The following is a 72089-nucleotide window of genomic DNA, read 5'->3' as shown; positions in this document are numbered from 1 at the left end:
TCTGAATACAGCAGACTGATTGGTCTTGACTCTTTATCCATTTGCCAGTCTGTGTCTTTTAATTGGAGCATTTAGTCCATTTACATTTAAGGTTAATATGTTATGTGTGAACTTGATCCTGCCATTATGATATAACTGTTTATTTTGCTCATTAGCTGATGCAGTTTCTTCTAGCCTCGAGGGTCTTTACATTTTGGCATGTTTTTGCAACGGCTGGTACCGGTTGTTCCTTTCCATGTTTAGGGCTTCCTTCAGGGTCTCTTGTAAGGCAGACCTGGTGGTGACAAAATCTCTAAGCATTTGCTTATCTGTAAATGATTTATTTCTCCTTCACTGATGAAACTTAGTTTGACTGGATATGAAATTCTGGGTTGAAAATTCTTTTCTTTAAGAACGTTGAATATGGCCCCCACTCTCTTCTGGCTTGTAGAGTTTCTGCCGAGAGATCTGCTGTTAGTCTGATGGCTTCCCTTTGTGGGTAACCCGACCTTTCTCTTTGGCTGCCCTTAAGATTTTTTCCTTCATTTCAACTTTGGTGAATCTGGCAATTATGTGTCTTGGAGTTGCTCTTCTGGAGGAGTATCTTTGTGGCGTTCTCTTTATTCCTGAATTTGAATGTTGGCCTGCCCTACTAGGTTGGGGAAGTTCTCCTGGATGATATCCTGAAGAGTGTTTTCCAACTTGGTTCCATTTTCCCCCTCACTTTCAGGCCCCCCATCAGACGTAGATTTGGTCTTTTTACATAATCCCATACTTCTTGCAGCTTTGTTCATTTCTTTTCTCTTTTTTTCTTTTGGTTTCTCTTCTCACTTCATTTCATTCATTTGATCCTCAATCACTGATACTCTTTCTTCCAGTTGATTGAGTCTTACTGAAGCTTGTGCATTTGTCACGTATTTCTCGTGTCATGGTTTTCATCTCTGTCATTTCGTTTATGATCTTCTCTGCATTAATTAGTCTAGCTGTCATTCTTCCACTCTTTTTTCAAGATTTTTAGTTTCTTTGCGCTGGGTACTATTCCTCCTTTAGCTCTGAGAAGTTTGATGGACTGAAGCCTTCTTCTCTCATCTCGTCAAAATCATTCTCTGACCAGCTTTGATCCGTTGCTGGCAATGGGCTGCGCTGCTTTGCAGGGGGAGATGCGCTCTTATTTTTTGAATTTCCAGCTTTTCTGCCCTGCTTTTTCCCCATCTTTGTGGTTTTATCTGTCTCTGGTCTTTCATGATGGTGACGTACCGATGGGGTTTTGGTATAGGTGTCCTTCCTGTTTGATAGTTTTCCTTCTGATAGTCAGGACCCTCAGCTATAGGTGTGTTGGAGATTGCTTGAGGTCCACTCCAGACCCTGTTTGCCTGGGTATCAGCAGCAGAGTTTGCAGAAGATAGAATATTGCTGAACAGTGAGTGTACCTGTCTGATTCTTACTTTGGAAGCTTCCTCTCAGGGGTGTACTCCACCCTGTGAGGTGTGGGCTGTCAGACTGCCCCTAGTGGGGGATGTCTCCTAGTTAGTCTCCTCAGGGGTCAGGGACCCACTTGAGCAGGCAGTCTGTCTGTTCTCAGATCTCAACCTCCATGTTGGGAGATCCACTGCTCTCTTGAAAGCTGTCAGACAGAGTCGTTCATGTCTGCACAGGCCTCTGCTGCTTCCCCTGTTGTTTTTTAGCTGTGCCCTGTCCCCAGAGGTGGAATCTACAGAGACAGGCAGGTTTCCTTGAGCTGCTGTGAGTTCCACCCAATTTGAGGTTCCCAGCGGCTTTGTTTACCTACTTAAGCCTCAGCAATGGCGGGCACCCCTCCCCCAGCCTTGCTGCTTCCTTGCGGCTAGATCGCCGCAGACTGCTGTGTTAGCAATGAGGGAGGCTCCGTGGGCGTGGGATCCTCCCGGCCAGGTGTGGGATATATTCTCCTGGTGTGCCCGTTTGCTTAAAGCGCAGTATTGGGGTGGGAGTTATTCGATTTTCCAGGTGTTGTGTGTTTCAGTTCCCCTGGCTAGGAAAAGGGATTCCCTTCCCCCTTGCGCTTCCCAGGTGAGGTGATGCCTCGCCCTGCTTCAGCTCTCCCTGGTCAGGCTACAGCAGCTGACCAGCACTGATTGTCCGGCACTCCCTAATGAGATGACCCCAGTACCTCAGTTGAAAATGCAGAAATCACCGTTCTTCTGTGTGGCTCGCGCTGGGAGTTGGAGACTGGAGCTGTTCCTATTCGTCCATCTTGCTCTGCCCCCTCTGATTTCTTGTTTTATTTTTTGTGTATATGTTGTATATTTTAATTTGAGGTTGCCATGAGGCTTGCGGATAGTATCTTATAACTCATTGTTCTGAATTGATGAAAACTTAACACTGCATAAGCAAAAAAGCAAAAAGAAACCTAATAAATACTCTATATTTTAGCCCCATTTCCAAGCTTTTTAACTTTTTGCTATTTCTCTTTATGTTTTATTATACTGCGTATATGTGTTGAAAAGTTGTTGTTATACACTGCAATTACAGTGTTACAACATTCTGTGTTTTTCTCTGTGCTCTTACAAGTGAGATTTGTACTGTCTGATGATTTCGTCTTGTTCATTAACATTCCTTACTTTCAGATTCAAGAACTCCTTTTAGCATGTCTTAACAGGACCAGTCTGGTGTTGATAAAATCCCTTACATTTTGCTTGCATGGCAAGGTCTTTATTTTTCCTTCACGCTTGAAGGATATTTTCACCACATACATAAACTTCGTATACTTGCATGTTGATGTATTTTTGTAGGTTTGGGAAATTCTCTGATATTATTTCTTTGAATTAAATTTCTACCCCTATCTTTTTCTCTACTTCCTCTTTAAGACCAAAAACTTAGATTTGCCCTTTTGATGCTATTTTCTAGATCTTGTAGCCTTGCTTTTTTTTTTTTTTAATGACTTTTTCTTTTGTCTCCACTGACTGCATATTTTCAAATAGCCTGTGTTTAAGCTCACTAATTCTTTGTTCTGCTTGATCATTTCTGCTATAAATAGACTCTGGAAAATGGGGCCAACAAGGCTGATTAGTAGCAGCTGTGGTTCGTGGCACTCATGGTGGGGAATGAAAGGGAAGAGTCAATACAGCACCTTCAACTGAAATACCTAGGTTCTCAGATTCGGAATAATTAAGGAAACAATTTGACACACGGCAAAGGAATAAGAACAGAGTGGGACGATGGCCCACCTGGGAGAAACATGGAGCCAAGGGAACCCACACCTCCAGCCAAGGGAAGTGGTATGGGAGAAATTGAGGCAACTAGGGTCTGGAGTGGATCTCCAGCAAACCAAAGCAGTCCTACAGAAGAGTGGCCAGACTGTTAAAAAGAAAAACAAGTCAACAGAAAACAACAAAAACAATCACAAAAAAATCCCATCAAAAATCAGCAACCTTGAAGATCAAAGGTATATAAGCCCATAAATATGAGAAAGAACCAATGCAAAAACACTGAAAACTAAAAAAGCCAGAGTGCCTCTTTTCCTCCAAATCACCACAATACCTCTCTGGCAAGGGCTCAGAACCAGGCTGAGGCTGAGATGGCTGACATGACAGAAGTAGGTTTCAGAAAGTGGGTAATACTGAACTTTCCAAGCTAAAGGAACATGTAGTAACCCAATGCAAAGAAGCTAAGAATTATGATAAAATAATACAGGAGCTGAAAGCCAAAATAACCAGTTTAGAAAGGGCAATAACTGACCTGTTAGAGCGGAAAAACACACTACAAGAATTCTACAATACAATCACAAGTATTAATGACAGAATAGACCAATTAGAGGAAAGATTTTCTGAGATTGAAGCCTATCTATCTTTCTGCAATAAGACAAGCAGACAAGAGTAGAGAAAAAAGAATGAAAAATAATAAAGAAAATGTCCAGAAATATGAGATTATGTAAAGAGACTTAATGTAAGACTGAGTGGGGTACCTGAAATAGATGGGGAGAATGGAACCAAGTTGGAAACATACTTTAAGATATCATGCAGGATAACTTCCCCCATTTATCAAGACAGGACAATGGTCATGTTCAGAAAATGCAGAGAACCCCAGGAAGATACTCCATGAGAACATAATTCCCAAAACTCATAATCATCAGATTCACAAAGGTCTAAATGAAATAAAAATATATTAAGGACAACCAAAGAGAAAGGCCAGAACTCCTACAAAGTGAAGCCCATCAGACTAACAGTGGACATCTGAGTGGAAACTCTTCAAGCTAGAAGAGATTAATATTTAATATTCTTAAAGAAAATAATTTTCAACACATAATTTTGCACCCAGGGAAACTAACCTTCATAAGTGAAGGAGAAACAAGGTCCTTTTCAGACAAGCAAATGCTGAGGGAATTCGTGACCAGCAGACCTGCCTTACAAATCTCCTGAAGGAAGCAGTAAATATGGAAAGAAAAACCTATTACCAGCCACTTCAAAAACACACTGAAGTACACAGATCAGTGGCACTATGAAGCAACCACATAAACAAGTTTGAAAAATAACCTGCTAGCATCATGATGACAGGATCACCTCTACACATAACAATACTAATCTTAAATATAAATTAACTAAATGCCCCAATTGAAAGACACAGAATGGCAAGAAGGACATTACATAATGAGAAAGGGTTCAATTCAATAAGAAGAATTAACTATCCTAAGTGCATATGCACCCAACGCAGGAGCACCCAGATTGTAAAGCAAGTTCTTAGAGACCTTCAAAGAGACTTAGACTTCCACACAATAAAAGTGAGACTTTAATACCCCATAGACAAATTAGACTGATTACCAAGACAGAAAATCAACAAAGACATATGAGGCTTCAACTCAGCTTGGAATGAAGTGGACCTAAAAAATATATACAAAACTCTCTACCACAAAACAGCAGAATATATGTTCTTCTCATCACCACACAACACTTACTCTGAAATTGATCACATAATTGGAAGCAAAAGATTCCTCAGCAAATGCAACAGAACTAAAATTATGAAAAACAGTACCTCAGACCACAACACAAATTAGAAATCAAGATTTAAAATGTACTAAAAACCACACAATTACATGGAAACTGGACAACCTACTCCTGAATGACTCCTGGGCAAATAATAAAATTAAGGCGGAAATCAAGAAGTTCTTTGAAAGTAATGAGAACAAGCAGACAATGCACCAAAATCTCTGGGATGCAGTTAAAGCAGTGTTAAGAAGGACATTTGTAGCACTAAATGCCCATAACAAAAAACTAGAAAGATCTCAAGTTAACAAGCTAACATTACAACTAAAAGAACTAGAGAAACAAGAGCAAACAAACCCCAAAGCTAGGAAAAAAAAGACTTAACCAAGATTAGAGCTGAACTGAAAATGATAGAGACACAAAAAACACTTCAGAAAATTAATGAATCCAGGAGCTGTTTTTCTGAAAAAAAAAAAAAAAAAAAAAAAAAAAAAAAAAAAAAAAAAAAAAAACTAATAAAACAGATTGGCCACTAGCTAGACTAATAAAGAAGAAAAGGAGGGTGAAGCCATTTCCCCACCCTGCTTTTCTTTCTTATCCATGTGTCAAGTTGTTTCCCTAATCATTTCCAATGCAATATTCTATATCTTTCAGTTGAAAGTGCTGTATTCACTCTCCCCTTTCATTCCTGTCCATGAGAAGATGCAAATAAACACAATTAGGAATGATAAAGGTGATATCACCACTGAACCCACAGAAGTACAAACAGCCATCAGAGAATACTGTCAACACTTGTATTTACACAAACTGGAAAGTCTAGAAGAAATGAGTAAGTTCCTGGACACATACACCCTCTCAAGATTGAACAAGAATGAAACTGAATTTCTGAATACACCAGTAACTAGTTCTGAAATTGAGGCAGTAACAAATAACCTACCAGCCAAAAAAAAAAAAAAAAAAAGCAACCCAGGGCCAGATGGATTCACAGCTGAATTCCACCAGAGGCACAAAGAGGAGCTGGTACCATGTCTACTGAAACTATTTCAAAATAATGAAAAGGAGGGACTCCTCCCTAACTCATTCATTGAGGCCAGTATCACTCTGATACCAAAACCTGGCAGAGATATGACAAACACAAAAACTTCAGGGCAATATCATTGATGAACACTGATGCAATAGTCCTCAACAAAATACTGGCAAACCAGATCCAGCAGCACATCAGAAAGCTTATCTACTACAATGAAGTAGGCTTCATCCCGGGGATGCCAGGTGTGTTAAATATATGCAAATCAATAAAGATGATTCATCACATAAATAGAGGTAAAGACAAAAACCACATGATTATTTCAAAAGATGCAGAAAAGGCCTTTATTTATTTATTTATTTCCCATTTCCATAGGTTACTGGGTCACTGGCAGTGTTTAGTTACATAAGTAAGTTCTTTAGTTTTGATTTATGAGATTTTGGTACATGCATCACCCGAGCAGTATACACTGCACTTAATTTGTAGTCTTTTATCTAACCTCACCCTATTCCCACTCTTTCCACCAGAGTCCCTAAAGTCCATTTTGACATTCTTATGCCTTTGCATTATCATAGCTTAGCTCCGACATACCACTGAGAACATATGATGTTTGATTTTCCATTCCAGATTTACTTCACTAAGAATAATAGTCTCCAATCTCATCCAGGTCACTGTGAATGGCAGTAATTTATTCCTTTTCAAGGCTGAGTAGTATTCCATAGTATAAATATATACCACAGTTTCTTTATCCAATCATTGATTGATATCCATTTGGGTTGGTTCCATGGTTTTGCAATTCCAAATTGTGCTGCTTTAACATGTGTGTGCAAGTATCTTTTTTTCTTAAGGGGGATACCATTGCTTAATTTTAATTATCATTGAATATAAGGCACTACTCTAAGAAGTGAAAAGAAATTCAATAGTTCCTCATGTCACTATGAAATAGGTATTATTGGCCTTATCCTCATTTTACAAAGCAGTAAATGGGAAAAGGAGATAAATTGATTTTTTGTAAGGTCAAAAGATAATTATATGAGCTTGAAGTTGAAGCCAGGTAGTCTACCTGAGTACATTTCCTTAACCCATGCCATAATCCCTCTGCTATAGTGTGCTGCTTAACTGGCTCACTCATCTCTAAAAAATTTTCAGATCAATCTTGGAATAAAATTCAATTTTAGATAACAAATCAAGTAAAACCCATCAAACATTATTTTACCCTGTACTGTAAAGTTGAAGCACTTATTCTTCAAGTTCTCTTTCTGCTTATCAAAAAAATCACTGGATAAACATTGAACAAAATCAAAACCGGTGAATAAAATTATTATTATTTTAAACAAATAACTTTTTATTATTATACTTTAAGTTCTAGGACACATGCAGAGAACGTGCAGGTTTGTTACATAGGTATACCTGTGCCAAGGTGATTTGCTGCAACCATCAACTTGTCATCTATAGTAGGTATTTCTCCTAATACTATCTCTCCTCTAGCCTCCCCACCCCTGACAGGCCCTGGTGTGTGATGCCCCCACCCCTGTATCCATGTGTTCTCATTGTTCAACTTCCACTTATGAGTGAGAACATGGGGTGATTGGATTTCTGTTCCTGTGTTAGTTTGCTGGGAATAATGATTCCCAGCTTCATCCATGTCCCTGCAAAGAACATGAACTCATGTTTTTTATGGCTGCATAGCATTCCATGGTGTATATGTGCCATAGTTTCTTTATCCAGTCTATCCTTGATAGGCATTTGGATTGGCTTCAAGTCTTTGCTAATGTGAACAGTGCTGAAATAAACATATGTGTGCATATATCTTTATAGTAGAATAGTTTATAATCCTTTGGGTATATACCCAGTAATGGGATTGCTAGGTCAAATAGTATTTCTGGTTCTAGATCCTTGAGGAATTGCCACACTGTCTTCTACAATGGTTGAACTAATTTACACTCCCACCAACAGTGTAAGAGTTCCTATTTTTCCACATCCTCACCAGCATCTGTTGTTTCCTGACTTTTTAATGATCGCTATTCTAACCAGTGTGAGATGGTATCTCACTGTGGTTTTGCATTTCTCTGATGACCAGTGATGATGAGCTTTTTTTCATATGTTTGTCGACTGCATAAATATCTTCTTTTGAGAAGTGTCTGTTCATATCCTTGCCCAGTTTTTTTATTTTTTTTTCTTATAAATGTGTTGAAGTTCTTTGTAAATTCTGGATATTAGCCCATTGTCAGATGGATAGATTGCAAAAATTCTTTCCCATTCTATAGGTTGCCTGTTCACTGTGATGATAGTTTCTTTTGCTGTGCAGAAACTCTTTAGTTAAATTAGATCCCAGTTATCAATTTTGGCTTTCGTTGCCATTGCTTTTGGCATTTTAGTCATGAAGTCTTTGCCCATGCCTATGTCCTGAATGGTATTGCCTAGATTTTCTTCTGGGGTTTTTATGGTTTTAGGTCTTGCATTTAAGTCCTTAATCCATCTTATTGTATAAGGTATATACAGTTAATTTTTTGTATAAGGTGTAAGGGAGGGGTTCAGTTTCAGTTTTTGCCTTTGGCCAGTCAGTTTTTTCAACACCATTTATTAAATAGGGAATCCTTTCCCCATTGCTTGTTTTTGTCAGGTTTGTCAAAGATCAGATGGCTGTAGATGTGTGGCATTATTTCTGAGGCTTCTATTCTGTTCCATTGGTCTATATATATGTTTTGGTACCAGTGCCATGCTGTTTTGGTTACTGTAGCCTCATAGTGTAGTTTGAAGTCAGGTAGTGTGATGCCTCCAGCTTTGTTATTTGTGCTTAGGATTGTCTTGGCTATACATGCCCTTTTTTGGTTCCATATGAAATTTAAAGTATTTTTTTTCTATTTCTGTGAAGAGAGTCAGTGGTAGCTTGATGGAGATAGACTTGAATCTATAAATTACTTTGGGTAGTATGGCTATTTTCATGATATTGATTCTTCCTATCCATGAGCATGGAATATTTTTCCACTATTTTTTGTCCTCTCTTATTTCCTTGAGCAGTGGCTCATAGTTCTCCTTAAAGAGGTCATTCACATACATTTTATGTTGTATTCATAGGTATTTTATTCTCTTTGTGGTAATTGTGAATGGGAGTTCACTCATGATTTGACTTTCTGTTTGTCTATTATTAGTGTATAGAAATGCTGGTGATTTTTACATGTTGATTTTGTATCCTGAGACTTTGCTGAGGTTGCTTATCAGTTTAAGATTTTGGACTCAGACTATGGGGTTTTCAAAATACACATTCATGTCATCTGCAAACAGAGACAATTTGACTTCCTTTCTTCCTATTTGAATGCCTTTTATTTCTTTCTGTTGCCTGATTTCCCTGGCCAGAACTTCCAAAACTGTGTTGAATAGGAATGGTGAGAGAGGGCATCCTTCTCTTGTGCCAGTTTTCAAAGGGAATGCTTCCAGCTTTTGCCCATTCAGTATGATATTGGTTGTGGTTTTTTTTATAAATACTTTTATTATTTGAAATATGTTCCATCAATACTTAGTTTATTGAGAGTCTTTAGCATGAAAGGGTGTTGAATTGTATTAAAGGCCTTTTATGCCTCTATTGAGATAGTCGTGTGGTTTTTGTCATTGGTTCTGTAATGTGATGAATTATGTTTATTGATTTGCATATGTTGGACCAGCCTTGCATCCCAGGGATGAAGCTGATTTGATCGTGGTGCATAAGCTTCTTGATGTGCTGCTGGATTTGGTTGGCCAGTATTTTATTGATGATTTTTTCATTGATGTTCATCAGGGATATTGGCCTGAAATTTTCTTAGTTGTGTCTCTGCCAGGTTTTGGTATCAGTATGATGCTGGCCTTATAAAATGAGTTAGGAAGGATTTTTTTTTTTTTTTCCTATGGTTTGGAATAGTTTCAGAAGGATTGTTACCAGCTCCTATTTGTACCTCTGGTAGAATTTGACTGTGAATCGTCTGGTCCTGGGCTTTATTTTGGTTGGTAGGCTACTAATTATTGCCTCAATTTCAGAACTTGTTACTGGTCTATTCAGGGATTCGACTTCTTCCTGGTTTAGACTTCAGAGAGTGTATGTTTCTATATATTTATCCATTTCTTCTAGATTTTCTAGTTTATTTGCACAGAGGTGTTTACAGTATTCTCTGATGGTAGTTTGTATTTCTGTGGGATAAGTGGTGATATCACCTTTATCATTTTTTATTGTATCTGTTTGATTCTTCTCTCTTTTCTTCTTTATTAAACTGGCTAGAGGTCTATCTATTTGTAATCTTTAAAAAAAAAAAACAGCTCCTGGATTCACTGATTTTTTGAAGGGTTTTTTTCATGTTTCTGTCTCCTTCAGTTCTGCTCTTAGTTGTTTCTTGTCTTTTTCTAGCTTTTGAATTTGTTTGCTCTTCCTTCTATAGTTCTTTCAATTTTGATGTTAGTGTGTCAATTTTAGATCTTTCCCACTTTCTCCTGTGAGTATTTAGTGCTATAAATTTCCCTCTTAACACTGCTTTAGGTGTTCCAGAGATTCTGGTATGTGTATCTTTGTTCTCATTGGTTTCAAAGAACTTTTTTATTTCTGCCTTAATTTTATATTTACCCAGTAGTCATTCAGGAGAAGGTTCTTCAGTTTCCATGTAGTTGTACAGTTTTCAGCGAGTTTCTTAATCCTGAGTTCTAATTTGATTGCTTTGTGGTTCGTTATGACTTCCATTCTTTTGCATTTGCTGAGGAGTGTTTTTCTTCCAACTATGTGGTCAATTTTAAAATAAGTGCAGTGTGGTGGTGAGAAGAATGTATATTCTATTGATTTGGGGTGGAGAGTTCTGGGGAACTCTATTAGGTCCACTAGGTCCAGAGCTGAGTTCAAGTCCTGAATATACTTGTTAATTTTCTGTCTTATTGATTTGTCTGGTATTGACATGTGTTGTTAAAGTCTCCCACTGTTACTGTGTGTGTGCCTAAGTCTCTTTCAAGGTCTCTAAGGACTTGCTTTGTAAATCTGGGTGCTCCTGCATTGGGTACATATATGTTTAGGATAGTTAGCTCTTCTTGTTGCATTAATCCTTTTACCATTATGCAATGCCCTTTTTTGTGTGTTTTTTGACCTTTGTTGGTTTAATGTCTGTTTTATCAGAGACCAGGATTACAACCACCACTTTGTTTTGGTTTCCATTTGCCTGGTAAATATTCTTCCATTTCTTTATTTTGAGCCTATGTGTGTCTTTGCTTGTGAGATGGATCTCCTGAATATAGCCCATCAATGGGTCTCGACTCTTTATCCAATTTGCCAGTGTGTGTCTTTTACTTGTGGCACTTAGCCCATTTACATTTAAGGTTAATATTGTGTGAATTTGTTCCTGTACTTATGATGGTAGCTGGTTATTTTGCCTGTTAGTTTATGCAGTGTCTTCATGGTGTTGATGGTCTTTAACATTCTGAATGCTTTTGCAGTGGCTCATACTGGTTTTTCCTTTCCATATTTAGTGCTCCTTTCAGGAGCTCTTGTAAGGCAGGCCTGTTGGTGACAGGATCTCTCAGCATTTGCTTGTCTGTAAAATACTTTATTCTCCTTTTCTTGTGAAGCTTAGCTTGGCTGGATATTAAATTCTGGGTTGAAAATTATTTTCTTTAAGAATGTTTAGTATTGGTCCCCACTCTCTTCTGGCTTGTTAGGCTTCTGCAGAGAGATCCGCTGTTAATCTGATGCGCTTCCCTTTGTGGATAACCTGACCTTTCTCTTTGGCTGCCTTTAACATTTTTTCCTTCATTTCAACCTTGGTGAATTTGATGATTATGTGCCTCAGGGTTGCTCTTCTCGAGGAGTATCTTTGTGGTGTTCTCTGTATTTCCTGAATTTGAATGTTGGCCTGCCTTGCTTGGTTGGGAAAGTTCTCCTGGATAATATCCTGAAGAGTGTTTTCCAACTTGGTTCCATTCTCCCTGTCAATTTCAGGTACACCAGTCAAACATAGGTTTGGTCTATTCACATAGTCCCATATTCCTTGGAGGCTTTGTTGTTCCTTTTTATTCTTTTTTTCCTAATCTTGTCTTAATGCTTTATTTCATTAAGTTGATCTTCAATCTCTGATATCCTTTCTTCTGCTTGATAAATTTGGCTATTCATTCTTGTATATGCTTCACGAAGTTCTTGTGCTGTGTTTTTCAGCTCCATCAGGTCATTTATGTTCTCCTCTGAACTTGTTATTCTAGTTAGCAATTTGTCTAACCTTTTTTCAAGGTTCTTAGATTCCTTGCATTGGGTTAGAACATACTCCTTTAGCTAGAAGGAGTTTGTTATTACCCGCCATTTGAAGCCTACTTCTGTCAATTCGTCAAACTTGTTCTCTGTCCAATTTTGTTCCCTTGCTTGTGAGGAGTTGTGATCCATTGGAGGAGAAGAGGTGTTCTATTTTTTTTTTTTTTTTTTGGAATTTTCAGCCTTTTTGTGCTGTTTATTCCTCATCTTTGAGGATTTATCTACCTTTGGTCTTTGACGTTGGTGATCTACAAATATGTTTTTTATGTGGATGTCTTTTTTTGTTGATATTGATGCTATTCCTTTCTGTTTGTTAGTTTTTCTTCTGACAGTCAGGCACCTCTGATGCAGGTCTGCTGGTATTTGCTGGAGATCCTCTCCAAATCTTGTTTTCTTGTGTGTCACCAGCAGAGACTGCAGAACAGCAAAGATTGCTGCCTGTTTTTTTTCTTGGAAGATTCGTCCCAGAGGGGTACCCGCCAGACGCTAGCTGGAGCTCTCCTTTATGAGGTGTCTGTCGACCTCTGCTGGGAAGTGTCTCCCAGTCAGGAGGCATGGGGATCAGGGACCCACATGAGGAGGCAGTCTGTCCCTTAGAAGAGCTGGAGCACTGTGCTGTGAGATCCACTGCTCTCTTCAGCACTGGTAGGTAGTAAAGTTTAAGTCTGCTGAAGTTGCACCTGCAGCCGCCCCTTCATCCAGGTGCTCTGTCCCACAGAGATGAGGGTTTTATCTTTAAGCCCCTGACTGGGGCTGCTGCCTTTCTTTCAGAGACGCCTTGCCCAGAGAGGAAGAATTTAGAGGGGCAAAATGGCTATAGCAACTTTGCTGCACTGTGGTGGGCTTCACAAGTATCTTTTTTTATAATGACTTATTTTCCTCTGGGTAGATACTGAGTAGTGGAATTGCTGATTAAATGATAGTTCTACTTTTGTTCTTTAAGGAATCTCCACACTGCTTTTCATAGTGATTGTACTAGCTTAGATTTTCACCAGAAGTGTAGAAGTGTTCCCTATTCACTGCATCCACGCCAACATCTCATTTTTGAATTTATAGTTGTGGACTTGTATGAGTAAGTTGGTATCACATTGTGGTTTGATTTGCATTTCCTGATCATTAGTCATGTTTAGCTTTTTTATGTTTTTTTGGACAATTGTATATCTTCTTTTAAGAATTGTCTGTTCATGTCCTTAACACACTTTCTGATGGGATTGTTTCTTTCTGGATGATTTGTTTGAATTCCTTGTAGATTCTGGATATCGGTCCTTTGTTAGATGTATAGATTGTGAAGATTTTCTGCCACTCTGCTCACTGTTTCTTTTGCCATGCACAACTTTTTAGTTTAATTAAATTCCAACTATTTATCTTTGCTTTTTTATTTTTTGTTTTTTTTTTTGCTTTTGGGTTTTTGGTCATAAAATCCTTGCCTAAGCCAATGTTTAGAGGGTTTTTTCCATTGTTATCTTCTAAATTTTTACAGTTTCAAGTATTAAATTTAAGTCCTTAATTCATCTTGAGTTGATTTTTATATAACGTGAGAGGTGGTGATCCAGTTTCACTCTCTTACATGGGGCTTGCCTGTTATCCCAGCACATTTGTTGAAAAGGGTGTCCTTTCCCCAGATTGAGTTTTTGTTTGCTTTGTCAAAGTTCAGTTGGCTGTAAGTACTTGGGTTTATTTCTGATTTCTCTATTCTATTCTATTGGTCTGTGTGCCTATTTTTATACCAGTACCATGGTGTTTTGTTGACTATAGCCTTATTGTATAGTTTAAAATCAGGGAATGTAATGCCTCCAGATTTGTTCTTTTTGCTTAGTCTTGCTTTGGCTATGTCGTCTTTTTTGGTTCCATATGAGTTTTGGAAATTTTTTCGAATTCTGTGAAGAATGATGGTTGTATTTTGATGAGAATTGCATTGAATTTGAAGGTTACTTTTGGCAGTATGGTCATTTTCACAATATCGTGTCTACCCATCCATGAGAATGGGATGTTTCTATTTGTTTGTGTCATCTCTAATTTATTTCAGCAGTGTTGTGTAGTTTTCCTTGTAGAGGTATTTTGTCTTCATGGTTATGTATACTCCTAAGAATTTAAAATTTTTTTGCAGCTATTGTAAAAAGGGTTGAGTTCCTGGTTTGATTCTCAGCCTGGTTGCTGTCAGTGTATAGAAGAGCTACTGATTTGTGTACCTTCGTTTCATATTGGGAAACTTTGATGTATTATTTTATCTGTTCTAGGAGCATTCTGGAGGAATCTTTAGAATTTTAAAAGTAAAGAATCATATTATCAGCAAACATTGACAGTGTTACTTTCCTTTTACTGGCTTGCATGCCCTTTATTTCTTTTGGTTTTCTGATTCTTCTGGCCAGGAGTTCCAGTGCTATGTTGAAGAGGAGTGGTGAGAGTAGGCATCCTTGTTTTGTTCCAGTTCTCAGAGGGAAGGCTTTCAACTTTTCCCCATTCAGTATTATGTTGACTGTGGGTTTGTCATAGATGGCTTTTATTACCTTGAGGCATGCTCCTTGTAAGCCAATTTTGATGAGAGTTTTAATCATAAAGGGAAGCTGGACTTTATCAAATCCTTTTTCTGCATCTGTTGAGATGTTCATGTGATTTTTGTTTTTAATTCTGTTTATGTGATGTATCACATTTATTGACTTGTGTATGTTAAACCATCCCTGCATCCTTGGTATGAAACCCACTTGATCAAGGTTGATATCTTTTTGATTTGTTGTTGGATTTAGTTAGCTAGTATTTTGTTAAGGATTTTAGCATCTATGTTTTTCAGGGATATTGGTCTGCAGTTTTCTTTTTTGATTGTGTCCTTTCCTTGGTTTGGTATTAGGGAGATGCTAGTTTCATAGAATGATTTCAAGAGGGTTCCTTCTTTCTCTATATTGTGGAATACTGTCAGTAGGATTGGTACCAATTATTCTTTAAATGTCTGGTAAAATTCTACTGTGAATCCGTCTGGTCCTGGACTTTTTTTGTTGATAATTTTTAAATTGCCATTTCAATCTTGCATCTAGTTAGTGGTCTCTTAAGGGTATCCAATTCTTCCTGATTTAAGCTAGGAGAGTTGTATCTTCCAGGAATTTATCTATCCCTTCTAGGTTTTCTATTACATGTGCATAAAGGTGTTCATAGTAGCCTTGAATGATAGTTTGTATTTCTGAGATGTCAGTTGTATTATCTCCCATTTTATTTCTTATTGAGCTTATTTGGATTTTCTTTCATTTCTTGGATAATCTTACTAAAGATCTATCAATTTTATCTTTTCCAAATACCAGCTTTTTGTTTCATTTTTCTTGTGTATTTTTTGTTTGTTTATTTGTTTTAATTTTATTTAGTTCTGATCTTATCTTGGATATATTTTTTCTTCTGCTGGGTTTGGATTTGGTTTGTTCTTGTTTCTGTACTTTCTTGAGGTCTGACCTTAGATTTTCTGTTTGTGCTGTCTCATACTTTTTGATGTAAGTCTGTAGGGCTATAAACTTTCCTCTTAGCACCACCTTTGCCATATCCCAGAGGTTTTGATAGGTTGTGTCACTATTGTAGTTAATTTAGAAAATTTTCTAGTTTCCATCTTAATTTTATTCTTGACCCAATGTTCACTCAGGAACAGGTTATTTAATTTCCATGTATTTGCATGTTTTTGAAGGTTCCTTTTGGAGTTGATTTCCAGGATTATTTTACTGTGGTCTTAGAGAGTGCTTGACATGATTTCAATTTTCTTTAATTTATTGAGGCTTATTTTATGGCCTATCACATGGTCTATCTTGGAGAAAGTTCCTTGCATTGTTTAATAGAATATGTGTTCTGTGGTTGTTGGATGAAATATTCTGTATATATTTGTTAATTCCATTTGTTGCATGATGTAGTTTAAATTCATTGTTTCTTTGTTGACTTACTGTCTTGATGACCTGTCTAGTGCTGTCAGTGGAGTATTAAAGTCACCCACTATTATTGTGTTGTTGTCTGTCTCATTTCTTATGTCTACTATCAATTGTTTTATAAATTTGGGATCTCCAGTGTTATTTGCATATATGTTTAGAATTGTGATATTTTCCTGTTTAATGAGGACTTTTATCATTTTATAATGTTCCTCGGTGTCATTTTAAACTGCTTTTGCTTTAAAGTTTGTTTTGTATGATTTAAGAATAGCTACTTCTGCTTGCTTTTGCAGTAAATAGTTGGTTAGTGAATTCTTATCCATTCTGCAATTCTGTATGTTTTTAGTGGAGCATTTAGGCTATTTACATTCAATGCTAGTATTGAGATATGAGGTATCATTCTATTCATCAGGCTATTTGTTGCCTCTATATGTTGGTTTTTTGTTTGTTTGCTTTGGTTCTTTAAATTGTATTTTTGTTTTATATGTCCTGTTAAATATATGCTTTAAAAAAGTTATGTTTTGATGTGTTTCCAGGATTTGCTTCAATATTTACAGCTGTTTTTTAGCAGTTCTTGTAGTGCTAGCTTGGTAGTGGCAAATTCTCTCAGCCTTTATTTGTTTGAAACAGTCTGTATCTGTCCTTCATTTATGAATTTTATTTTCACAGGATACAAAATTATTGGCTGATAATTGTTTTGCTTTAGGAGGGCCATAATCCTTTCTAGCCAGTAGGGTTCTGCTGAGAAATATACTGTTAATCTGGTAACTTTTCCTTTATAGGTTACCTGGTGCTTTTATCTCACACCTCTTAAGATTCTACCTTCTTTTTAACTTTAGATAACCTGATGACAATCTGCCTAGTTGATGATCTATTGGTGATGAATTTTCCAGGTGTTCTTTGTGCTTCTTGTATTTGGATGTCTAGGTCTCTAGTAAAGCTGAGGAAGTTTTCCTTAATTATTCCTCCAAATAAGCTTTTCAAACTTTTAGATTTCTCTTCTTCCTCAGAAATGCCAATTGTTCTTAGGCTTAGTCATTTCACATAATCCCAGACTTCTTAGACGCTTTGCTCATATTTTCTTATATATAATTTTGTCTTTGTTGGATTGGGTTAATTCAAAGACCTTGTCTTGGAGCTATGAATTTCTCTCTTCTACTTGTTTGATTCTATTGCTCAGACTTTCCAGAGCATTTTGCATTTTTATAAGTTCAATAACTGATTTTATATAACTGATTTTATAATAACTGATGATATTTTGACACTAGTATGTGGTTCTTGGAAACTCTTAGGGAGACTGTCTGGTGTAGTTTTCCAAGTTGAACACTATGAGGGATTCAATGGGATAAACATCCTCTTTTTTGAGGCCTGTCTTAAGGAGGCAGCTATGGTATAGTGGACAGTACTGGGCCTCAGAGTCAAACAGTCTTGGGCTGAAATTCAGCATATCACTTACGACTGTATATTCACAGAACAATTATTAAACCTTTGTGAACTTTAGTTTCTTCTTTTGTTAAATAAAGATTGTAAAGGATGCCTACCACCTAGGAATATCATGAGTATTAAATAAGACAAGGTATGGAAGTACAAAAGCACATGAGCAATAATCACTAAATATTGGTTTTTCATCCACCTTCTCTTTCACTGCACTACTCCTTAGAAAGGCGCTCTTAAGGAAGGTAATTCACTCCCACTAGAAACCACAAGGAAGCTTTTCCTTTATAGGTTACCTAGTGCTTTTGTCTCACACCTCTTAAGATTCTTACCTTCTTCTTAACTTTAGATAACCTGATCACAATGTGCCTAGTTGATGATCTATTGGTGATGAATTTTCCAGGTGTTCTTTGTGCTTCTTGTATTTGGAAGGAAGAAAGCCTTTGTAGAAGATAACTTTTTATGGACATTTGATATAGATGGAATCATACAATATATGGTCTCTTGTATCTGACTTATTTTACTTGACATGATTTGAGGTTCATCTACAATGTATCGTGTGTCAAAAGCTCAATTTTTTTTACTGCTGAATAGTATTCAATTATATGTATATACCACAACTTTTTATCTATTCATCAGTTGATGGACACTTGGGTTGTTTCCACTTTTGGAATCCATTTTGTGGAGATCCATTTTGTCCATACAGGCAGGATGTGAACTCCTAACACTCATGTGTACACAATTTCTGAGGACTCAAAAGACTAACTGCTGGGTATACAGAAACTTGCCAATCACACTGAGAATATAAAATGCAGTAGCATCATACCAGCCCAGAAATATGCAAGTGTTTTTAGTCCCCAGTGAAAAGGTTATTAACAATCACCTAAGAATCTTGTTTGACAGTTTGATGACTTGTCTGCTGCTTTGGTCTATCTATTCACAGAGATCTGGTTCCCCATGTCCTTCTGGGATATAGAGTGGGGACTCACTGCTTTTTGACAAGCACAGGAACACACTGAAATGAACTCCAAAACAGACAAGGGTTGCCTAAATGCTAACCCTTCCTATGCCTTTATTGTCATTTATAAATCAGAGGATTCAGTTTCTCCTACTGTCCCACCATTCATAATTTTATCAAGTGAGAATGCAAGGCCCAGTTAGGATTTTAAAAACGCCTTTACTCAGAGGCATGATAAATACACAAGCCCTGACTTCTTACCTCCTGGTAATTCCAGTCACTTCTCCCCCATTCTGTAGTGGTTCCCTCAACAAACCCTTCTACGGCCTGTGATAGTATTTCCCAATATATTTTTTCTATACACACCCCTAAGCCTTAGTGGTTTCCTCTGTCCTTTCTCCTTTGGTTTGAGTGAGACCTCCTAAGTCTTCCTCCTCTAAGTACTGCCTAGATGCTTTCTCTCCCTCTTTTCTCTAGGCTATGTAAGGTGTAGAGAGACTAAAAAGAAGAGAACTGAATAGGACTCAAGTTGTGCCTCTTTCTTTTGCACTGAATTGAGCAATTAAGTGGTGTGTGTGTGTGTGTGTGTGTGTGCACGTGTGTGTGTGTGAGAGAGAGAAAGAGAGAGACAAAGAGAGAGCAAGAGATTGATTATGGAATCAATCCTGGTAATGAACGTTTTTTAGAAAGTAAATTAGTAAAGCAACAGCAGTCTACTCAGAGATCAGTAATCATAGAATATTTTTTAAAACAGCTTTATTGAGGAATATTCTACATATTATAAAATTCATTCATAATTTCATGTATACAAGTCAATGATTTTTATTCACTTTATTGAGTGGGGCAGACATCACCATAACTAGATTTTAGAACATTTTTATCCTTTAAGTAAGATCCATCATGCCTACTAAAATTTAATTTTTTCTCTCATGGCCATTCCAAGGCAACCATTAATCTATATTCTGTCTTGATTAGCATGCTTTTTATGGACATTTGATATAGATGAAATCATACAATATATGGTCTCTTGTATCTGACTTATTTTACTTGACATGATTTGAGGTTCATCTACAACGTATCGTGTGTCAAAAGTTCAATATTTTTTACTGCTGAATAGTATTCTATTATATGTATATACCACAACTTTTTATGTATTCACCAGTTGATGGACACTTGGGTTGTTTCCACTTTTTGGATATTATAAATAATGTTTCTATATTTGTATACAAGTATTGTGTGTACATATGTTTTTAATTATATTGAGTATATATCTAGGAGTGATATTACTGGATCATACTCTAGCTTTAGCTTTTAGAGAAACTGCCAGACTGTTTTCAAAAGTGGCTATGTCATTTTATAATTCTACCAGCAATATATGAGGTTTCACATTTATCCACATCCTTGCCAGCATGTGTTGTTGTCAAGATTATAGAATATTAAAGATGGAAGGAAACTTGATTTTCCTACCTCTTAAATTATAGTAAAGTATAGCATTCAAAATTAAATAGTGTCTCTTTAGGTGGTCTCTTTCACTTGGTAAGATTATCAACACAAATACAGACCCTGAAAGGGTAAGGCAGTACTCTTAACAAGTCAAGCTAGAATATGCTTGTATTTTAAGAAATTACGATCAAAATGAAAATACACACACACACACAATCAAATTCCTAAAGATTTTGCAGACCTCAGAAGACGTGCACAGTTCCCTTAGGACCATGGAACCCTATTTGATAAGTATTAGTTTAGAACACAACAGTTTCTAGCAGATCCTTATCTCAGAGAAGAATATAAATGGCATAAACAATTTCAGAAAAAGAAAGAGAGCTTGTACTATAACCCAGATCTCCTGAGTGACAAGTTAGTGAATCCCATCACTACTGATGTCACGTCCAATGATCAGAAATACATTTTTTGCTGTGCTCACTGAGAAAAGACACACGAGCAAAATGATTCACCAGGTTCTCTGAAAATAGAGGAATAAACAAGGTGTTTGGATATATTTATGTTTATTGGCCAATATGAAATGTTTGCCGAGCATCATAAAGAAACATAGCCCTGTCACTATCTACACATGCATATAGCTCAAGATTTAACAAAATCTCTATAAATAACCCATTTATGAGAAAAAAAATAAAATGTATCAATATTCAATGTAAAACACCGAAGACCTAGCTAGTAAGGTGGGGTTGGTAGGCAGGGGGGAGACAGGAGGGATTATGATCTCAATGTGACAGGGCTGTATGTTGTGGAGGGGTATGCTGTAGTGCTGAATCCTTTCCTAGCCTGGATCTGAGAATCTTGGAGGAAAAAATTGTTTTCCTGGACTCCCTCCTGTCAAAGTCCAAGTCAAAGTATATGGAGAGAAAAACAGTAATCCAAAACAACAACAACAACAAAAAAAAACAATTCATTCTCAGCAAATACCTTCCCTTCCTTACAAACAAAAACTACATTTTTTTTTTTTTTGCTAGTTCATTTAGAGACAACTTAACTACTGTTTAGGCTCAAGGGTATGTTGAATATGTTTTTATCAAGTGTACTTTGTGTCCACTAATAACCCCTTTGTAGAAAGAGACCTAATACCATAAAAACCCTAGAAGAAAATCTAGGTAGTACCATTCAGGACATAGGCATGGGCAAGGACTTCATGTCTAAAACACCAAAAGCAACGGCAGCAAAAGCAAAAATTGACACATGGGATCTAATTAAACTAAAGAGCTTTTGCACAGCTAAAGAAACTACCATCAGAGTGAACAGGCAACCTACAGAATGGGAGAAAATTTTTGCAACCTACTCATCTGACAAAGGGCTAATATCCAGAATCTACAAAGAACTCAAACAAATATACAAGAAAAAAACAAACAACCCCATCAAAAAGTGGGCAAAGGATATGAACAGACATTTCTCAAAAGAAGACATTCATACAGCCAACAGACACATGAAAAAATGCTCATCATCACTCGCCATCAGAGAAATGCAAATCAAAACCACAATGAGATACCATCTCACACCAGTTAGAATGGCAATCATTAAGAAGTCAGGAAACAACAGGTGTTGGAGAGGATGTGGAGAAATAGGAACACTTTTACACTGTTGGTGGGATTGTAAACTAGTTCAACCATTATGGAAAACAGTATGGCGATTCCTCAAGGATCTAGAACTAGATGTACCATATGACCCAGTCATCCCACTACTGGGTATATACCCAAAGGATTATAAATTACTCTACTACAAAGACACATGCACACATATGTTTATTGCGGCACTATTCACAATAGCAAAGACTTGGAATCAACCCAAATGTCCATCTGTGACAGACTGGATTAAGAAAATGTGGCACATATACACCATGGAATACTATGCAGCCATCAAAAAGGATGAGTTTGCGTCCTTCGTAGGGACATGGATGCAGCTGGAAACCATCATTCTTAGCAAACTATCACAAGAAGAGAAAACCAAACACCGCATGTTCTCACTCATAGGTGGGAACTGAACAATGAGATCACTTGGACTCGGGAAGGGGAGCATCACACACTGGAGCCTATCATGGGGAGGGGGGAGGAGGGAGGGATTGCTTTGGGGAGTTATACATGATATAAACGTCATGCACATGTACCCTAGAACTTAAAGTATAATAAAAAAAAATAAATAAATAAAAAAAAATTAAAAAAAAGAAAGACACATAAAAGCACAGTGCTCAAAGAAATAAGTCTCAGCATTGAAAACGAAATCTGTAAAAAGAACTCTCCTGAAGCAAATACTCAACCATGATGTTTGCCCTGGCCAAACAGAAATTATAAAGAAAAACATCCTTCAACTCACCTTTACCCAAAATACCTTAAAATGCAAAGCCAATTGCCGCCTCCAATTGCTGAACCTCAAAAAGTTGGCATTAAGGTGATGCTGGGTATTGCTTGGGCTGTTCACATAACATTCATGCCATGAGCAAGCACACTGAAGAAGGTTTACTTTGTCATTTTATCACATTTTTGTTATTATTATTATTATTACTGTGTTACAATCATTATCTTTCCTCTAGAGTGGCAGTGTTAAATGTGAGCTTGAACCACTGCTAGCCACATGGCAACCTTTGAACACCTGCAGTCTGCTCAAACCCAATAATCCTCTGGATACTACTTCTTCTACCAGAAGGTATAAACACGATCAGTGTAAGCCAGTGAGATAAGAATAACCTGTTGCTGTTGCAGGAAAACAACAACAACAACAACAACAAAAAAACAGCAAACCTAAAGGCCAAGGCCTAAAACCTTGGTTACCACATATTTGCTAATACCTGTGTGGGGCCAGACTGCTTGCTTGGTACCGGCTTGTATTTCAATTGCTCCTAATCCTCAGTCCAGTACAATGGGACCTTTTTGTTTTTTCCCAAGTGCTTTTAGTAATCTGATCAATTGGTTGCCCCAGGGGCCCTTAATCAGTGTTTGTAGATGGACTAACCCAAAATATGTATTTAATAAATTTCTAAAAGCAAAAATCTTGCTGTAGAGAACACTCTTTTGCCAGAGCAAGAACCTGGTGATGAAGTGCACATTCTGTCTGATGTACTTAATAAACCACCTAATACTTGTGGGATAGGAACTAGCTGTACAAGTTTCAGACAGATTCTCAGGTAATAAAGAATACCACCTCCAAGGAACTTGTTTTTCTCTGAGCATGAGATGTATAGGTGGGAGCTAAAGGCAAAAAGACAATTGAGAAAGAATCAAAGGGGGACAGTGGTGAGAGAGCTGGGATTGAATTGACATTTCAATAGAAAGATGAATACTCAGATGTCCTTAAATGGATTGAGGGCTGTCTTTTAGGGACTGCTTGGGTGTAGTTTGGGGAACCCAGGCCCCAGAAGGAAGATTATTTTGACTCAGAAATGTTCTGTAAGGTTCCAAAATGGCAAACTTCAACCCTTCTCCCTGCTGAGGGTGGTGAGCACCTCAAATACAGGGTGAGGCCCCGGGAATCTAAAGGGAAAATGTTTGCCCTGCCTCATGCTGCAACGCAGCAGTCTGAGACGTGAGCTTGGGAATTATGGCACCAGGCCTCCCCCAAGATAGATATTAATACGTGTGTGTGTGTATGTATATGTGTGTGTGAGAGTGTGTGTGTGTGTGTGTGTGTATGTTGAGGAAGGAGGCTGTGTGGAGGAGCTAAAAGGGGAGAAGGGCTTGATTTTGTCCCTAAAGTGCTAGGTAGATATGCTGACACAATTTTGAGAGGCTTACCTGACCAAAAATGCAGGCATGGAAACCCTACCTCATTCACTGTCCTCTCTCCTCTTCTCTATATTCAAGTTGAGCTAGGAACATGTCTGGTAGTCCCATGAATGTGGAATCTGGCTCCCCAGACTACAACAGGGAAGCAAGAAATGCTCCAGATCAGTCCCGGTGAAATGGAGAATCAATTCTCTGGTGGGATGGGACAGGATATGCCACATCTGTAGAGTATTAGCTCTTGCGGACACCACATTTCAGGCCCCTGCTGCTGTTGTGGTATAGCAACAAGGAAGCAGAGTCCAGAGAGAACAACTGGCTGCCAGGAGCCCAAGAGACTTAGGGAGGGAGCAGATCAAGTTAGAAACATGTAGGTAAATGTCACTAGTACCCTTCTCTCTCTACCCCTCCAAATATCACAGGTTAAGCTGATGGCTGAGGATGTAATAGCAGAAACACATTACTTAGATAGGGATATGACAATTCTACCCTATTCTACATTGGTGAAACATTTATCCTGAAGATGGGTTTAGTTCTAAGCTCCACATACTTTAGAAGAACCTAAAGTGGTATTCTCCAGAGAGGTGATGTTGTCTTCAAGCCACTGCAGGGCTATCTTAAAGCACAGGAAACTGATGAGGTCTGCCTTGCACAAGGAACAGAGCCAGGATGGATAGGCGGGTACTATAGGAAAAGCTCTTTCTTACATTGAGCTAAAATTCACCAGTCACAATTGTATATATTGTAATATACATTGAGTAGTAGTCAGCCCTCTGCCACCTCAAGTATGTGAGCAAGGACTACACAAACTCTTAGTGGGGATATTATAAAATGAACCCAAGCCTTGGAAGAAGAACTGGATTAGATAACCTTGAAGGTACCTAAGTTGACTGATTTGATATCAGTTGTAACTTTCAAATTTGATATCAGTTATGACTTTCAAATGTACATTTGTTCACATTTTCTTAGGTTGGATGCAGGGAGCAGGGAAGACATTGGGAGAAGTGAAAATGTATTAACTGAAGAAATACAGAATTGGACAGTGCAAGATATTTGGTTAGTTGAAAACTGGGAATCTACCTACTCTTCTACCTCATGCTACGTAAGCCTTTGAGAAACCAACATTGGCTATCAAATGGTTGCAACGGTGGAGTTGGACCAACTCTAAAATGTAGTTCTTGCCCAGTTCTAGCCCACTAATTTGCTCTGTGACTTGGAGAAACTAACTTCCCTCTCTGTGTCTCAGTTCCTGCCTCTGTAAAACGTAAAATGAAGGGATATACGCACAAAGTTTGTATAGTTATTAGGGAATGGAGGTTGATTTGAAATGTAGGGTTTCCAGATGGCAAGGCTTGTATATTTTTTTTCTACTGTGCTATGCTGCTTGTACACACAAAGGGAGATACCTGAATATGACCATTAGATAGTGGCGCCCTGAGACAGCTTGAAAAAGGCCAGAATGGAGAGACTGGTGTCATGACAACCTTGCCAGTTCCCTGACAATTGCAGACCCAGAAGTGTGATATCTATCTGGCTTAAAAGTATAGCAACACCACTGTTGCCCCTCCACCCACAAGTGTTCCTATCTTGCTGTTGTTCCTCCACTCCTAGTGAACAATAATATTCCAGAGGGGAATTCCTTGAGGGTAGTCCTTAATTTCTGTTTTATTTTCTGTTGTTTTTGTTTTTTCTGATCCACCTTTCCAGCTCACCTCATTAGAGTTAAGGGCTGGGAACTTCAAAGGGCACATTGAGCTCCAGTCCTTCTCCAGTGCTTTCGGTTGTGTTTCCCCTCAAGGTCTCAGCTCCGGTATAGGAGGCAGAGCTGGAAAACTTTTGCAGGTCCAGCTCTGTGCATTCGATGGGGTTGTGGACCCAGTGGGAGTGGCTCTCTGAGGCGCAGGAGGCCGTGGTAAAGGACTCCTGTGTGGGGAAGCCACTAGTCGAGCTGCAGTCGTCCTCGAGGATAGGGTTAAGTGGCCGGATCTGAAAGATGCTCTCACTCATTTGGGGCTCAGGACTGGTCTCCTTGCTGGGTGGCATGGGGAAGAGAGATTCCTCCTCTGCTGTGTTATCAGCCTCAAACTTCAGCGAACCTCCTGCAACTCAAAGCAGAAAGCCACTGGGTTACCCCAAAGCAGGGGCTCTTCTCAACTGGGCACTCGGTACTGAGCACAAGATAGGAAAAGGTCTGGGAGCTGATTCTTCCATTCCTCTCCCTGGGGACTAGAGCACGTAGCACCAGGCTGAGGTGACACAGTTGAGAGACATACTTACATTCGGGTATCAGATTGAGGCTACCTGGTACTGGATCAGGGAAAATAATCAATTTCTCTAGAGAAAAGGACACCTTTGTGGGAAACAGGATTTTGATACCGTCTCCCTTGCCATTTGGTCTGGTCTTATGTCTATGTACATTAAGTTATATGGCAAACTAGACTCTGCAGATGGAATTAAGGTTATGGATCTCAAAATAGGGAGAGAATCCTGGATTATTCTATGGATCCAATGTAATCCTGTGTCCCTAAAAGCAGAAGAGGAAGGCAGAGGAGATAGAGAGTATCAGAGAGATGTGGCATGAGAAGAACTCACCATTGCTAGTTTTGAAAATAGAAGGGGGCCATGAGTCAAAGAATGTAAGTGGCCCTAGAGGCTTACAGCTGGCAAGGAAATGGGACCTAAGTCCTTTAACTGCATAGACCTGAATTCTGCCACCTTTGTGCATGATCAAGCAAATAGATTCTCTCCCAGAGACTCCAGAAAGAAACAGCCCTGCCAATATCTTAATTTTGGCATTGTTTGAGACTCTAAGCAGAGACCAAATTGAGCCTACTGAATTTCTGAGCTATGGAAACTGTGAGATAATAAGCTACTAATTGTGTGGTAATTTGTTATGGCCATGATAGAAGAGTAATACCCCCTTTATGCATGGGTCCAATTCAACATCAGGTCACAAACTGAGAATCTATGGGATGTGTGTTTGGCCTCTTTGCTTTGGTTGTGATTTTGTTCTTTATTCAAATTCATTGACTATGTTTAACACAATTTCAGTAAAAAATTCCAGATTTCTAAATTCTCTTGAAAATGTAGAAGATCTTACAACACTAAATTTTCCATGTGGTTACAAAGAGCTGGAGCCAAGTAGTGGGATTCTCCTTTTGATAAGGGATGTGCTCTCTAGTTTGCCACAGTTGCTACTTTTCTCTCTTGCAATCTTACATTGGATCTAATTCACACATACATCTCACTCCTGTATGTGTGTAAGTCAGTGACTCCTGAAAAAGTTTTCCAAAGTGAGGAAATGTCTAGCCTTCCTACCCTTATAAAAACAGTGAGGAAACTGCCTGCCTTCATATTCCAAGCAGGTTACCATATTATTATCTTCAGGATAGAAGGAGAGCAGAAAAGGGTTATCCATCTCTCCTCTCCGGAGGCAGCTCTCTGATATTCTCTCCTTTTCATTTTCTGGACCCTGGAGTCCAAATGCTTCATTGTTCATGTTTCATGTCCATGCATCCAGGGCCTAAGCAACAACTCTTATCTGGGACGCTGGCCTCCAAAATCAGAAACAGGAATGTCTACCCTGAGTCACAATGTCCCAGGAACTAGCAAGAAGTAGACTTTGAGAAAAATCATAAAGGGACAACAGTGTTTCCCGTGTATCCTGCAGCCCATGAAATGCTATATTCATCTCCAATTAAGCCAGGGCACAACCAAATATACCTCTTGGGCTTTTCAAGATCATCTGCCAGGCCCCAGAGCCAAACTGACTAAGGCAAATTTACGTTAGCAGGATCTTCCCACACAAATACTGCTGCTTTGGACAAAAGATGAAAAGGAGTCCTTAGCACTCTTTCATCTAGTGAACTTTATCCTCTCTCTTATAAATCAACTTCATTCTCTGATCTGAGTTCCTGTTTCAGTATCCCTGCCTAACTCTCAGTTCCCTTAATGGCACTGAAGCTGCACTGAACCTTGGTACTCTTGGCTGGAGTTCTAACTCTTTGCCTGGTCCTGACCAGCCACCTTCCCACCTCCTCCATCTTTTCCCTCAGTGAGCTGGATTTTCTGTCCCCCATTCTTGTCTAGTAGCTGAAGTTGTGCTTAATAGAGATCACAATGTTATTGTAACTTTAAATATGATTTTCCATCTGGAATTTTGCATGGCCATCTGATACGGACTGGGCCAGACCTCTTGGACATCAGTATTATCTGAGGGAAAAAGTCTAGGTTTGCCGACTCCTCTGGACATAGGGCTGTCAGTTATCCCCATTTGTGAAGTTATTATACTGATAGCAGTTGCCTTAGACCTCAACCACTTTTATTACAGTCATATCTCAGATATAGCCAAGCCTTCCTCAATTCATGACACGCTTTATAATTTATACCTACTAGTATAGATATAAAGAATTGGAAAAAATCTTAGAAATCAACAAATCCAATCCTGTCTCTTATCTTAAAGATTAAGAAGAAAGAGGTCTGAAGAGGCTAGATGACTTGTCTAAGGTTTCATGGTGATTTAGAGGTAGATGTAGAACCTAGGTCTCCAGATTCCTTTCCTGAGGGGTTTCCCACCATACCACGTTCCTTTAAAAACCCCTGAAACGTGATGAACCAGATTTTCTAAACTCTCAGGGTTGGTTTCAGTAATCTCTGAAGTCCCATGCTTTCTATTGCAGCCCCAGATAGTTCCCCAGGCCAACAGAAGACTATTCATGGGGTTTTCAAGCAGAGTAGAAAAGGCCCATTATCTCTCAACCCCAGAACATTCCTCTATTCTGCCAATAAGAGCCTTGTTTCTGATTCATGTGAAACATGAAACAGCCACCCTTACCACGCTGGCAATGTCTGTTGAAGAACTGCTTGCAGTAGAGGAAGAAGAGCCCCAGGAAGGCCAGGGTAAACACCACTAGCAGGCTGCTCACCAGTGCAACAAGTGCGGCCTCCTGAGGGGGCACTGTGGGTGCATCTGCCTCCACTAAGCTCAACTGGAAGGCACCTGTGAGACAGAAAAATGGGGGAGGTCAGTTAGTGTGGGCAGTAAACAATCACACTGACCCTGGGCCTGGACTTCCTCAGGCTGTCACCCTTCTCCCTAGGGCCTTCCCCAATTAGGGTGGCTATGCTCATTTTGCTTCTTTCTAGAGCAGGCAAAATCATGAAGAACAAGGCAAAAGAATTTGTATATACTGCTGGCATGTACAAATTAGTACAATTAATCGAAGATGCACGTATCCTATGATCTTTCTATGTCACATCTAATTATACAATCCAGATCAATTGGAAACGAGCTAAAACATTCCTCAGTAGAGCACAAGATAAACAAATCATGATATAATCCTAAAATCTTACATTATTATACAGCACTTAAAGACCTTTATGGATCAGTATAAATAATATAGAGGGGAAAAAGAAATTTGGAGAAACAGAACATATAGCTTGATATCGCTTCTATAAAACATAAAATACATAATAATAGCATATATCGGTTATGAATATGCACATATATCACAAAAGAACCCAAGTATTAAAACATTAGTGGAGAGTATGGCAGAGGCATGGTGCTCACCAATTATCCACATACTCCCATGTGTTCCCCTTATGCCCTTGCAGTAAGGCCATAAGAGTACTTCTGGCCAATGAACTGTGAGTTGAAATGACATGTTTCACTTCCACACTGAGGCGGTTAAGAACCAATATGTCTCCTCCATCTCTTCCCCTGTATCATCAACCTGGAAGACATATGGTCTAGAGTGCACAGTCAAATGATGTAGGAAGGCCTTTGCATAGTAAAAAGAATAAACTTTTATTGTATAAATTCACTGAAATTTTGCAGTTTGTTTGTTACTGTAGCATAGCCTACCAACAGAATACATACAATTTCAGGATAGTGGTTGTATCTGAGGAGGTAGGGAGGTAACAGGACTCTGAGAGAATCTAAAAGAGAATTCCATTATCTCTGTGGAATCTTCATTCTTTTAAAAAATCTGAAGCAATATGCAAAATGCTATGATTTATTAACTTTGGATAGATGCTGGGTAATTGCATTTTAACTTTACATTTTTCTGCACTTAAAAAAATATTTCTACATGTTTGAAATTTTTCATGATTTAAAAAATATATCAATAATTTTAAAATAGTAAGTAAGCAAATAGATGGTAGACAAAAAAGACAGACAACCAGATAAATGGATAGTGATATAGGCATAGGTTAGACCCTGATTCTTCATTCAGCCTCTTACAAGTCCTCAGCTCTAAGGGCTCCTATATACTTTGTATAATAGTAATACCTCATAAGTGTACAAATATTATAATTTGTAAAGTGCTTCCTAATATCCATTTTATCATTAGACCTAGACACCCACCACACAAAGTATGAAGAAAAATGATTATCATGACTCATCCTTTTTTCAGAGGTGGGAAATGAGGTTCAATGAGATTGAATGATTTGCACAGAGTTGTAAAAATAATATGTTGTAAAAGGAGAATTCTAATCTGATTGCCTTGCTACTCTACTCTACTGAAAAGGTATGAGGGGATAGGGGAAGTATTTACTACCCTATCTTGTTGCCACCCCATGGAATGTGAAGAAAAGGGAAGAAGAGAACTGGGTACACACATTGAACTTCAGAGGTGGGAGTCTGCTTCGTGCACGGGATGCACTCTTGCTCCTGTAGGCCTCCAATGCGTGTCTTTCGGTAGAACCTGTGTTCAGAGCAATTAGGAATGGCAGGGTGATCAAACAAGCAATGCACGTGGACCAGTTCATCCTGGGAAAGCAGCTCCTAAGAATCTTCCCAACCTGAAAGTAAGTGCCCACCCCTCATTCTGACTTATCTGCCTCTGTGTCTTATTCTGACTCAGAGACCCAGACAGACGCTCTACTTCTTCCCCCATTCATCACACCTTGTAGCCAAAAGGAGACCTAATTCCACAAGAGAGTGGTGCACTGCTTTGCTACCAAGTACATCATAGCTTCTTTTAAATCTACAGTGAGATTTACCTTGAACTTTGGTCTTCGGCTGAGAGTGATGATGAAAAAGCTGTCAAGTACTCATCTGTGACTGACAATGTGCTAAGCACTTTATAGAGAGATCTTGGGAAGACACCACTTCTCTCTTCTTGGAGCTTAAACTGAATATTATGTTGATAGGTAGAATACTTCAACTAGGTTCTGAGAGTTGAGGATGGGAGATACCTCCAACAGCTAGAAAAGCCCAGACAAGCTTGGTCTCATAAAGTAGGCTCACCTGGGCAGACAGTCCCCACAAACAGCATTAGAGGTAGCTGTGCAGTTGACCTTCTGAACACGATTGATGACAGCACAGGTGATGCAACTCTGACATCTGTGGTGGCCCCAACTGCTTTTGTACCTGCGAGGAGGGCAGTCTGTGCAGTAGGCATCTCCACCCTCTCCATAACCACAATCCTGTAAAGAGATGGGAGGTGTTAATATTGCTTTATAGGAGCTTGGAGATGGGATCACCTGTGGGACAAGTGGACATGCACAGAGTAGTATTTTTCAACTTGCAACCCTGTTACTAAATCATAAAACCAATTTGCTAGCTTCCAGCCAGCATTGAAAGATAAAATAGAACAAAATAGAATAATAATATCAACTATAAGAGTATACAGAATGAAGTAAAGCTAAGTATTTGTATCAGTCAGCATAGGCTATGCTGTAGTATGGCAAAAATCAAACCCTAAATCTCAGTGTCTTAAAAGAATAAAAGTTTATTTCTCACTCATCATATTTGCCTACCAGGGGGTTCCTGAGGACTCTGCTGTACATCATCCTCAATGGGGTACCCAGGGTTACAGAAGCTTTATTTTTGTGCTTTTATGATTGAAACATTCTGAACTGTGTACAAGCTCTTAGTTTTCCCCCCAAAATGACCCATGTTGCTTTACTCACATGTCCTTGGCTGTACATATCACATCATTATTAATAACTACAACGGGTACAAGAAAATGCAATTCTACAATGTGATAGAATGTGGGGAGCTGAAATATTTGACAAATAGTCATAAGCACTACCCACATCAGTACTGTTTTATAAAAGTTTTCTAGATAAAATGCATGAAAGCATACATTGAGTTGTGACAAAAAGTTATTTCTTAGTCTAGATCATGGTAAAAAAATGTTTGAATGCCAATGGTATAGATGAGAGGCAAACACTCTAGTTGGCTCTTATCTCAGCTCTGGTACTAAGTTTGGCCATACTCCTTCCTCCCCGACCCCCAATTTCTGGGCATCAGAAGTCCCAACACTGAGTAAATTGGAATAAATCTTCTCTAAAGATTATTAAAGCTGACAGCCTAACCCCAACAGGAACAAGATTCCTGCCTGATACCAGTCACAGCTCTTTCTCAGAGAAACAACTCTAGTTGTAGAAGGATATTAACTGTATGCTAGTTGTAGCAGAAGCTGGCTGGTTGTTCACTCAACCTATTCTTTATTTCTTCTGGGAATACCACTAGCCTATATTCCTTAACCCCACTGCAATGAAGTGGGGGCATGTGCATCATTTTTAGCCAATGAAATACAGATACTAATATTGTTTGCCATTCCCAGCCTGACTCAAAAACATGTCCTGTGTGATACTTAAATTTTCTTCATACATTCATTTTCCAGTGCCTGCTGACACCCCTGGAATCCTTGGAATAAATATACTAAGAATGATAGAAGAAACCAGATAAAATGGAGGAGTGGGCAGCTTCAATCTCTTATGCCCCCATAGAAACACAGAAAAACAAGCAGGAACTGTCATAATAAATGTTGTCAGAACTCTGGAAAACATTCAAAGGCTTACATGAATCATGTAAATGTTAAATTCAAGAAAAAGCCATTTGAAAATAATAGGAAAGTAGTTTTCTGCTATTTTTACTTGTACTTGTTACATCCCTCACCGCAGAGCAGTGGCAATCCTAAAGTAGTGTAAGTCTTAAAGTAGCCTCAGCCTGTATTCCTAGTGTGAGACCTCAGTACCTGATTCCAGAATGAGCTAAGCAAAACTTATTGACAAATTAATGTGTATATCTGTCCTAACCTCTTTGAGGGCTATGTGAAGGTCTGATATAAGGTATTTATGTATGTTCCACTAGATTCAGAATGCAGATTGGAAAAGTGATGGGCACTGTTTCAAAATGCTGCAAGACAAACTAACAAACCACAATGCCTAAGGCAATGATTATGGATTAAGAAATAAAACAGACTGTCTGAATCTGGAAGCAAAAGCTGGACGGGGGTTCCTTTAGAAATAAGGACATTCAAAAGTATCCACGTGGAGGAATTTAGAAAGGTTTGTTCATACAAGACACATACTCATAAAATACTAGTGGAGACCTAAAGCTTACATGTCAGGCTGATCCTTAAGTTAAGTGCACATCTGGCTAACTGTTTAAGGAGTGCCTCAGCACAGAGCCAATCTAAAAATGTGATAGAAGTGTGTGACTATTTTTTCTTTTGGTTGTTGTTGTCATTTTTTAACTTTTAACATTCAATGAAATTGCTGTCCAAACATTAGCTGAACATGAGCTAAATTAACATAGGTTTCAATGACGATGCATGACAAAAAATAGTCTCTACAAAAATAGTTTGGAAAAACACCTAAACAAATGGAGTGCTAGCGTAGGCAATATGGCAAAGCCCTGAATCTACCAAAAATACAAAAATTAGTTGGGCATGGTGGCATGCACCTGTGGTTCCAGCTACTCAGGTGGCTAAGTTGGGAGGATCGCTAAAGCCCAGGAAGTGGAGGCTGCAATCAGCAATAACCATAACACCACACTCCAGTCGGGGTGACAGAGCAACACCCAGTTTCAAACAAAATAATAATAATAATAATAATAACAACAACAACAACAGAATGACACTATCACCTTCGACAATACAAATCTAGAAAAAAAATAAATAAAATAACAAAAATAAAACCGATAAATGTGAGGAAGAGGGGGAATCTAACTTCCAGAGTTACTTCATTACAATCCAAAACTGCCCAGTTTTTAACAACAAAAAGTAAATCACACAGTGTAAAAAGAAACAGGCAACTGTGGCCCATTCAAAGGAAGAAGAAAAAGAAAGAACTGAGACTATTCTTGAGGAAGCCCAGACATTGCACTTAGTAGACAAAGACTAAAAGAACCATCTTAAATTTGCTCAAAGACAAACATGGACAAAGAATTAAAAGAAATCAGGAAACAAATATATAAACAAAGTGACAATATTGGTAAAGAAAAATTGTAAAAAGGAACCAAACATAAATGCTGGAGCGAAAAAGTAAGATAAATGACATGAAAACTTCACTAGAGAATTTGAGTAGGTAAAAGAAAAAAATGAGCAAACCTGAATGTAGGACAATTTCAATTATCAAGTCTGAGGAGAAGAAAGTAAACAGAACATAAGGAACTTGTGGAACATCATGCAGGTGACACATATATGCATTACGGGATTCCCACAAAAAATAGGGAGATGAGGAACGAGAATGACTATTTGAAGAAATAATGGCTTAAAACTTCTCAAATTTGATGAAAAACATAAATTTACCCATCCAAGATGCTCAAGAAACTCCAAGCAGAGTAAACATAAAGAGACCTGTGCTGAGATACACTATCAACAAAATGTTTATAGCTGAAAACAAAAAGAAAATATTGAAAATGAAGAGTGAAATTATTTGTCAAGTAAAGGTATTCTCAGTAAGATTCAAAGTATATTTCTCATCACAAAGTACAGAGACTTAAAGTCACTGAGATGACATATATAAGTGCCTAAACAAATAAACTGTTAACCAAGAACTCTACATACAGCAAAAAAGTTCTTCAAAAATAAAGGAATAATTAAAACATCCCTAGATAAACAACAGCTGATTGATATCACTAGACCTGACTATAAGAAGGGAATCCTTCAGGCTGAAATGAACAGACAATGGACAGTAACCCAAAGCCATAAAAAGAGTAAATATCTCTGGTAAAGGTAATTGCAGGAAAAAATATGATTCCAATTATATGAAATATCTAGAATAGGAAAATGTGTAGAGATAGAGAGTAGAGGCTATCAGGTACTTTGGGGAGGGAGAAATTGGGAGTTATTGCTTAATGCATACAGAGATTGTGTTGGGGTAATAAAAAGTCTTAGCAATAAAGGGGTGATGGTTGCATAACATTGTGAATATGATTAATGCTACTGAATTATACACTTACAATGGCTAATACAGCAAATTGAGATTATATATTTTACCACAACCTTAAAAATCATAATGCAGTATACCAAAAACCATGAATTGTAAACCTACATGGGTGAATTGCCTGGTAGGTGAACTGTAGTTTAATAAGGCTGTTTAAAAAATACAGAGCTCCCATAAGCCTGGCTTCCTCAATGGCTGAGGAGAGACTTCCTACTCCCCAACATGGATTGGAGTTACATTCAGGAATAAACCCTTAACCTGTTATGTCACCAGACTTTAGTATTTGTTACAGCAGTTAGTATTACCTGAACTAATATTTAAGTTATACTTTCCCAGGAGTTGGAAAAAGTGAGCATCAGGCAGGCTCTAAATACTCCTGCCAGTCTGTCCCTGTGTTTGCCCACTCAGGCTTTACTCAATGCCTTGCAGCCTCACTCACAATGATCCCATCTGCCAATGGGATCTGATATGAGCGCTAGCCATTTTACTCTAAGTTTCTTGAAAAGGCAAAGGGTTTCTTATTATCTCTACTACCTTATGTGCACCACTGGAATGGTGATAGCTTCCATATCTGCTTAAAACAGTGAGCTGAGGGTCAAACTATTAGGAAATATAATGTAGTGATGAAAATCCCTGATCCACGGTAATGAAGACCTATCTGTAACTCCCACTTCTATCACTGACCAGCGATGTGACCTTGGGCAAGTCATTGGGCCTGAATTTTCTCGTCAATCCAATTGTAAATAATGCTGTCTAACTTATAGGTTTGTTAAGATTACATGAGCTGACCAAATGAACAAAGGGTATATCTCAAAGCAATGGAGAATAGCTGGCTTTTTAAATAGGTTATGTTGTATAACTGAATGACAATATGAAAAATGATAAAATTAGACACATTACTCACACTATACACCAGAGTAAATTCAAAATAGATCAGAAATTTATAGATAAAAATTAAAACCAAAAAGTACCAAAACAAAATATAAATAAATTTCTCTTTAATCTGGGAGTGGAGAAATTTTCTCTAACTGCAATTCAAAGTCCAGAAGCAATAAAGGAAAGATAGATAGATCTAATTACATAAAAATTTTAAAAAGTTTCAGGGTAAAAGATTCATAAGCAAAATTAGAAGATAAATAATGAACTAGTAAACAGATGTACACCATATCACAGACTAAAGATTTATATTCCTAAAATACAGAGCTAGTATAAATTAACAACAACCTTATAAGAAACTAAACATATATTCACAGAAAAAGAAACACAAACAGCTCTTATTTAAATAAAGGATGTCTCTTAATCAGATACACACACACACACACATACACAGAGATACATATATAGCTCTGTGTGTGGGTTGTGTGTAGTGCTTGTCACCATGTCTAGAACATAATAATCCTTCAATGAACAGATGAACTTTAGGTATTGTTCTTCTGGAAAGCAAGTTTTTATTCTGTCTATAGCAATGGAATCAGAAGACCTATGCCTGACTCCTGACTTACTCACTTGGTAGAGAAGGGAATGACAAAAGCAAGCAAGCATTTATTGAAAGTTAACCAATAAGTTGAAGGACTGATTGATTGATTAATTGCTTAGCACTCCCTTTTATTTTATTGGTTAACTCAGAAAACATTTTTGAAGCCACTACAATGTGTGAGGATGCTATTCTGAATATTGTGACTAAATAATTGAATCAATCAGACAAAACTCCACACACTCATGAATTTATATACTTGTTTATTCATAAAATCTTACAAGGGTGCATTATAATCCATGTTTCACAAATAAGCAAAATTGAGGCACAAATTATTTGCCTGAGAAGCCTCTTCCCCATGGGCCTGAGATTCCCCACCCACAACTAGAGACAATAGGCTGCAGTGGGCACCAGAGATTCTATCATAAGTACCCAGCTCAAATATTTCTTTGTCCTGTGGGTCTGAGATTCTTTTCCCCCACATAGGAACAGGTGGCGGGGGTATACTGGCAAGTGGTATCCTACTAATAACAAGTAGTACAGTATGGGAAATGTTCTTTGACTCCACAACTCAGACACTTCTTTATGCTGACCTAGAAGGACCAGTGACCTGGCCCAGGAAATCTTCTATACCTGAGGCAGCAAAGATAAACCCCACAGATCACAAATAACACTACAAAGGTCCTGGAAATTAGTCTTTAGAACTGCAGCTCACAAACATAGGACAAAACTTGTATGCTAAACCTAAACGGATGGCTGCCTGATAAAGTAAAAGAATTAAATAGGACCCTGAGTCTCCTGATATAATTGACAAAATGTCCAGAACTCAATGAAAAAACACCCATGAAATTAAGAATAAGGAAAATCACAACATGAATGAGAAAAATGAATTAACTGACAGCAACTCTTAGATAAAGCAGATGTTGGAATGATTGAACAAGTATTCTAAAGCACCTATAATAACATTTTTTTTTTATTTTTTATTATTTCTTTATTTTTTATTTTTTATTATACTTTAAGTTCTAGGAAACATGTGCATAACGTGCAGGTTTGTTACATATGTATACTTGTGCCATGTTGGTGTGCTGCACCCATCAACTCATCAGCACCCATCAATTCATCATTTATATCAAGTATAACTCCCAATGCAATCCCTCCCCCCTCCACCCTCCCCCTCCCCACAATAGGCCCCGATGTGTGATGTTCCCCTTCCCGTGTCCAAGTGGTGTCATTGTTCAGTTCCCACCTATGAGTGAGAACATGCGGTGTTTGGTTTTGTCTTCTTGTGATAGTTTGCTAAGAATGATGGTTTCCAGCTGCATCCATGTCCCTACAAAGGACGCAAACTCATCCTTTTTTATAGCTGCATAATATTCCATGGTGTATATGTGCCACATTTTCTTAATCCAGTCTGTCACAGATGGACATTTGGGTTGATTCCAAGTCTTTGCTATTGTGAATAGTGCCACGATAAACATATGTGGGCAAGTGTCTTTATAGCAGCATGATTTATGATCCTTTGGGTATATACCCAGTAGTGGGATGGCTCCTATTCAACATAGTGTTGGAAGTTCTGACTAGGGCAATCAGGCAAGAGAAAGAAATAAAGGGTATTCAGTTAGGAAAAGAAGAAGTCAAATTGTCCCTGTTTGCAGATGACATGATTGTATATTTAGAAAACCCCATTGTCTCAGCCCAAAATCTCCTTAAGCTGATAAGCAACTTCAGCAAAGTCTCAGGATACAAAATTAATGTGCAAAAATCACAAGCATTCTTATACACCAGTAACAGACAGAGAGTCAGATCATGAATGAACTTCCATTCACAATTGCTTCAAAGAGAATCAAATACCTAGGAATCCAACTTACAAGGGATGTCAAGGACCTCTTCAAGGAGAACTACAAACCACTGCTCAGTGAAATAAAAGAGGACACTAACAAATGGAAGAACATACCATGCTCATGGATAGGAAGAATCAATATCGTGAAAATGGCCATACTGCCCAAGGTAATTTATAGATTCAATGCCATCCCCATCAAGCTACCAATGAGATTTTTCACAGAATTGGAAAAACTGCTTTAAAGTTCATATGGAACCAAAAAAGAGCCCGCATTGCCAAGACAATCCTATGTCATAAGAACAAAGCTGGAGGCATCACGCTACCTGACTTCAAACTGTACTACAAGGCTACAGTAACCAAAACAGCATGGTACTGGTACCAAAACAGAGATATAGACCAGTGGAAAAGAACAGAGTCCTCAAAAATAATCCCACACATCTACAGCCATCTGATCTTTGACAAACCTGAGAGAAACAAGAAATGGGGAAAGGATTCCCTATTTAATAAATGGTGCTGGGAAAATTGGCTAGCCATAAGTAGAAAGCTGAAACTGCATCCTTTCCTTACTCCTTATATGAAAATTAATTCAAGATGGATTAGAGACTTAAATGTTAGACCTAATACCATAAAAACCTTAGAAGAAAACCTAGGTAGTACCATTCAGGACATAGGCATGGGCAAGGACTTCATGTCTAAAAAACCAAAAGCAACGGCAGCAAAAGCCAAAATTGACAAATGGGGTCTAATTAAACTAAAGAGCTTCTGCACAGCAAAATAAACTACCATCAGAGTGAACAGGCAAGCTACAGAATGAGGGAAAATTTTTGCAATCTACTCATCTGACAAAGGGCTAATATCCAGAATCTACAAAGATCTCAAACAAATTTACAAGAAAAAAACAAACAACCCCATCAAAAAGTGGGCAAAGGATATGAACAGACATTTCTCAAAAGAAGACATTCATACAGCCAACAGACACATGAAAAAATGCTCATCATCACTGGCCATCAGAGAGATGCAAATCAAAACCACAATGAGATACCATCTCACACCAGTTAGAATGGCAATCATTAAAAAGTCAGGAAACAACAGGTGCTGGAGAGGATGTGGAGAAATAGGAACACTTTTACACTGTTGGTGGGGTTGTAAACTAGTTCAACCATTATGGAAAACAGTATGGCGATTCCTCAAGGATCTAGAACTAGAATAACAATGTTTTAAAAAAAAATTTAAAATTCTCTTAAAACTAGAAAACCTCATCAAAGAAACAAAAGTATTTTTTAAATAAGCAGATGATAATTATTAAAAATAAAATGACAGAAATTTTTAAAACTCACTGGATGGGCTCAGTAGTAGAGAAGAGACAGATGATAGAAACAGTGAACTTCAGAATAGAACGACAGAATTTATGCAATATGAACAACAGGGAGAAAATGGCAAAATAAAACAAAATGAACAAAGCCTCAAGAACCTATGAGACTATAACAAAATATAAAGCAATCATATTCTCAGAATCTCATGAAAATAACAATTTTAAAAATGTTTGTCTAAAAATATTTTCAAAAAATTGGTAGAAAACTTCACAAATTTGGTAAAAGATCTACAAGTTAAAGAGGATTAACAGACCCCAAATAGAATAAATCCAAAGAAATGCACACCGACACATATCATAATAAAACTTCTGAAAACTAAAGAAAATAAAAAACATTGAAAATAGCCAAGAAGAAATGACATCATCTATAGAAAAACATCCATTCAAATGATATGACAGTGTGTTTTTATCAGAAGCCATGGAGGCCAGGAAGAAGACCTACATTTTTCAAGTACTGAAATAAAAAAACCACCAACTGCAAATTTATATCCAGTGAAAGTGTCCTCAGAAATGAAGGTACATAAAAACATTCTCAGGCAAAGGAAAACTAACATAATGAGTTGCTAGTAGGCCTACCCTTAAATAATGCTAAAGGGAGTTCATGAACATAAATGAAATGATTTAAAAAAGAGTGGAAGTGATAAAAGAAGAAATCTTGGAGCATCAAGAAGGAAGGAACACTGGGAGAGAAAAAATATGGGTCTATAAAATGCACTGTCTTTCTCTTCATGCATTTTATAAATCATAGTTGATGATTAAAGCAAATTTAACAAAAATTATATCTGATATTTGTGACAATGATATTTAAAAGTGGGGAAAGTAAAGGAATCTAAATGGAGCAGATATTTCAATACTTCACTTGAAATGGCAAAATGTTGATACCAGCTGACACTGAAAAAGTAACGTGTTAGTTTTTCATGTAATACTCAGAACCACCTCTAATAAGATGATACAAAGAGATACACTCAAAAAAACTACAAATAAATCATGACGAAATCCTAAATAAAATGTTCATGTAACCCACAAGGAAGGCAAGAAAAGACAAATAGAGGGACAAAAACAGAGAAAACAAACACGGAAACAAACAGAGAAAGCATTTTTTCATGTGTCTGTTGGCTGTATGCATGTCTTCTTTTGAGAAATGTCTGTTCATATCCTTTGCCCAATTCTTGATGGAGTTGTTGGTTTTTTCTTGTAAATTTGTTTGAGTTCTTTGTAGGTTCTGGATATTAGCCCTTTGTCAGATGAGTAGATTGCAAAAATTTTCTCCCATTCTGTAGGTTGCCTGTTCACTCTGATGGTAGTTTCTTTTGCTGTGCAGAAGCTCCTTAGTTTAATTAGATCCCATTTGTCAGTTTTGGCTTTTGTTGCCGTTACTTTTGGTGTGTTAGACATGAAGTCCTTGCCCATGCCTATGTCCTGAATGGTATTACCTAGGTTTTCTTCTAAGGTTTTTATGGTATTAGGTCTAACATTAAGTCTCTAATTCATCTGGAATTAATTTTCATATAAGGAGTAAGGAAAGGATCCAGTTTCAGCTTTCTGCTTATGGCTAGCCAATTTTTCCAGCACCATTTATTAAATAGGGAATCCTTTCCCCATTTCTTGTTTTTCTCAGGTTTGACAAAGATCAGATGGCTGCAGATGTGTGGTATTACTTCTGATGACTCTGTTCTGTTCCATTGTTCTATATCTCTGTTTTGGTTACTGTAGCCTTGTAGTATAGTTTGAAGTCAGGTAGCATGATGCCTCCAGCTTTGTTTTTGACTTAGGATTGTCAAGGAAATGCGGGCTCTCTTTTGGTTCCATATGAACTTTAAAGCCGTTTTTTCCAATTCTGTAAGAAACTCATTGGTAGCTTGATGGGGAGGGCATTGAATCTATAAATTACCTTGGGCAGTATGGCCATTTTCACGATATTGATTCTTCCTATCCATGAGCATGGTATGTTCTTCCATTTGTTAGTGTCCTCTTTGATTTCACTGAGCAGTGGTTTGTAGTTCTCCTTGAAGAGGTCCTTGACATCCCTTGTAAGTTGGATTCCTAGGTATTTGATTCTCTTTGAAGCAATTGTGAATGGAAGTTCATTCCTGATTTGGCTCTCTGTTTGTCTTTTATTGGTATATAAGAATGCTTGTGATTTTCGCACATTGATTTTGTATCCTGAGACTTTGCTGAAGTTGCTTATCAGCTTAAGGAGATTTTGGGCTGGGACGATGGGGTTTTCTAAATATGCAATCATGTCATCTGCAAACAGGGACAATTTGACTTCTTCTTTTCCTAACTGAATACCCTTTATTTCTTTCTCTTGCCTGATTGCCCTAGCCAGAACATCCAACACTACGTTGAAAAGGAGTGGTGAGAGAGGGCATCCCTGTCTTGTCCTAGTTTTCAAAGGAAATGATTCCAGTTTTGCCCATTCAGTATGATATTGGCTGTGGGTTTGTCATAGATAGCTCTTATTATTTTGAGATACGTTCCATCAATACCGAGTTTATTGAGAGTTTTTAGCATGAAGGGCTATTAAATTTTGTCAAAGGCCTTTTCTGCATCTATTGAGATAATCATGTGGTTTTTGTCTTTGGTTCTGTTTATATGCTGGATTACGTTTATTGATTTGCATATGTTGAACCAGCCTTGCATCCCAGGGATGAAGTCCACTTGATCATGTTGGATAAGCTTTTTGATGTGCTGCTGGATCCGGTTTGCCAGTATTTTACTGAGGATTTTTGCATTGATGTTCATCAGGGATATTGGTATAAAATTCTCTTTTTTGTGTGTGTCTCTGCCAGGCTTTGGTATCAGGATGATGTTGGCCTCATAAAATGAGTTAGGGAGGATTCCCTCTTTTTCTTTTGATTGGAATAGTTTCAGAAGTAATGGTACCAGCTCCTCCTTGTACCTCTGGTAGAATTCAGCTGTGAATCCATCTGTTCCTGGACTTTTTTTGGTGGGTAGGCTATTAATTGTTGCCTCAAAATCAGAGCCTGTTATTGGTCTATTCAGGGATTCAACTTCTTCCTGGTTTTGTCTTGGTAGAGTGTAAGTTCCAGGAAATTTTCCATTTCTTCTAGATTTTCTAGTTATTTGCGTAGAGGTGTTTATAGTATCCTCTGATGGTAGTTTGTATTTCTGTGGGGTCAGTGGTGATATCCCCTTTCTCATTTTTTATTGCGTCTATTTGAGTCTTCTCCTTTTCTTCTTTATTAGTCTTGCTAGTGGTCTATCAATTTTGTTGATCTTTTCAAAAAACCAGCTCCTGGATTCATGGATTTTTTGGAGGGTTTTTTGTGTCTTTATCTCCTTCAGTTCTGCTCTGATCTTAGTTATTTCTTGCCTTCTGCTAGCTTTTGAATGTGTTTGTTCTTGCTTCTCTAGTTCTTTTAATTGTGATGTTAGGGTGTCAATTTTAGATCTTTCCAGCTTTCTCTTGTGGGCATTTAGTGCTATAAATTTCCCTCTACACACTGCTTTAAATATGTCCCAGAGATTCTGGTATGTTGTATCTTTGTTCTCATTGGTTTCAAAGAACATCTTTATTTCTGCTTTCATTTCGTTATGTACCCAGTAATCATTCAGGAGCTGGTTGTTCAGTTTCCATGTAGCTGAGCAGTTTTGATTGAGTTTCTTAGTCCTGAGTTCTAGTTTGATTGCACTGTGGTCTGAGAGAGAGTTTGTTATAATTTCTGTTCTTTTACATTTGCTGAGGAGTGCCTTACTTCCAATTATGTGTTCAATTTTGGAATAAGTGTGATGTGGTGCTGAGAAGAATGTATATTCTGTTGCTTTCGGGTGGAGAGTTCTGTAGATGTCTATTAGGTCCGCTTGGTGCAGAGATGAGTTCAATTCCTGGATATCCCTGTTAACTTTCTGTCTCGTTGATCTGTCTAATGTTGACAGTGGGGTATTGAAGTCTCCCATTATTGTTGTATGGGAGTCTAAGTCTCTTATACAAATAATTTTTAAAATACTCTGTTGTCTACTATATGTCTGTCTACTTACGTTCCTTGTGTGAGTAGACAAAGAACAATAAATAATAAATAGAAAGAATAGAAAGAGAAACAAACAGAAGCAGATCACAAAATTGGAAAGGCAAATGGGCAAATAAACACAGTAAAGTTGGTACATTTCCCCTATCAAATAGAAAAAAAGTGAAACCAAAATTCTCATAAAGTCCTCATAAAGTAGTAATTAATATTAAAAGGAAGCCATAAAATTAATAGATGATGAAAATTTGTATTATTCATTTGCAGTTAGTCTTCTGGGACATGGGGATTTGTTGCAGGAAGCCAGGGACCCCGAACGGAGGGTTGCAACAGGAATTCTATGCACTGTTGAAAATAAATGTAATGGTAGTGGAAATTATCATAAACAAAATTCAGAAGTGTTATCTGCTGATATATTTCAAGAGTCTTAAAATTGCATGCATTATTTACCTCGGCAATTATATGTCAAGGAAATGTCCTGAGGAAATGGTGTTAATTTTCTGCAATGATTTATTTACGGTGATGTTTATAATTCATGAATAAAATTTAAAAGTAAATAAAAGTAACTTTAAAAAGGGCTGTTAGATGCTTCTAGCTGCTTATTCGAACAATTTCCCCTCTTCCTTCTTACTATAAAAACACTGATTTCATTCTAGGTAGCATGATGACCAGCCTCCACAATGGATTCTTGATTGGTCTTAATCATACAATCCCATTCTCATTGGCTAGATAATTATTTCCCAAACTCTATTCCAGTTAGAGATAGCTACATCACCCAGTTCTGGACCGTAAGATATAAGGAAAAATCTGTTGGACAGCTTCTGGGAAAAGACTTTTTCCCAAAAAAAGGCAAGCTATTTTGACCTTGCCCCTGATTCCTGACTTTGACTATTGTATGAAGATATGATGCTTTGAGTTTTGCAATCATGAGGCCACAATAATGAGAACAAAACAGCAAGAGGTCCAAAATGAAGGATGAAAAGAGGCTGAGTCCTTGATAACATTGCTGATCTACCCAACAAGCAAAAAGGCTGCCTGTCTCCAGACTTCATTACGTAAATAAATATACTTATGGTTCATGTCACAGTTAAATTTTATGTTACTTTCAAGTTACTACATCTTAATTGACTCTGAGGTGAAATAATTTGCCCAGAGCAAAGATGGGACTCATGCCCATGTGTATATATATTACATATATATAAGCTTTAATATCCCTTTTAATGTCCAACATGACCTAACCTCTGGCGATCTTTCCTTTGTACTGTGATCCTTTATCAATCATGTGGGTACCCCACTGTGGGACATAATGCCATGTGTAAAAACTTAAAATTAGTGCTTGTATCCCTTGATATCCCTGTGCCTTATTCTCTTCATTTTTAAAAATACAAAGGTAGGAATAAAGTGGGCTAGGTAATTATTATGTTGTTTTCCAGCCACAGGTTCCTGTAACCGCCCAACCCAAAACCCTCCAAAGAGCTCCTAGTGCACTTAGAGAAAAATGAAAATTTCTCATAGACCTCAAGCCGCTATCTGGTCTGGTCCATACTTTTCTCTCTGACCTCTTTGTGTACCACCTTCCCTCTCATTCACCATACACTCATTGCACTAACCTTCCTCATTTTCCTTCAAAATGCCTAGCTCATTTTCACCTTGGGACTCTGCACTAGTATCCTCTCCCCAGAGGGTGTCTCCTTAGGGAGACCTTTCCTTGTTTCATAATCTGAAGTAGCCACCCAGTCACCCTAATTTTATTCTTCTCATATCTTCACATCTAGATTCTTCATTTATCTTTGTATGTGTCTCAATTATTATCTTTTCACTAATAATAGAAGGTAAGGTCCATGAGGGCAATTAATTTTGTCCGTTTTGCCATATCCATGGTGCCTACAACCATGCCTGCCACTTTGTAAGTGTTTAGTAAGCAACTGCTGAAAGAACAAAAATTACATAAAATAGGGTGTGAGTATGCAGAAACCATCTGCTAGCTGCTTGCTTCTGGCCTCTGTAGCCCCAGCTGCAGCCAAAATTTAATACCACCCGCAGGTTCAGGGACCAACAAGGGACCTGAGGAAAGAGCAATTAAGCAGATCCAGACTTGAAAACAAGTAAGTTACATAAAGTCTCTGCCTTGCTGGTCATTTTGTTCTGATCTTTACCTTTAATTGGGATTTTAGACCCTCCCTGGTTCCCTATCCCTAAATTCTCCATTGCACAGCTTCCTCAGTAGCGCAGACCCTCTAGAACAGAGGCCTTCTTGATTCTTCTCTCTTTCTCATTTCTAAGACCTGATATCTGGCTCTTGAACACCATGTGGTTGGGCCTTGCTTTAGTTGACAGATTTCCCTAATGCTGAACAGTCCTCATGGGTCTCTGCATTACACATCTCTTCTTGAAATACTCTGTTATCTCATGGAAACTTCCCTTGATCCTGATCCTGCTAGGCTGACTTCATGTTGGAATCATGACTGCTCTTGCATACTCTGTGGATCCCAGGTTTTACCTGCTGTACTGAATTAGTTATAAGTAGGGTTGACTCCCCTAATCTTGGCCTCTTTCAGTTGCCGGGTTGGTTCCTAAGATGCAACAAAAATAAGTGTACTGAATAGGAGAACTTACCTTGGATAGCTCCTGTCCAGGACCACACCGTTGGCAGGTGACACACTGTCCCCATTGGTCCCAGTACTCATTTTCTTGGCAATCCATGGTGGGAAGGCTGTGGGTACAGAACACAAGAACTAGCAAGCTAGTGGGAAGGGACTATAAGTAGTGATTTCCATGTCACTTGCTTCTGGGTCCGCTTAATCTAGTATCTAGATCTGAGATAGTAGGACCGAGGAAGCCAACACAAAAGAGTTAATGCTTATATAGCTCTGACCATGTGACATGAGCTCTTGTAAATGCTTTGCATGTAGTAGCTCATTCAATTCTCAAGACAACCATATTAAGAATTATTGTTAGCTACATTTTACAGATGAAGAAACTGAGGCAAAGAGACCAAGCAATTTGCTCAAATTCACAGTCAGTGGCTATACCAGGAGCTGAATTTGTAAAGAGAATAATAAGACAAGAGTTGGCTTCTGCCCAGGGGGTAAGAATAATCACAATCCGTCATGTGCAAACAGATCATAACAATTTAGAAAGTACTTTCACATTCATGATTATTTGGTCTACACAACATCCATGTGAGGTAAGCAGTATAGGGATTATCATCTTTATTTTATAATTGAGAAAGCTGAAACATGGTTTCTCTTTGCCAACAGTGGCCTCAGTCCCTCTGAGAACCAATAGCTGCTGTAGCTTCTGTCTTAGGCAGAATGGAAGGGGAGAATGACCCAGCATGTAGACATATTTTGGTGCACAAAGGTGCACAGAAAGGGAAACATTACTCAGATAATAGTTCTTGGAATACAGATGCATATAGCAGTAGAGCTAGCCTTGGACTGAGAATTAGGATGTATAGATTCTAATCCTGGCTATAGGATAGCAAATAATCCTGTTGCTCAGGAGGAAGGGGTTTCCTAGTACATGGAACTTTCAGTGCTAAAATTGGAATAGTTCTGGGCAAAGTGGGATGGCTGTTCACCACACCTGGCTCTTACCCTTTCAACCTACAATCTGGGATGGATCACTTTATCTTTTCTGGCCTCAGTTACTTAATCTAAGCAAAAAGGATAGTATGTTCTTCACCTACCATACATAGCTCTTGGGAGGGTTAAAGGAGCTAAGGTCCATCAAGCCATTCTAAAGAGCTATACAAAATAAGACAGAGTTAAGTATGCAGAAAGGTTATCTTTTACAAAGAGGAATTTTAATGAAGGGGCTCAAGTAATTCATACAAGGGGCTTATCCTACTCAAAGAGAAATGTAGCATGAGGTTCTTTTACTTACTCATGACTTCATACTAGGGTGAATTTCAAGTGGTTTCCAAAGGTGCCAAAATCCTAAATGTGTACTCTTAGTCAGAAGAGAGGAGAGTGTACATGTGTACCTTGAGAGACCACCACTCCTCCACTCAAAGTTCCCCCAAGGCGATAGGTTAAGTAATTCCAGCTGGCATTCCATAAGTGCACCTTTTTTCCATCATCAACTGGGCCATTCTTTCCCATTCCTTCATTCCAAAGAAAGTGGGCTACAAGATCCATATTTGCATAAGATAAACATACTGTCTTCTATGCTGATTTGATCGCTGGCCCATGGTGTTGGCCTCAGTAGGCATGCTTCCCTCCCCTTGCTATGCACTCTTCTCACTGAGAACAAAAAACATCAGTATTCTCATAGCCTTCATGACCAGGAAGTTAAATACCACAGTAACAGGGCCAGGATACTGTTCTGGACAACTTTCTAATGTCCCTTTTTGCCCACAAAACAGAAAAACACTGGTAGGAACCAAGAAGTAGCCCTCGTCTTGAGCTAGGTTCCCAACATAGGCATTTAAAATCTCCAGCTGCTGCTGGCATTTGAGAGTCTGAGACATCCTATTTCATTTGGTTTCTAGAGCTCCACCCACCTAGTAAACATCATGTGTCCTAAACTCTGACATGTCTCTCTAACCAAGGCTTTGAAACCTCTGTGAAGGCAAGGCAGACTTGGTGCCAAAACCCCATATCAAGACTTAGGAAATGAACAGAGGGCCTTTCCCTCCTGTCTTTCTCTCTTTCCTTCCTTCCTTCCTTCCTTCCTTCCTTCCTTCCTTCCTTCCTTCTTTCCTTCCTTCTTTCTTCCTTCCTTCCTTCCTTCCTTCCTTCCTTCTTTCCTTCTTTCTTTTCCTTCCTTCTTTCCTTCCTTCCTCCTTCCTTCCTTCCTTCCTTCTTTCCTTCTTTTCTTTCTTTCTCCTTCCTTCCGTCTTTCTTTCTTTATTCTTTCATTCTTTCTTTTCCTTCCTTCCTTCCTTCCTTCCTTCCTTCCTTCTTCTTTCCTTCCTTCTTTTCTTTCTTTTTTTTTGATGGAGTTTCGCTCTTGTCGCAGTGCAATGGTACAGTCTTGGCTCACTGCAACCTCTGCCTCCTGGGTTCAAGTGATTTTCCTATCTCAGCCTCCCCAGTAGCTGGGATTACAGGTGTATGCCACCATGCCCAGCAAATTTTTGTATTTTTAGAGACAGGGTTTCATCATATTGATCAGGCTGCTCTTGAACTCCTGACCTCAGGTGATCTGCCCACCTTGGCCTCCCAAAGTGCTGGATTAAGGCGTGAGCCACTGTGCCTAGCCTTCCCTCTTTTATTCTCATACTGTTTATTCAAAGACTACAAATTAAATTATCTTTCATTAGAAATTTAACAAATTGACTTTGTTAAAGAGAACAAAATCATAGATTCTGGACTCTTTTGAAGAGGTCGGGGAGCATGTGTAAAACTACCTAATAAGGGTTAAATGTCATTACCTAGGGACAAAGTCAGACCTTATATGAATTTTTCCCTGTAATCAGCAGTTTCCTGTAGTATATGTAACTGCTTTTAAAATGAAAAAGTTAAGAGAGAGTAATTATGTTTTCAGAAAATTAGAGTTACTCTGAGGTATTCCATACTGCAGCTAGACATTCTTCCAAAGTATCACAAAGGATATGGCTGAATCCTCTAAACTTCTGGCTAAGTTGGCAATATATACAGACCTATACAATTCCCAAAAGTAGAGACCGCTGCATGTCCAGTGCCTAGCCCTGCACCTGGCACAGAGTGTGTACCTCAACAGTGCTTACTAATTGTTAGCTTGTCAACATGCCACATTCCCTGGACTATGGTTAACTATGCATATGAATCTAGCAACATAGATCATTTCTCTTTCAGATAATGACTTTCCAAACAATAGTAGTAATCTCATATCAAGAAAAGAGCAAAGCTCTTAGTTAGGGACATGTCAACTTGGGTTTGAATCTTAATTCTGCATCCTCAAACAAATGGTTTTACCTTTGTCAGCATCAGTTTCTTCATCTGCAAAATGGAGGTTTAAATAATATACTGCACAGTAATTATAAAATTAAATGCAATAATACATGTTAAAGGACCAAGTATAGGGCTTGATACATATGAGACATTTGGTAATTAGCAGGTTCCCTTTCTTCTTGCCTCTTCAGAAGAGTGAGATTTATAGTAAAAGGAGTGCACATTTGTCATTCTTGGGATGTGTGGGGAAGAAAAGGGACAGGCACCCAGGTTTCTTCATTGACCTCTTCAGCTGGAGCATGAAGGCCATGTTTAAGATGGGTGCCACTATAGCAGTTTCCTCCTTATTAATCTCAACCACCAGTTACCTGATGCTTACGGAAAAGATTCTTCATGATACCCTCAGTACCTAAGCCACCTTGGCGAAAATAAACATTGTTCTAAGTGTTTGCTGGATTTTTTTCATCAACACATTTCTGTATAGATTAACTCGGTCGACAAACGTTTGGAAACTTTTCTGAGATGACTGCCGTTGAAATGGAAGTGCAAAAGAAATAAAATCAGATTTGCAAATAAGTGGGATGTTATTATGGACTTTATGAAATAGCACATCATGTTCCACAGAACAGTCCCTCACCTCCACAACCTAAGGCTGTGGCTGCTCAAGAAAATTTTTTCACCCCAACTCTGACATGGGGTTGTATTCTCTTTACATTACTGAGGGTTGGGGAGAGGAAGGGAAGTGGCAGATGCCTCTTGTCTCAATCCATGGAGTACACATGATGGGGTTCTGATTCTGCTAAAGTCCATCACCCACTCAGTTGTACTGTTTGTCAGCTACACCCTGAAATATTTTCTCCAACTTCCCAACTTTCCCAGAGAATATCTGATCTGTGTAACTCAAAAGTTACACAGATGAGGTAATGTGGAAGTGCTCTAAAAATTCATGTGAGTAACATGCCGGGATTTTTTGTCTGTCTGTTTCAGATTGCAGTACAACATATACATAGTAAGGAGCACAAAGATTAAGTAAACTAATAAATTTTTAAATATGTACATGCCCATGTAAACACCACCCAGAAAAATACACAGAACCTTTCTATTACCCCAGCAGGCTCCCTCATGCCCCTTCCTAGTCAATATCGCCTGCTCCCCAGGTAATTACAGCACTGGCTTCTATCATTACAATTAGTTATACCTGTCCTTGAAATTCACATAAATTTGAATCATACAAGATGCGCTCTTCTGTTTCTGATTTCTCTTGCTAAATATAATGTCTGTGACAGTTATCCATTATGTTTTGTGTAGAACATTTGTTAATTACTATTGTTGTGTAGTATCCTATTGGATGGATATACCACAATTTATATATATTTTTTGCAAACATTGGGCTGCTTTTAATTTGACCATTATATATTGAGTTGCTATACTATGGCTGATGGATTTTTTAAGAGTGCCAAGAAAATTCAATGAGAAAAAAAGTCTTTTCACAAAAGGGTTTTGGGGAAACTGGATATCCACATGCAAAAGAATTAAATTGGACCCCAACCTCACATCATAAACAAAACTAAGTCACAATAGACTAAATCCCCAAATGTAAGAGTTAAAACTATAAAACTCTTATAAAAGTTTTCTTATAAGAAAACATAATAATTCTATAATTAATGTTTTTCTTATAAGAAAATATAGGTATAAATTATTGTGACACTGGCAGTGGTTTCTTAGATATAACAACAAAAGCACAAACAACAAAAGAGAAAAACAGAACAATGACATGTCAACAAAATTTAAAAGTTAAAAATGTTTGTGCTTCAAAGGACACCATCAAGAAAGTGAAAAGACAATCCACATAATGGGAGAAAAAAATTTTCATATCACATATCTGATAAGAGACTTGTATCTAGAGTATACAAAAAACTCTTGCAAGTGAAATACAAAAAAGACAGATAATTTAAAAATGAGTAGAGAATTTGAATAGATATCACTCTAAGACTTACAAATGGCCCATAAATACATGAAACAATGGTCAGTGTTATTAGCAAAATAGGGAATGCTAATGAAAACCACAATAAGATAGCACTTTATATCCACTACCAAAAACAAAAACAAAAACAAAATAGCCTGCCGGGCATGGTGGCTCACTCCTGTAATCCCAGCACTTTGGGAGGCCAAGGCAGGTGGATCACCTGAGGTCAGGAGTTCAAGACCAGCCTGGCCAACATGGTGAAACCCCGTCTCTACTAAAAATACAAAAATTAGCCAGGCATGGTGGCAGGCACCTGTAATCCCAGCTACTTGGGAGGCTGAGGCAGAAGAATCACTTGAACCCGCGAGGCAGAGGTTGCAGTGAGCCAAGATCGTGCCATTGCACTCCAGCCTGGGGGACAAGGATGTGGAGAAGCTGGAACCCTTGTGTATGGCTGGCAAGAATACAAAATGATGCAGCCCCGTTGGAAAATAATTTTGCAGTTCCTCAAAATGTTAAACATGATGTTACAACATGACCCAGTAATTTCACTCCTAGGTGTAGATACCCAAAAGAACTGAAAACATATGTCCATACAAAAACCTGTAAACAAATGTTCCTAGTGCATTATTTATAATAGCCAAAAAGTAGGGAAAATCCACATGTTCATCAGCTGATGAATGATAAACAAAATGTGATCTATCCTACAATGAAAATTATTCAGTCAGAGAAAAGAATGATGTGCTTAACATATGCAGTAATATGAATGAATCTATGAAATGTCCAGAATAGGCAATCAATCATAAACTAGCTTTAGTGGTTATCAGGGCCAGGGGAGAAAGGGAAATGGGAAGTGACTACTTAATAGGTACAAGTTTCTTTCCAGGGTGATGAAAACGCCCTGGAATTAGATAGTGGTGATGGTCATGTGACTTTGTGAAATGCTAAAACCAGTGAATTATACACTTTAAAAGGGTAATCTTATAGTATGTGAATTATATCTCAGTTTAAAAGATGGTTCTTTAGCTTCATTTAATACTTTGAATTTATTATTCCAATAGGATACTGCTTAAGTTAGCCCCCACAAAAAATGTTAAAGCTGCTATGAATATTTTTATATAGGCCCCCAAATACAATTTGATTCACCCAACTTCTCACCCAAACTTATCCAAGTATGTATTGTATATACATTGATTGTGTTTACAAGGGACAACAAGTGGCAATATGACTAGAGTTATCTCCTTATTTTGTCTGTCTGTCATGTGGCTGCTCTTCCCACCCATCCCCCTGTCCTGATTCCTCAAAAAATAATGTAGAACATTAAGAATGCAAGCAGACAGGGAAGAGGAGAAACAATACAGCTGACATCAATACTAACCCCCAAATTAGTTAATCATGCCCTGAATAATTGATGTTAGCCAAGTTTCTGCTGGATGTGAGGTACCCAGGCTGCTGGGGGTGCAGCTGCTTCTTACTGCAGCTTGTGGCTGCTGCTCTTCTCAACTTGCACACATGCCTGTAGGGTGAAACATGCCCTCTCTATGTAGTATAGTAGGCAGTACAGAAAGATAAGTCTAAATTAAAGACTCAGCACTTCAGGATAATTGCTTTGCCTGGACAGTGCAGGAGGTGTGAGATTAAAAAGGGTGAAGAAGACAGCAGATGGTCTCCATGCCTTGCCCATTCCTCTCCTATGAGCCCATCCATCCACCCACATGCACAAGACAAAATCAATGCAGTTGCTCAACCTAGCCTTGAGAACACTGCTTGCTTCAAAATCAAGCTTCTAAAATGTAGTGTCATCATTTCCAGATGTCTGGCCTGTAATTCAAATGTTGCTTTACCTTTTGGTGTTGGCACTCAGCCTTTCCCTTTTCTGATCTGACCCAAGGTCACTTCTATCCAAGGTTTATATTGTCTATAACCTCCTTCCAAACTATCAAACATCATATCTTCCTTCTGCCCCACTATTTGTAAAGTTTGCATTTCCTGTATTAGCTCGGCATAGTGGATGGTCCTAGTCCCAGCTCTGCCATCAGGAGAATATTCCTTCCAAATGCTGGAGTCAAGTTCCCCATTCATACCACGAGAGAGTTGGTTTGGCTAATCTCTTAGACCAGTGCTTCTCAGTCTTGGTTGCACCTTGGGAGTACCAAAAAATAGTGACACCTGGGTCCCTCCCCTAAGATTATGTTGTAGTTAGTCAAAAATGCGGCATGAGCACGTGACATTTTACAGTTCACCAAGTGATTCTCATGGGCAGTCAATGTTGAAAATCACAGTTTTAAGGGCTCTTTTAGCTCTGACATTGTCTGTTTCACCTGAAAATAAAGTGCAGTCCGAAAAAAAGGTTTTTCTGTGTCTCTCTCCCATACTGAGAGAGAATCTGTGGAGGGAGAAACCTGGGGCCTACCAATTTTTTTCTAGGGAGAATAGAAAATAAAGATAAAGGGGATAAAACATGTTAGATCATGTCATTTCCAGCCTCAAAAGCCATTGATGGCTCCTCTTTCGTTCATAATAACACACAAGTCCTACATAGTTTTGGATGTAACTTCAAAAATGAATGGGTATGTAAAAACATAAAATATACACAGTGATGTATGGCATATAAAATTAAGTTCTTATAATGGCCAATGGAGACCTTAGATGATATGCCTACCTCAGCTTCCCCCATTATTTCTTGACCTTATGTTCTACTACTCTTTTCCTTATTATCCTCACTCGAGCCATGCTGGCCTCCTTGTTGATCTTCAAACTAACGAGAAATGCCTTCATCTTAAGGCCTTCACATCTGCTGTTCACTCAAGTGGGAATGTTCTTCCCCAGATATCTGCATGGCTACCTCCCTCATCTTCTTCAGTTCTTTTTTCATATAGTCTTCTCAGTCAGACTTCTCTGAGCACTCTTCCAAATTTTCACCTTCTTTCCAGAATTCCTATCCCCATTTCCCATTTTATTCTTTTCCATAGCACATATGACTTTCTGACATATCATACATCTTATGTACTTTATTGCTTGTTTCTTCCCCAGTTAGAATGTAAATGCTGTGAGACTATGGTACGTATTTTGTTGGCTACTTCATCATCAGTGCTTACAATAGTGCCTGGCACACAGTAGGCATTAAACAAATATTAGTTGAATGAGAAAATGTTGACCATCTACAGAATACTGGGTGGATCACATGAGGTCAGGAGTTCAAGACCAGCCTGGCCAACATGGAGAAACCACGACTCTACTAAAAGTACAAAAATGAGCCAGGTGTGGTTGCACACACCTGTAATTCCAGCTACTTGGGAGGCTGAGGCACAAGAATTGCTTGAACCCGGGAGGTTGAGGTTGCTGTAAACCAAGATTGTGCCACTGCACTCCAGCCTGGGTAACAAAGCGAGACTCCGTCTCAAATAAATAAATGAATAAATACATTAAAGAAGAAGATCACATGTTGAGGAAAGAACAGACAGATCTGAGATCTTGCTCAAGATCTCGGTAAAGAAGTAGAGCTGGGGCATTATCATGGCAGATGGGAGGCAGGACTAAATTGAAGTTCCAACTCGGATGGACAGAGCCATGTCAGGAGGTTTTCATCGTGCATTTTAGCTCCAGGATGACTGTAAGAACAAACCAGGGATCTCGAGAGGACCCACAGACACTCTTAAGGAAGTGGACTGCTCCTGCAGGACCCAGGAGACACTCCAAATACTGTGAGTACTCCAACAGCAGAAGTGGGAAAGGGAGATCCTCCATTCCTTAACACACACCCACACTGAGGAAACTGAAGGTCTAATTTGCAGAAGTTTCTGACTTTACCTGGAGCTGAGTCAATTTAGAGAGCCGAGCAAAATACAGGGGTAGAGGAAGCAGCGAGAAAAGCCCCGGGAGTTTGCTGGGTTCCCAAGCAGGACTGTAACCACAGGGAACCTTCGCAAGGGTGGCCAGAGGCACATGGGAAAATGCCACAGGGGAAAATGCCACAGGGAAAAGGAAGTCTCCAGCTGAACTTTGTAACAATTTGAATCAGGAGAGAAGCATCCTGGCCAGAACTTTGGGTAGGGCATGAATCTGGTGTGAAGACTCTACAGGAGGGGGAAGAACCAAAGCCTTTTCTTTCACAGCTGAGAGGTGGGTAACCTGGGGTAGGTTCTCAAGCCCTACTCACCCATTGCCTGGAAACAAACTTGGGACTGTTAAGGGGGCACAGTGGGAGTGAGACTGGCCCTTTGGGTTGCATGGGAGCTGGGTGAGTCCTGTGACTGCCGGCTTTGATCCACTTTCCTAACCACCTGCATGACTTGGCAGAAGCAGCCATAATCTTCCTAGGTACACAACTCCATGGATCTGGGAACTTCACCCCCACCCCCACAGCAGCCGCAGCAAGACCCCAAGGAGAGTCTGAGCTCAGACATCCTTAGCCCTATCCCCACCTCATGGGCCTTCCCTACCCAGCATGGTAGCTGAAGACAAAGGGCATATACTCTTGAGAGTTCTAGGGGCCAGTGTATCACTGGTTCCTCTCCATACTACCAAAGATGATACTCTTCGAAAAGCACCACCTCCTGGCAGGAGGCCAACCACCACAAAAATGGAATATTAAACCACCAAATCTAAGAACTGTCACAGAGACCATTTCATCTCCTGACACCTCCACCAGAACAGGTGCTGGTATCTACAGCTGATAGAACCATAGATTGTTCACATCACAGGGCTCTGTGCAGACAACCCCCAGTACCAGCCCACAGCCAGATAGACTTGCTGGGGGACTAGACTCAGAAGAGATACAGCAATCACTGCTGCTTGGCTCACAGGAAGCCACGTACATAGGTAAAGGGGGAGAGTATTACATCAAGGGAGCACCCCATGGGACAAAAGAATCTGAACAACAGCCTTCAGCCCTAGACCTTCCCACTGACAGAGTCTATGCAAATGAGAAGGAACCAAAAAACCAACTCTGGTAATATGAAAAAACAAGGCTCTTTAACACCCCCAAAAAAAATCACACTAGCTCACCAGCAATGGACCCAAACCAAGACAAAATCTCTGACTTACCTGAAAAAGAATTCAGGAGGTTAGTTATTAAGCAAATCAAGGAGGCAGCAGAGAAAGGTGAAGCCCAATGCAAGGAAACCTAAAAAATGATACAAGAAGTGAAGGGACAAATATTCAAGGAAATAGATAGCATAAAGAAAAAACAATAAAAACTTCAGGAAACAATGGACAAAATTTTAGAAATGCAAAATGCTCTGGAAAATCTCAGCAATAGAATTGAACAAGTAGAAGAAAGAAATTCATGGCTCAAAGACAAGGTCTTCGAATTAACCCAGTCCAACAAAGACAAAGGAAAAGCAGAATAAGAAAATATGAACAAAGACTCCAAAAGTCTGGGATTATGTTAAATGACCATACTTAAGAATAATCAGTGTTCCTGAGGAAGAAGAGAAATCTAAAAGTTTGGAAAACATATTTGTGGCAATAACAGAGAAAAACTTCCCCAGCCTTGGTAGAGATCTAAACATCCAAATACAAGAAGCACAAAGAACACCTGGGAAATTCATCTCAAAAAGATCATTGCCTAGGCACATTGTCATCAGGTTATCTAAAGTTAAGACAAAGGAAAGAATCTTAAGACCTGTGAGATGGGAAGGGAAAGGAAGAAGAGGGAAGGAAGGGAAGGGGAAGGGAGAACAGGGGAGAGGAGGAGAGAAGAGGAGAGGGGAGGGGAGGGCAGGGAAAGGGTAAAAGCACCAGGTAACCCACAAAGCAAAACCTATCAGATTAACAGCAAATTTCTCAGCAGAAACCCTACAAGCTAGAAGGAATTTGGGTCCTATATTCAGCCTCCTAAAAATATACAAGTATCAGCCAGGAATGTTGTATCCACTGAAAGTAAGCATCGTATATGAAGGAAAGATACAGTCTTCTTCAGACAAACAATGCTGAGAGAATTCACCACTACCAAACCACCACTACAAGAACTGCTAAAAGGAGCTTTAAATCTTGAAACAAATCCTGGAAACACATAAAAACAGAAACTCTTTAAGCATAAATCATACAGGTCCTATAAAACAAAAATAAAATTCAAAAATAGCAAAAAAGCAAGATACACAGGCAACAAATAGCACAATGGATGCAATGGTACCTCACATCTCAATACTAACATTGAATGCAAATGGCCTAAATGCTCCACTTAAGAAATACAGGACTGCAGAAAGGATAAAAACTCACCAACCAATTATCTGCTGCCTTCAGGAGACTCACCTAACACATAAGGACTCACATAACCTTAAAGAAAAGGGATGGAAAAAGGCGTTTCATGCAAATGGACACCAAAAGTGAGCAGAGGTAGCTATTCTTATATCAGACAAAACAAACCTTAAAGCAGCAGCACTTAAAAGAGATAAAGAGAGACATTATATAATCATACAAGTCCTTGTCCAACAGAAAAATATCACAATCCTAAACATATATGCAAATAATACCAGAGCTTCCAAATTTATAAAACAATTACTAACAGACCTAAGAAGTGAGATACACAGCAACACAATGATAGTGGTGGACTTCAATACTCTACTGACAGTACTAGACAGGTCATCAACAGAGAAAGTCAACAAAGAAACAATAGATTTAAACTATACCTTGGAATAAATGGAATTAACAGATATATATAGAACATTTCATTCAACAACCACAGAATACACATTCTATTCAACAGCACGTGGAACTTTCTCCAAGATAGGCATATGATAGGCCTTAAAATGAGTCTCCATAAATTTAAGAAAACTGAAATTATATCAAGCACTCTGTCAGACCAAAGTGGAATAAAACTGGAAATCAACTCCAAAGGAACCTTCAAAGCCATGCAAATACATGGAAATTATATAACCTGCTCCTGAATGATGATTGGGTCAAATACAAAATCAAGATGGAAATTAAAAATATTCTTAGAACTGAATGACATTAACAACACAACTTATCAAAAGGATACAGTGAAGGTGGTGCTAAGAGGAAAGTTCATAGCCCTAAACACCTACAAGGAAATGAGTGAAAGAGCACAAACTGATATTCTAAGGTCATGCCTCAAGGAACTAGAGAAAAAAGAACAAACCAAACCCAAACCCAGCAAAAGAAAGGAAACAACCAAGATCAGAGCGGAACTAAATGAAACTGAAACAACAACAACAAAAAAACACATGAAAGATAAATACAACAAAAAGCTGGTTTTTTGAAAGACAAATAAAATTGATAGACCATTAGCAAGACTAACCAAGAAAAGAAGGGAGAAAATCCAAACAACCTTATTAAGAAACAAAAGGGGAGATATTAGGACTGACACCACTGAAATACAAAAGATCATTCCAGGCTACTGTGAACATCATTACACACATAAATTAGAAAACCTAGAAGAGATGGATAAATTCCCGGAAAAATACAACCCCCCTAGCTTAATCAGGAAGAATTATATATCCTGAACAGACCAATAACAGGCAAAGATATTGAAATGGTAATTAAAACATTACCAACAACAACAAAAAAAGTACAGGATCAGATGGATTCACAAGATTTCTAGAAGACATTCAAAGAACAATTGGTACCAATCCTTTTGACACTATTCCACAAGATAGAGAAAGAGGGAAGCCATCCTAATTCATTGTATGAATCACCCTATTACCTAAACCAGGAAAGGACATAACCAAAACAGAAAACTACAGACTGATATCCCTTGATGAACATAGATGCTAAAATCCTAACACAATACTAGCTATTGAATTCAACAACATATCAAAAAGATAATCCATCATGATCAAGTGAGTTTCATACCAGGGATGCAGGGATGGTATAGCATACACAAGGCAATAAATGTGATATACCCCATAAACAGAATTTGATACAAAAGAAATCACATGATCACCTCATTACATGAAGAAAAAGCATTCAACAAAGTCCAGCATCCCTTTATGATTAAAACTCTCAACAAAATCGGCATATAAGGGACAAACCTCAATGTAATAAAAGCCATCTATGACAAACCCACAGCCAACATAATATTGAATGGGGAAAAGTTGAAAACATTCCCTCTGAGGACTGGAATAAGACAAGCATGCCCACTCTCACCACTCCTCTTCAACATAGTACTGGATGTCCTCTCCAGAGCAACCAGACAAGAGAAAGAAATGAAGTGCATCCAAACTGTTAAAGAGGAAGTCAAACTGTCACTATTTGCTGATGATATGATCATTTACCTTGAAAATCCTAAAGACTCCTTCAGAAAACTCCTAGAGCTGATAAAATAATTCAACAAAGTTTCCAGATACAAGATTAAAGTACAGAATTCAGTAGCTCTCCTATATACAAACAGAGACCAAGTGGAGAATCAAATCAAGAATTCAACCCCTTTTACAAGAGCTGCAAAAAATAAATAAATAAATAAATCCTTAGGAATATATCTAACCAAGGGGGCAAAACCTCTACAAGAAAAAATACACAACACTGTTGAAAGAAATCAAAGACGATACAGACAAATGGAAACATCCCATGCTCGTGGATGGGTAGAATCAATATTGTGAAAATGACCACACTACCAAAAGCAGTCTGTAAATTCAACTCAATTCTCATCAAAATACCACCATCATTCTTCACAGAATTAGAAAAAAACAATTCTAAAATTCACGTGGAACCAAAAAAGAGCCCACATAACCAAAACAAGACTGAGCAAAAAGAACAAATCTGGAGGCATCATCACACTACCTGATTCATACTCTACTATAAGTCCATAGTCACCAAAACAGCATGATACTGGTATATAATAGGCAAATAGACCAATGGAATGAAATAGAAAACCCGAAATAACCTCAAATACTTGCAGCCAACTGATCTTTGACAAGCAAACAAAAACATAAAGTGGGAAAAGGACACCCTTTCAACAAATGGTGCTGGGGTAATTAGCAAGCCACATATAAGAGAATTAAACTGGAATGTCATCTCTCACTTATACAAAAATCAACTCAAGACAGATTATGGACTTAAACCTAAAACCCGATCTATAAAAATTCTAGAAGATAACATTGAAAAAACTCTTTGAGACATTGGCTTAGGCAATGATTTCATGATTAAGAACCCAAAAGCAAATGCAATACAAACAAAGATAAATAGCTGGACTTAATTAAAGTAAAGAGCTTTTGCATGGCAAAAAAACAGTCGCAGAGTAAACAGACAACCGACAGGGTGGGAAAAATCTGCACAATATATACATCTGGCAAGGACTAATATCCAGAATCTACAATGAACTCAAAAAAATCGGGAAGAAAAAACAAACAATCCCATCAAAACGTGGGCTAAGGACATAAATAGACAATTCTCAAAAAAAGATACACAAATGGCCGACAAACATGAAAAAGTGCTCAACATCACTAATGATTGGGGAAATGCAAATCAAAACCACAATGTAATACTGCCTCACTTTTGCAAAAATGGCCATAATCCAAAAACAAAAAAACAGTAGACGTTGGTGTGGATGTGGTGAACAGGCAACACTTCTACACTGCTGGTAGAAATGTAAACTAGTGCAGCCACTTTGGAAAACAGTGTAAATATTCCTTAAGACTAAAAAGAATCATATGGGTATATATATACGCACACACATATATATATGCACACAGACATATATGTGTATGTATACATACACACATATATGTATATGTAGACATGTATGCGCATATATGTACATATATGTGCATGTACATACACATATATGTCTGCACATATATGCACACATATGTATGTGCATGCACACATATATGTACATATATATGTGCTTATAATGCACATACATATGTGTACGTAGTGTGCATATATGTCTATACATGTATGCATATATGTACATATGTGTGTATATACGCATATGTCTGTATACATACGTGTGTATATATATATGGATGAGATTCGAGACTATTATTCTTAGTGAAGTAATCATGAAGGGGAAACCAAACACTATGTTTCCACTGATATGGGAGCTAAGCTATGAGGAGGCAAAGGCATAAGAATGACACAGTGGACTTTGGGGACTTGGAGGGAAGGGAATGAGGGGGGGCAAGGGATAAAATACTACAAATAGGGTGCAGTGTTTACTGCTCCGGTGATGGATGCACCAAAATCTCACAAATCACCACTAAAGAACGTATCCATGTAACCAAATACCACCTGTAACCCAATAACTTATGGAATTTTTTTAATTAATAGGTTAAAAAACACTGAGGCTCAGAGGGAACGTATACACCTGTCTTTATTTGGCTAGTAAGAAGCAAGACAGAACTCAAAGGTAATTTAGAAGCTATGAGTCTGGCACACTTGTCAAGGCAGTATTGAACTCTAAAATAGAGAATGGAGGTCCCCCCAGTCTTCACTGAATTTTTTCCTCAGTGATATTTTAGGATGGGCAGAAAAGCATTTTGTGAATGTTAACCTAAGTGCATTTTAAATAATGATTTGAGAGTGTTACTGCCCAAGCCTTAGGAGATAAGGGCCAGGTCAAAGGTGGTTACAATAGGAACAGAGAGAAATGACGGTGGGAGATACAAACCTTACAAAAGTGAGGACAAACAGAATGACCAGAGTCAGAGAAGATTCTGAGAGTTCCTCCCTGGGAAACCAGAAGAATCCAAGTGCCATGAGAAGCGTGAAAGGAGAGCTGCTTGGTAAAAGAAAAGAAAATGCACTGTTTTTCAATTATTTTCAGTATAGAAAAGTTGAAGCGGACAGAGGAACATTTCAATGGTCATGCCCAACAAGCATATACAATATGTGAAACATAAGGTGAAGTTGGAGACGTGTCAAATGCATAAAAACACCAGAATAACAGTTCTTGCTTATAGCAGCACATCAGAATCATATGGAGCACTGAAAAAAATCCTATGCTACAGAATCAATTAAATAAAAACCTCTGGGTTTTGATAACCACTGGCCTAAGTAAATCATGGCAGAAGTTAAATCATGGGTAAAGAAGAATGGCTGGGCACTGTGGCTCTTGCCAGCAATCCAGCACTTTGGGAGGTCGAGGCAGGTGGATCACTTGAGTTCAAAGAGTTCAAGGACCAGTCTGGCCAACAACGAGAAACACTGTGTCTACTAAAAATACAAAAATGAGCCAGGCATGGTGGTGCACGCCTGTAGTCCCAGCAACTTGCGAGGCTGAGGCAGGAGAATCACTTGAACCCGGGAGGCAGAGGTTGCAGTGAGCCCAGATCATGCCACTGTACTCAGCCTGGGTGACAGAGCCAGATTCAGTCTCAAAAAAAAAAAAAAAAAAAAAAAGAAGAAGAAGAGAAGAAGAAGGAGGAGGAGGAGGAGGAGGAGGACAAGAACCAAACATTGAGGTCACTCATACTTGAAGCTGGAAGTGCAGAAATACATGAGAGCAACCAAGAAGGGGAAGCCAGAGAAAAAAAAAAAAAAAAAAAAAAAAAAAAAAGAACCCTGATAGGTAGGGTAGTATAGGACAAAGCTTTAAGAAGTAAGGGATGAGCAATGTGTCAGCTATTGATACTGGGAGGTGGAGGAGGCCAGAACTGAGGATGTGTCATTTTGATTTTATTTCATGGGCATGTGATAAAAGTAAATTACCTTTTTATGTTTAAGTATACTAAATCTGTGCCTGGAATAGAACTAATTTAGAGACCACAGGTGGGCACTACAGTTTTTAATGAGCTACTTTCAACATTTCCAAAGTGGCTGAAGAATTTTAACTGTTAATGATAGCAACATCTGGCCCAGCAATGTCAAGAATGGTATATCAACAGAGGAGAATGAACCTTTGCAAAATTAAAGAAGTCTCATCTATTGTTTGTCTTTTATTCTAGCACACAGAGCAAGAGGTAATGCCCCAGCTGGGGAAGAAAAAGAAAAAAAAAAATCCTTACTAAAAGCTGTTGTCACTGTACAGACAGAATTAATGACCAACTGAACTAGGCTGCTTCTACTTGGCCAAAAGTAAATGCAAACCATATGAGTCAATTATTTTGTTTTCAAAACATGTTTGTATATGCACACACATGACAAACAAAGCACAAATCTCAAAAGACAAATACAACTTAGAAGACTGTAAATTAAAAATACAAATATTTGGTTAGTGTTTGGCAACTGCTGAAATATAATTGTTAAAGGAATGGGGAAAAGAAATTGTGTAGCCAAGAATACAAAGATACCATTATAAAAGAAATAGGATGAAATTAAGAACAGCAAACTCTGGATTGATTTTGAGGGAAAACGTTCTTCTACTGACTGCTAAAATACTCTTTCCAAGTGGGAGCAAAAGCACAGAAACTACCCCGGATTATGTTGAAGGGAAAAATGAGATAATGTATGTGAGAGTGCTGTGGAAACTCCAGATTGTGCTACGCATGTGAGGAGTTGCTATGATTGTTGTTACTATCCCACCCAGAGCTGGGGACCAAAGGGTATTGGAGACAAGCCACAAGCCAGAGCAGCACTCAACTAACACCCAAAACCTCTTGCTTTGCTCTGCTGTTACCCTAGCCAAAGTGAGTCACTGGTCATGTACCAATCACCACAAGATTCCATAAAAGTATGGTATCATAAAAAAATTAGTTACTCAACCAGCAGTACTGGAAGGGGAGATAAGTTGACTTCCCAAGAAGGCTTTTGGCTGAGTTGTCCCAGTTGGGAATTGAATTCATGGTATGATTTATTGAAGGGCTGGGACTGGATAAAACTCAGTCAAGTACTCCAATTTCTGATTTCTGTTAAGGTTGATGGTCTTGCCCCACACTACCTCCACCCTGTCCCAATTACCAAGCAATCTGGAATAGCTGTATCTGAAGATGTCAATAAGAAGAGTTTCTTTTTTTTCCCATGGAATCAAGTACTCCATCCATCCTCATAGGCCAGGGATAAAAATATACTAAAAGAGACAGAGATACAAACCAGTGGGCATTTATAAGCACAACCCAGGTCCTCATCCTTACCAAAGGACTGGAAGAATAGAATGAGAACTAAAGAATGAGGCTTGTCTGTACAAAATGAAATGCTGCTGCCAAAATATTTCTTTACTTTTTTCTTAAATGCCCAAGAAAAGGGAGAAAGGTATAGGACTTTGTGAGGTTGTGTAGGGAAGGTGAGACTGATAACAAGAAGCCTATGACCTCATATGTAAGTGCACATTCTTTGAGACCATTTTTAGACTCTGACAATCTTAGAGTCAAAGGAGGTTAAAATTAATCTTCGTCCCAGTGGTCTTTTGCCCAGTAAAGAAATACCATCCAGCTCTATTTGAAGTCCTTTAGTAACAGGCACCTTAGTACTCATAAGACAGCACATTCCATTGTTTTTTTTTTTTTTTTTTTTTTCTCCTCTGGCAACCAGTTAAAACTTCAAACTATCAGATAATTGAAACATATAGTCATGGGATCCTAAAAGTATTATTCAGGACAACTTAACCCCATTCCCTGATGATCCTGATGAAGAAGAAAGAAACTAATGCTCAGAAAAGGGATAGAATTTTCCCAAAGTCACACAGTGTTCAATGGTAGAGCTAAAAGTAGAATTCAAGTTACATATTCAGGGCCCAGTGGCTTCTCTACTTCCCATATATGAAGAAAGGAGTTGGCCCAGCTTTAGGACCAATTACTCAGTGACTATACTACCAAGCTCCAGCTTCTTTTTCTAACTCCCATAGCCCAATAATGGCTCATTTTATCCTCAACACTTCACAGGGTGGGCTGGGTCATGGAGAGGTGAATCATAGAAGGGAAGAAGTGCTGCCCACTGTTTTTGGCTTATCCACAATGGTGACTAGCAATCTCCTGGAAGTAAGATATCTCACTGTTTGATTCCACCATATATTTAAAGGAAATTCCTTTATTTTTGAGAATAGCACGATGTCTTTTGGTGGGTTTGGAGGATATAATAACTGTTGTCATCCCAAGATAGGGATAATTAATTTATGGTCACTCAGCAACCACTTGATGAGTACCTTCTTGCTAGGCATTCTATTAGAACTTAGTGGTAAGAGAGAAAAACAGAAGTGAACAATTATATTTTCTCCAAATTTAAGAGATTGCAGTCTGGTGGGGAACACAGAAAATATAGACAGTAAACTCTAATCCAAGACAGAGTATAGCCTCCTCTATCTATGTGCACAAATAATAGTTAGTTGTATTGTACATACTGATGGTGAAACTGACCCATATCTTTCCTATTAAGCTCCCAAGAAAATAATACATGGGTGGAGCTAGTTTCTAGAAAGAAAGAGGTGAAAAGCAGCTTCTGCTTCAGTATGAAGCTTCAGCACTGAGGAATGGCTCCAAAAGATGACTCACTCTCTTCAGGAGGCATTTGAGGGGAGCAAGTCAAGAAGACATCTAAAGAAAGGAATTCTCTCAAAAAGGGAATAACTGGTATAAGTTAATTGGAGGATCCATCTTTCTTTTGACTGATTCTTTAGTGCCAGAGTTTGCATAATTGCCCAGCTATCTATCACCTTAAACCCTAACAGCTGTGGAAAATGAAAAGCCCTACTGAACTTGGAGCAAGAAAAATGTGTCTTGCAGTTCTGGCATAGATGCTTACTAACTAAATGATCTCTAGCAAGTTTCATTTTCTCTAGATCTGTTGGCCACCTGTATAATATATATATAAACAAATCTGCAATTCCCTCAGTTGGGGACAGGAAGCAGTGGGATGATGATTTGAAAGTATTTAGCACATAGTGGAAAAATGATTTATATCTTTAAGTTTTTTTTTTTTTTTTTGAGATAGAGTCTCACTTTGTTGCCCAGGCTAGAGTGTAGTGGCATGATCATAGCTCACTGCAGCCCTCAAAATCCTGGGCTCAGGAGATTCTCCTGCCTCAGCCTCCCAAGTAGCTGGGACTACAGGTGCCCAGTGTCCAGTGCCCAGCTAATTTAAAAAAATTTATATAGACAAGGTCTTGCATGTTGCCCAGGCTGGTCTTGAACTCCTGGCCTCAAGCCTTCCTCTCTCTTATGCCTCCTAAAGTGCTGGAATTACAGGAATGAGCCACCCTGCCTGACCAGAAAAAATAATTTAAAAAATAATAAATTACAAAGAAATTTGTCACATTTACCCATCCTGTTCCTTTTGCAGTATTTCTCATCACTATGAAGACATACTCATACCTCAATTTATATACTTCAAAACCACAGAGTCATATTTGACTTGATACCATGCCAGATAAGAAATGATACAATAATGTGAGCTGTTTGATCTGGGAGCAGAAGATGCAGGGGGATCTGATTTCTGGTCTTCAGATCTCTGAAAAACTGTCATGGAAGAAAAAGAACAGACTGCTCTAGGTGGCCTCAGGGAGAATGACTAGGATATTCAGGTACAAGCTTTAGGAAAACTAAGTTCAGCTTAGCAAAAGGAATAACTTTTAACAGTCCAAGGCTTTCCCTGAAGAGAGTGGGCGCTCTCAGAAAGCAGTAAGGAACCTCCCTCTAGAAGTGTTCAAGCAGAGACTGGCAAGGATATTTTAATGTGGAGCCCATTAGGGTAAAGGAAAATTACAATTCATGAAATTCTACTTGTCAGGCACTGTGCTAGATCCTTGACAGGAAATATCTCTTTTAATCCTCCCAATAACACCATGATGTGAGTACTATTATCCCTCTTTTTCAGGTTAGAAAGCTGAGGCTTAAAGAATTTGACTACTTCTCATTGGGCTTACTACTGGCATGGTGGGTGGGAGGAACAATTATTTGTTGCATCTGTTTGGCAACACGCACACACACACCACATACTTCTAAATGTTTTGTGGAAATGCTGTTCCTAGTTGGGAATGTCAGGTACATAATATGCTTAGGATCACAAACAACAGATAAATAGCCGACCCAGGATTTGAAAATAGATGTGTCTAGCTCAGAAGGTCCATATCCTTTCTATTGCATTATCCACAGAAGTGAGATGGGAATGCACAACATTGTAAGGTCTAAGCCAACCCAAAAAGATTCTGATTTTCTCATTTGTCCTTTTTCAATCCCATGTAATTTATCAACTACAAAGTTCTGTAGATTCAACTTTTGTGATGGCTTGTGATTGTTAAATTCATCACCTCCTTTCTGTTCCCACAGCCACCACCTCAGTTCTAGGACCTTGTTCCCTCTCTGCCCCTAGTTTATCCACCTCTTGTGTTTTCCTGTTCCAATCTAGCTGACTAACCTTTTACCAGATTACTCTTCCTAAAGCAGAGAATCTTTCTTTTTAAGCTCAGAAACTTTCAATGGCTTCCCATTGTCTGCCAAATCAAATCAAAACTCTAGCATCCACTGTCTTTTGCAGTTTACCACCAATCTGCCTTGGCAAGTTTAACTTCCATTTTCCCACTAATTGTACTCTAAAATCCAGCTCAGCTGGTGTTCTTTTCATATGCCCTGAGCTTCCCTGCCTTAAAGCAGTTGTTCCTGTTATTTTCTCTGCTTAAACTGTCTTCTCTATCTCCACCTGTTGAAATCTTATCTGTGTGCCACACTCTATCTTAAATAATAATAGTTAATATTTATTGAATGTTTATTTTGGGCCAGCCACTGTGCTAAGTGTGTGCAAGTATTTTATATGGATTTCTCATCTAATCTTCACAACAGCCCAATGAGGTGGGTGCTATTATTATCCTCTTTAGCCTGAAGTTAACAGAAACTGAGAAAGTGAGAAGTAAGTTTATTTGTCCATGGTAACACAATTAATAAATGGTGAATATGGGATCTGAACTCAAGTAGTCTAGCTCTGGAGCCCTGAAAGGCGTTACAATTTCAAAAAAACAAACAAACAAACAAACAAAAAAACCTTTTTCTGATTTCGTATGGTTCAACTTGATATGATCCTTACTTGGCGGCCTCTAAGCATTTTGATTTAACTTTTAAAATCTCTCGTGTTATATTAATATTTATCTGTGTTTTTATATCCAGGATGAGACTGTCAGGCCCCAGTGGGCACAGCCTAGGTCTCAGACAGACATCTTACTGTCTCACACATGGTGGCACAGACTAGGTGCTCAGTGAGTCTGCTGAGTTGAAGGTAAATTGGGGTGAAGGAAAGAACAGAGGAGTTATCTAGGGAAGATGTTCCAAACTTTCCTGCCCCAGCCACCCAGCATGAATGATACTGGCCAACGCTGCCAACACCTGTCAAAGTCAGACCCTGAAGTCTGTTTTCCTAGCCTGGTCTCTGCCGGGTCCCTTCTTGTCCCCGAGTTCTTGCAGCTTGCTGGGTCTTGGCCAGCGTTTGGGGTGAGGCAGGATCAAAATAACACTGCCTGGGGCTCAGCTTCCAGGAATGAGATATCAAGTGAAACCAAGCTCGGCGGGTGAGGGGGTGGATTGAAAGCCCCCAAACAGAGCCAACATGCTCTTTACACAAGCCCTGACTTGCCCTCAAGCCACGCGGGCTAGCAGTTCTGCTTTCCTCAGGATGCTCCACAAGTCTGATTCACTGTCCCCGCCTTCACTAACACCCAGCCTCCTTCTCTTCTTTATCTCCCAACCCTAGATGCTCAAGGTTGCTGGACACGTCCAGGCATGTTCCCAGTGGCAATGCAGGTCCAGTAAGAGCCTGCAGGAACTGGCTCACCAAGATCCTAAAGATATCAGCCCAGATCCCTGGCACCTCAGAAAGCGCTCTCCGGACACAAATGGATGGACTTACAGCCAGCCACGGGGCGCCTTCCCAATTGTTCTGATTTTGCAGTACCCTAGCAGAATCATCCTGACCTGATTCTGTACTTCTGCACCTAGATGCCGCAGGTCCCAGCCGCCTTGCCACACCAGGGGGTGTTCCCACACTCACCCGGTAACGGAGGAGTAGATAGCTCTTGCTCCCAAATAGAACTCCCGTGCAAACCCCACCTCAGCGCAGAGCAAACATCTCATCCAGCCCCCGCCTGTCACCCCCCGCCCGCCGCCCCCGTCCCTCAGCCCCGCCCCTCAGTCTCCGCCCCTCAGCCCCCAGCCGGCATACACACTCACAGTATATGAAATTCCTTGTAATCAAAGTTCCACTTGACTCATTTCACATCCATGTGTAGCAACGACATCCCGAACCCTCCTTTCATGGTAAGCTTACCTCTTCCGCCCCCCCGTGAAGTTCCTAGAGCAGCTATTGGACTGTTTGAGTGCCTAGGCGTGGCGACGAAAAAGAAACTGCCTTTGAGAGGCATACGTGAGGCTGAAGAACAGTGACTGAGTCACTGGTATGGCAGGAGCTGCAAAGCTCCCGGGACTGAAACGGGGGCCAGAGAGTAGAGGGCCAGGGGGGTGGGTCCAGAGAAAGCATCAAGTTGTCTCTTTCACAGCTGAATGCAGCTCAGCTCATCAAAGTGTGTTCGTGACTTAGCAGGCTTGGAGTTTGACAGAGAAAATTATTGTTGGAAAAGCCAAGATTTTCAGACACATGGAGAAGCCACTTTCCAGGTCTGGGTCTGCCTCAAAAAATACTCCTCCATTCAGAAGGGTAGATAGGATTGTGACCGGAGGAAGAGAGCAGACATGAAGCAGAGAAAAGACCACTACAAATAAAGGAAAACTGGATTCGGCACTCAGCTTTGATCATCCACCTTCTCTGGGCCCCTGAGTGTCTGTACAGGGAGTGGGTTGAGCTACATAGTCTCTGAGGGCACTTCAAACAAAAACAGTTTGGGAGTTTATTAATCTATGATCTGAGAGCCAGCAGTGGATAAATCCTGAAACATTACTAGTCTCTGACCTTGAAGAGCTTGCAGAGTTGGGAAGATAAAATAGACTGGACAGAGACAGAGAATAGCACACAGTATAGAATTCAGGGCCAAACTATGAGGTGCAGACTGGAAGGGTTTCGGGGCGGGTAGGAAGAGAGAGTAAAAAAAGAGTTTGACAGGGAAAGCAATGCTTTTCAATAGATTAGGAGGTTTTAAAATAGGTCAAAGAGGAAATAGCATAATGGGTAGAGGAAAAGGAAAGCTTGAGCCAAGGTATGGGGGAGAGGACCAAGAAATGTGCCATTATCAGTCTCTGAGGGCCCCCTCCTGTACTGGGCAGAGGCTATATGCCAGCTCAGTGTGGGGTCTCAGTAAAGCAGCTGAAAAGTCTTTGGTGGGAAAGGGCTGAATAGGCCCTAAGCTGAAGTAGAAAAAGTCCTAAATGAACTTCATATCTGTCCCCTCACTAGAGTTGAGACCAGAATAGGCTACTGTGGGCTCAGGCCTAGTAGGAGGGAAAACTGCCAGAATTGGAATCTTACGTCTGCCCCTTACTGGCTTTGTGACCTAAGTAAGATAAGTTACTTAAACACTCTGTGGCTCAGGATCTCTTCTGTGAAAAATGGGAAGTAACAATCCCTAACTCATAGAATTGTTTTAGGAATTATATGAGTTAATATACAAAATAGTGCTCATATGCGTAAGGAGCTTAGAACGATTTCTGGGACATAGTGGTATAGAAGTGTTTATTAAATATAAATAAATAAATAAATACATGAATGTACTTTAAGGCCCTCTGAAATCATCTGTGAGATTAAAATGAAAATAGATACCCTGGGTACCTCCTAATTCTGTTCTGTCCTTTCCTAGAAAATAGGACCTCTTCTTTTTCTCCATCCTTTCCTACCCAGAGAGGCTGAGTTATAGATAGTTCTGAAACTTTAGTGTAAGAACCCTAGCTTGGAATGTAGATGTCTTGACAAAACTAAGTGTAACATCATGTAAATCTCTTCCTCTCTCTTAGTCTTCCTTTCTGCATCTGTACCTTGAAGAGACTGTTGGACTGGATGACCTTCAAACTCTAGAGCAGTGCTTCTCTCACATTAATGTGCACACAAACCACCTAAGGATCTTGTTAAAACACAGATTCTGAGTTAGCAGCTCTGGTGTGGAGCTAAGACTGATTTTCTAACTGCTTCCAGGTGATATTGATGGTGCTGGACCACAGACCATAGTTTCAGTAGCAACGGTCTAGATGGTGGACAAGAATAACATTTACTGAGCATCTATAAATCATCCATGTGTGTCCCTTTATACCTTACAACCATCCTATGAGGTTGAGGTTACTATCCTCATTTTGTAGATGAAGAGGTTCCTTGTACTCTGTGATTCTGCCTGGAAATACAGGAGGAAACTTGAGATAGAGGTACCAGGGATATGTCAGAGTTCACAAGCTATTGTGGAAAGTGATTGTAAGCAGCAAATATGAAACTACTGGCCTCCACCATAACTTATCCAATAATACTATAACAGTTAGCTGGCCCTCACTAAGCACGTCCAGGACTGTTCAAATTTTTTCATGAATTAATTCATTTTATCTTCACAATCTATGAAGCCACAATCATTAGAATCATCCTCCCCTCTCCTTTTGCTCACACCTCATGTTCAACCCATTAGCACATCCTATCAGCTCTGCATCCTGCCTCAGAGATAAACTCTGAATTTCACCAACTTCTTAGCACTTTCACTGCAACCACTCTGGTGCAAGCCACGATTGCTTTTCACCTGAATTATTGCCATATCCTCCAATAGCTCTCCTTGCTCTTGTCCTTACCCCACTCCAGTCAATTCTCAGCAGAGCAGTCAGAGTGATCCTTTTAAAAGTACATCAGTCTATGTCTGTCCATGCAATTCTACTGGTTGACTTCTTATTCAGAGAAAATCCAAAATTCTTAACTATGGTCTATAATAGTCTACAA

At 38.9% G+C, this 72089-nt stretch overlaps 1 protein-coding gene and 1 long non-coding RNA gene across 5 annotated transcripts; both read right to left on the bottom strand.

The window, feature by feature from the left end:
* Positions 1-19232: 19232 nt before the first annotated feature.
* LOC117077860 lies at positions 19233-23890 on the bottom strand. Its single transcript, XR_004434846.1, has 2 exons — positions 22176-23890; positions 19233-21069 (listed from the first exon to the last, which is right to left on the bottom strand). It is a non-coding gene; the product is annotated as an uncharacterized LOC117077860 (long non-coding RNA).
* Positions 23891-25365: 1475 nt separating this feature from the next.
* On the bottom strand, positions 25366-69507 carry EDA2R (ectodysplasin A2 receptor). 4 transcript variants are annotated; one of them, XM_033201430.1, is made up of 6 exons: positions 69404-69507; positions 46188-46284; positions 30968-31146; positions 30337-30422; positions 28553-28717; positions 25366-25823 (listed from the first exon to the last, which is right to left on the bottom strand). In XM_033201430.1, exons 2-6 carry the CDS (start codon positions 46272-46274, stop codon positions 25441-25443), a joined length of 900 nt encoding a protein of 299 aa, XP_033057321.1. In that variant the 5' UTR covers positions 46275-46284; positions 69404-69507; the 3' UTR covers positions 25366-25440. The 4 variants fall into 4 exon arrangements, with proteins under 4 accessions (XP_033057321.1, XP_033057323.1, XP_033057322.1 ...); XM_033201432.1 differs by having other exon boundaries at positions 25366-25817; XM_033201431.1 differs by lacking the exon at positions 69404-69507 and adding an exon at positions 69225-69305.
* Between the last annotated feature and the right edge of the window lie 2582 nt (positions 69508-72089).

This window comes from Trachypithecus francoisi, unplaced genomic scaffold (genome assembly GCF_009764315.1).
Source record: "Trachypithecus francoisi isolate TF-2019V2 unplaced genomic scaffold, Tfra_2.0 Lachesis_group6, whole genome shotgun sequence".
NCBI lineage: Eukaryota > Metazoa > Chordata > Mammalia > Primates > Cercopithecidae > Trachypithecus > Trachypithecus francoisi.
The sequence above is the reverse complement of the archived record's forward strand: the minus strand, read 5'-3'. Positions and strand labels throughout refer to the sequence as shown.

What these genes read in the sequence shown, in the direction of transcription:
- EDA2R (XM_033201430.1), bottom strand. Translation starts at nt 46,274, where the DNA reads ATGGATTGCCAAGAAAATGAGTACTGGGACCAATGGGGACAGTGTGTC. An exon ending in CTGGACAGGAGCTATCCAAG is followed by an intron (nt 31,147 to 46,187) that starts GTAAGTTCTCCT and finishes ATCTCTTTACAG; the next exon opens with GATTGTGGTTATGGAGAGGG. An exon ending in TGTGGGGACTGTCTGCCCAG is followed by an intron (nt 30,423 to 30,967) that starts GTGAGCCTACTT and finishes CTCTGAACACAG; the next exon opens with GTTCTACCGAAAGACACGCA.